The sequence below is a fragment of the Bidens hawaiensis genome, unplaced genomic scaffold (assembly GCF_021521415.1).
Source record: "Bidens hawaiensis isolate Kalapana, Puna unplaced genomic scaffold, B.hawaiensis_p1.1 tig00012228_1, whole genome shotgun sequence".
In the NCBI taxonomy this organism is placed as follows: Eukaryota; Viridiplantae; Streptophyta; class Magnoliopsida; order Asterales; family Asteraceae; genus Bidens; species Bidens hawaiensis.
Window position 1 is genome coordinate 160,817 of NW_027491987.1, and position 72,089 is coordinate 232,905.

The window sequence follows — 72,089 nt, forward strand, 5'->3', positions numbered from 1 at the left end:
TTCATGGGGATATGATGTAGACAATGATATGTGGTGGGTCAAATGGAATTCGAAAAGCATAGAAAATGAAGATTTTTGGGTCATGGACGAAGGTTGATCTGGCTGACTTGATTAATGCTCCTTTCAGCAATCCGAACAATGATCCAAGGGCTGTAAAGTTCTGGAGCTATTTGAAGAATCAAGTAGAGCGTGGGTTTCCCAATATGCCTACTGCAGAATCATTTCTCAAGAATGCTAAAGGTGTTCGTGACCCTCACACCAATAAAATGATGGTAAATGTCATGTGGCCGCCAACAGATAAAGAGATGTCAATACCGATCACCAAGAAATCTCCTGAGTGAGCTTTTGATGGAATGAGGTTTTGGACGTATGATGGTGAAACGACTACAGTTATCATAAGATTGGCCAAGGGTCAATACTGTCGTGTTGATCCAAGAGATTTATTAAAGTTTGGTGAGAAGGACATCAAACCCTCAGCGGATTTTAGATTTCAGCTGAATTACTTTTCGAACCAGCAGCTAAGGAGTACACGAGCATGGCGGGGTCAATTATGCGATCAGGGTTATGGGCAGGTGCTCACTAAGAAGCTAATGCTGATATTCTCGAGCACTAGTAAAATCAAGCAATAAACCAAGGGGGAGTTTGTTGGGCTATAGTTTTTGGTTTATTCTTGGCAGTTTTGGGCTTAGTTGGGCTATAATATGTAAACCGAAATCCTTAGATTTCGGTAAAGATTTCGGTGGGCTTTAGTATGTTTTGGGCCTAGATTGGTAGATCTATATATACGATCTATCTAGTTCATTGTAGTGTTGTTCGTCTAATATACGTGTGTTTTGAAGCTAGTTCATCGTGTGTTTTGAAGCTAGTTCATCATGTTCATTGATATCGTTTGTTGTTATAGAATCGGCTTGTTGATTAGTTTCCGCCTAACCAACGAGTTAATTGATATCACATTGAAAGATCCTCTCATGGGAATTACATATGCATATAGCTATAAAAATATTAGGAGACTGTTAGCCGCCAAACTTTTCCTCCGGCCTTTTCGCTAGGGTTTAGCCCCCACAACCGATGGAACGCCGGAGGATTATCCCGAAACATATCCAACGTCGTTTAACCAAACTTTTTGTCACCAATCTTCCAGATCAGTGCGGCAGGAATGATTTAGCTGGATTTATTAGGGAGATTGGTCAGATATTTTATATATACATTGCCCAGAAACAAGATCGATTCGAAAACCGGTTGGGTTTTGTCTCTCTATTGGATGTCAAGAACAAGATAGAGACTATGAAGACTTTGAGCCCGATTCATATGGGAAGCTTCTCCTTAAAGTTTAATGTTGCACGGTTCGTTCTCGAGGACGGTGAGATCAACGTTAAGGGTAACAAGGATGGATCGCATGATGAAGGCCTTCGGAGGACAGAAACTACTGTCATTATAGACGGTCAGGAAAACATGTATGATGCTAACAATGGCACTCGGTCATTTAGAGATACGCTTATGGGAAAGAAGACTACAACAGAGGATCAAAAAGTGGTCAATGTTGATAATAATGTGCTAACATTCGTCGGCTTGCATGGAAGGGCTGTGGTGGCGAAAACGATTGATGTGGAGGCTTTGAAGAACATTAACACTATTTTGAAAGAGATTAATCCAAACGGTGGGAAGGTGCAAGCTCTCGGAGGTTTGACAGTGTTTTTATCATTTGCAATAATAAGGAGGCGATGGATGCTATGGAAGTAGCACGTAATATGGTGGGAACTTTCTCTATGCTAGATCTATGGGAAGGTCAGTCATGGACTGTCGAAAGATTGGTTTGGCTCAGAATTTTTGGTACCCCGTTACACTTGTTCAAGAATGAGGTCCTAGATGTTGTTGCTGGTTTAGTTGGGAAGGTTGTCATCAAGGCTAAAACATCAGAGGAGGACGGAGACCTATCATCCAAAGTCGTAGGGGTGTTAGTCGGTGAGGGATGCTTGGTGTCGGAGGATAGTCATTCGATGGAAGGGAAGGAACTATCGGGCCCAGATCAGGGAGGAGGAAGGTGATTGGGTGCAGTCGGATCAGGTTGTTGGAACGCCGTTAGAACAACAGGAAGGGGACGGTGTCGGAGATCAATCCAGTGGTAACGATAATGAGGATGGAAATTTGGAAATGGGTGTTATTTATATGGAGAATAATTCTCATTTATTACAAAAATCTTTGTTTAAGGAAGGGTCAAATCACGAAGACTATGTCTTGGGACCCACCTTCCATTTTGACCAATTCACTGTTTTAGAAGGAGGATTCAAATCGGTTACACAAACTATAACAAAAAGAAAAAAGTACAAAAATGGGTGGACATGGGCCTGTCCAACGAGTATACGTCTAGTGGATCAAATGACTTGAAAACGGGTAAAAGGGCTAGAACAAATGACATCTTTGGGCTAAATGAAATTTTGGGATTTGAAGATGAGCCGGATTCGGATAGCATGTCTTCATATAGGAATAATGTTGAAATTGGAGGTGAGCAGGAGGATGATTATAATGAAGAGAATCAAAGATGCCGTGAAGGACTTAATAACCTCAATATTCGACCATGGCATGATGCGGATAAACATTTGGTTCCGATCGAAACTTTAATTCTAGGAGCGATACAGGCATGATGCGGAGAAACATTTGGTTCCTTATGCTAGATCCGAATGGTACATAAAATGAAATAGAAGCTACAAGGGCGTTGGGGGGAAAGCTTGGGGCCAATTGTGATGATATGATTCTGGAATTGATTCTTCAAGAAGGTTTACCACAAGGTAAGAAATGAATTTCCTTTCAATCAATATTCGAGGGGTTGTGGTTAATGGCAAGGCTGAGTGGAATAGGGGGGTAAAACAAGTGTTTGGAGTGTCTTTTTTAGCGATGCAGGAGACTATGTGTAGAGATTTATAGGCGGCTTTGTTGTCTAAATTTTGGGGAGGTATGGGTTTTTATTTTGATGTGGTGAATTCCAATGGTCGTTCTGGGGGGATTGCATGTGTGTGGGATCTGAAGGTGTATATAAAGATATATAGTGTGGTTAAAGATGAGAATTTTCTATTTGTTTCGGGTTGCATGACAGAGGGGAATGTAAGGTTAAATGTTATTAATGTTGCGCCTCAACAAAATGTGGATAAACGTAGACTTTGGCTGAAAAATACTATGTATATTCATATGGGTCATGGATGGTGGATTGTGTTGGGAGATTTTAATGTAGATAGAAACCCGCATGAGAGAAAAATATTATGTCATTGATCCGGTGTGCGCAAAGGATTTTAACGATTTCAATGATGAGACCAATGTCAGATTATAAAATCTGAATGGTATGAAATACATTTTTCTAGCTAGCAGAGGAAATGAGTGTAAACTAATTAGAATCAACAGGGTGTTTGTTTGTTCCAATTCTTTTAACAAGTGGCCAGATTCTTGTGTTAGAGCTTTACATAGAGATCTTTTAGACCACTTGCCATTGTTGCTCTCATTGGTTGATATGAATTATGGTCCTGAGCCATTTAGATGGTTTGATTCTTGGGTTGACAGGTCAGGGTGTGAGGAGCTGGTTAGAAGTGGCTGACAGGATGTGATTTCTTTGTTCTCCTGATGTAGTTCTTACTAGGAAACTCAAAGTGCTAAGAAACAGGCTTAAAGGATGGGTAAAAGAATGTATGTTGAAAGAAGGTGAAGATTTAGCAAGACTTAAAAAAGAAAAAGAAAAGTTTGAAATTATTATGGAGGGCAGGGATTTAGAGAAGGAAGAAGTGTGGATATGGTCTGAATGTAGAAAACGCATTGAGGAGATCGAGCTCCATAGATCTCGTGATGTTAAACATAACTCATGGGAGAAATTGACGTCTTTCGGGGATGATAATACGACTTTCTTTCACAGTGTGGTTAATGGGAGAAAAGCAAGGAATGCGATCCCGGGTCTTGATGTGAATGGGGAATGGGTTTCTACGCCAAGTTTAGTGAAGAAAGAAATCATGAGATTTTTCAGAGAGCACTTCAGAGGTAAGTTCCCTCAGAGACCAGCTTTGGAATGTGATGGTATTAATACTATTTCAATGGAGGAACGTGATTTGTTAGTTACTATGTTCTCTAATGAAGAGATCAAAGAGACGGTGTTCGATTGCGGTTAAAATAAGGCGCCAAGTCCAGATGGCTTCAATTTCATATCTGTGAAGCGATTCTGGAATTTGGTGGAGGAGAATATTTCCCATATATTGACAGCTTTTCACGACTACGGGGGTTATCAATACCTCTGGGGCTGAGAAATTGTAGACCTATCACAATTATTGGGATGATTAGTAAGGTTACTTCCAAAGTCCTTGCTAATCGTCTTAAGAATGTCTTGGGTGTGGTGATCTCGAAGTCACAATCAGTGTTTTTAAGAGATCGCTTTATACTTGACGGCCCTTTGATTGTTAATGGGGTTATGAACTGGCTAGAAAAAAGAGACATGAAGGCGTTTCTCTTAAAAATAGATTTTGAAAAGGCATATGACAACGTTAATTGGAATTTCTTGATTTCTATTATGACACAAATGGTCTTCCCCCAAAAATGGTGTACTTGGGTTAGAGGGATACTTGTCTCGGCTCGGTCGGTAGTTTTAGTTAATGACACTTTGCTTAAATAGGAAAACAAACAAAACAATAAAACAACCCACATAGCTTGTAACCCATGTTCTCCATAATCTATTTTTGGTTGATTCCCACGTTCGCTTTCCACTAACTTTGTTCCTCTGTGACCAAGTCATGCATTAACCAAAACAATCTCCCCTTTAATGTTCACCTGTCCAACTTCAGTGACACCCAACATTGACCTCATCTTAGTAAACTTGATCCTTCCCAAAGCCTTGGTAAGGATATCAGCCCTTTGAAGCTTCTCGCTCACGCGTTCTACTTGAATCTGATCTCTCTCCACACACTCGAGTATGAAGTGGTACTTTATGTTGATAAGCTTGCTTCGCCCATGGAACATCGGGTTTTTCATTAACGCAATTGCAGACACGTTATCCACCAATAACTTAACTATTTGAGCTTCTACACCTGTTAGCTCATTTACAAGATTTCTTAGTCATAAGGCTTGGCAAGCTGCTGATGTGGTAGCCATGAACTCAGCTTCACAGGAGGAAAGAGCCACGGTTCGTTGCTTTTGCGACAACCAAGTTATCGGGATTCCCAAGAAGTAGAAAACAGTACCCGTTGTTCCTCTTCTATCATCCAAATCTGATCCGTGACTGCTGTCACTAAACCCGACCAGTTTCTCGTCTCCTCCCCTTGAATATTTCAAACCGAAATTAACAGTACCTTTCAAGTACCTTAGTATATGTTTCACAGCTGCCTGGTGACTTTCTTTTGGCTTCTCCGTATATCTACCAGCTGCCCCAACTGAATAACCCAGGTCTGGTCGTGTATGAATTAGATAACGGAGGCTACCAATAATCTTACGGTAATCGGTTGGGTTTACATCAACTCCGTCCTCATCTTTAGTTAGGCTTGACTTGCATTCAGTGGGCTGTTGTGATGGGTTACAGTTCCACATCCCAACTGATTGTAGAACCCTTTTTGCATACCCCGATTGCTTCAACACGATCCTGTCACAAGTTTGTTCAACCTCGATACCGAGGTAATAGGATAGCATGCCAAGTTCTGTCATTTCAAAAATGGATTGCATCTTGATTTTGAATTTTTTTACCTCAACTTCATCAGCTCCAGTGACTATGAGGTCATCCACGTACACTCCAACGATTGAGGTGCTCGTGGTTGTCTTAAGGGTGTACACAGCAGGTTCAGAGGCACATCGAACAAACGCTAAATCTTTGAGCGCCGCGTCAAGACGAGCATTCCAGGCCCTAGGCGCCTGCCTTAACCCGTACAACGCCTTATTGAGTTTGTAAACCATTTTCTCAATCCCTTTTACTTCAAACTCATCCGGCTGTGCAACATACACATCTTCCTTAAGTATTCCATTCAAGAAGGCCGATTTGACATCGAGATGATGCACAAACCAACCCTCCTTTGCTGCTATAGATAACAGCAAACGAATGATTTTGATTTGGGCCACCGGTGCGTACACTTCATCAAAATCAGCCCCTCTCTTCTGCACATAACCCTTCGCGACCAACCGGGCTTTATGTTTGACCGTTTTACCCTCGGCATCCTTCCTTAACTTAAATACCTGTTTCAAACCAATTACTTTCTGTCCCTTTACTAGATTAATGAGGACCCAAGTTTTGTTTTTCTCGATCGCTTCTATTTCCCTTTTCATTGCTAACTACCAATCATCGCTTGTTTCTGCTTCTTTGAATGTGGTTGGTTCTTCTTCGGCAAATAAAAGTTCTTCGATGTCTTCTTCAATGGGTTCGGTTGCGTCATAAAGTTCCGATAATGGTCGAAAGCCTTGAGGTGGAGTGTGATCATGGTTGGAATCAACCACCTCTTGGTTTCGACTCTGCACCGTAGGTGAGGGCGTGTTAATATTAGCTGGTTGTTGGTCCTCAACGGCTGAGGCTAAAGGTATATGGTGGTGGGCTTCACTGGATATACCATTATCAAAATGGATAACAGGCCATCCAAGTCTTTCTTTGGGCTCCTGCCTTTGGACTTCATCCCAGACCTATCTTCTCTTTTCCTCAAATATTACATCACGTGCCACACAAACTTTCATCAGACTAGGGTTAAGTAACCTGTATGATATACTTCCCTCTTCAACCCCCAAGTACATCATCTTTGAACTCCGATCACTTAATTTCGTCAACTGATGCGGCATCTTCCACATAAGCCACACAAACAAACACCTTTAGGTGGTGCAAAGTTGGAATACGACCCTTCCAGCCTTCATATGGTGTTTTATTTTTGAACCCCTTTGTCGATACTCGATTAAGTATGTAGACGGCGTGTCGGACCGCCTCCCCCCACAATGTTTCCGGCACCTGCATAGATTTCAGTAACGACCTCGTGACTTCAAGAATCGTACGGTTTTGGCGTTCGACCACACCATTTTGTTGTGGGGAGTACGGTGCCGTTTTCTGCCTTTGTATACCTTCATGTTCACAAAATAAGTTGAAATCATGAGAATTAAATTCTCCCCCGCAATCGGTTCGTAGCCTTCTGGCTTTATAATTACTATCTCCTTCGACTTTGTTCTTGAACCGTTTGAATAGGTTAAGTGCCTCGTCTTTTGACTTGATGACATAGACCCACATATAGCGACAATAATCATCAACAATTAACAGGAAATACCGATTACCTCCCTTCGTTTCAGGTGATATTGGGCCACATAAATCTGCATGCACGAGTTCTAGGGGCATGCTAGCTCTCCAACTTGCTTCATTCAGGAATGACTCTCGTGTTTGTTTGGCAACCATACACCCGTCACAGACTTGGGTCGGGTATGGTATGTTAGGCATTCCTCTGACTAAGCCCTTTTTTACCATAAAGTCAAGAACACCAAAGTTCACATGCCCAACCCTTACATGCCAAACCCATGCTTCATCATTCATCTTCATTGCCGAACAAATGGGCTAAATTGTCTTGAGAGCCAACTTGTACAGCCTGTTCTTGGACCGCTGCACCTTTGTCACCAATTTCCCGGTTTCATCTAGTACCCACAAGAACTCGTGTTTCATTTTGACCTCGTATCCGACTTCGGTCAATTGTCCCAAACTGATTATGTTGATGTGTAGGGCTGGAATATAGTAAACATCGGGAATCACCACTTCACTACCGTCATTACATTCCAACAACACCGTACACGTTATAATCCAATTTTGCAAACAACTTTTTCATACCCGACATGTGATTACTGGCTCCATTATCGAGGTACCAGGTTTCACATGCTGCTTCATTTGGGTGTTCAAGTATACGAGGAAATATGTTTTCCTCGTTCAGCATGACCATCGAGTTTGTCTGTTCATGAATGGTTAGCTAAAGAGCCGGGTCTTCCTCTTGTTTTTATGCCAAATAGCCTCAACTTTCTTCTCTACCTTACATTCAGACACAAAATGACCTTGTTCATTGCAATTGAAACACGTAATGTGTTTCTTGTCTCGTGGTTATGACTTGACTCAGCCGAGTCACGACTAGAACCACCACTCCAGTGGCCTCCTCTACCACGATACACTCCTCTACGCCGTGACCCACTCCGGCCACCTCTCTAAATGCGTGCCTCGACCACGCTCACTGCTTGAGAACCCTCTCCTAGTTCCCTATTGGGTTTGTTGATCATCATTTCGAGTGAACAACAATCCATTGTCTCCCGATACGTTCACTTTTCGTTGATTCAGCCGGTCCTCGTATACCTTCAACCGACCAATTGCCTCCTCGAACAACATTGTATTGATGTCCGAACATTGTTCAATATAAAGCAACCAATTGGAGATATTTATCTGGGGCTGAATCAAATTACTTTCTCACAAGCACACTTTCTTCCAGAGCCTCGCCAAGGCTGCTGAATTTTGACACCATACCACTTAATTTTCTGGTGAATTCATCAATACTTTCACCTTCTTTCATCTTCATTGCGTCAAACTCGCGTTTAAGTGTGTGTAGACGTGCCTTCTACACTCTATTAGCACCCAAATATCGAGTCTTCAACGATTCCTATATTTCACTTGCCGTCTTCTTCTTTGCAACATGCAACAAGGCTTTGGCTGTTTTGTTCTTCTTCTCGTCAGCGGCCGTACGGGCCTGCTGTTCGACAGAATCCCACAAACCGTGGGCATCCATAACGGCTTCCATCTTAATTGACCAAGTGGTATAATTGGTGGCGGTTAGGGTAGGGATTTGAAGGGAAATTGAGCTGGCTTCTTTAGGGGCTATTGTGTTTGATACGACAGACATGTTGTTGAATTTGGGAAATTTTGGCATAAACCTTGGAGGCTCTGATACCAAATTTTGGTAAAATCAGATATTAAAAGCTAGAGTCACACTTGGTATTGGGAAAATTTTCTGGTTATATTCAACTCAAATATGATTACAATGAAAGGAAAGTACTGAATTGAAAAGTTGCATAAGAAAAACAAAGTGACACTTTGCTTAAATAGGAAAACAAACAAAACAATAAAACAACCCACGTAGCTTGTAACCCATGTTCTCCATAATCTATTTTTGGTTGATTCCCACGTTCACTTTCCACTAACTTTGTTCCTTTGTGACCGAGTCATGCATTAACCAACATTTATCATTAAAGATAAATTACAACCCCTTTGTGCATGATGGTAAATCAACCTCCATGCTTTAGTTCACATACAAAGTCATTGATATCCTTGTCAGAGCTCCCACCTTTATCAACGGCAACTTTAGCTAATTCACTCCATTTTTCCGCGTTCTTCCGAGCTACTTCTCCTTTCTCATCTTCCATAATCTTCTTTATAGATGACACTAGAGTTCCTCTCCTCACTATCCCGTTCTCATCAGCCTTAACTCTTACTCCAATGCCCCATATTTCATCTAGCAACTTCCCATTCGTTGTTTGATCAGTCCATTGAGGCATACCCACGACTGGAACTCCTAGACTTATTGCTTCAAGAGTTGAGTTAAATCCACAATGTGTAAGAAAGCATCCTATTGACTCGTGTGATAACACATCGAGTTGTCTACACCATGCCAAAACTAAACCCTTTCCTGGTACTTTTTCTTCGAGAAAATCCTTTGGGAGTTTTCCCTTTTCTTCAGCCCTAACAATCCATAAGAAATTCACATTGCTATCACTTAAACCCCATGCAATTTCTTTCATTTGTTCGGGTCCAAGTTGTGCCAAGCTCCCAAATGATATGTAAACAACTGAGTTTTTTGGCTTATCATTTAGCCATTCCATGCATTCCTTGTGACTCGCTTTAAAGATACTAAATCCGTAATCTATATCACCTTCAAGTCGTTTGTCAAGGTACACAGATGGAATTGTTGGCCCGATAACCTTCAAATTCCACATCTTTCTCATCCACTCTATCACCTGGTAAATAAAAAAAGAATCATGGAGATCACACTACAATAGTTACGTAATTGCTACATCACATTTTATTCTCTCACTTGTAAAAAAATAACTAAGCCACATTTTAATAGAGATCACACACTACAATAACTCATTTTTCTGTTTTACCCGTTTTGAATTATCTACAAAATATTGGTTCTAAAATGAAAGCAACCAAACTACACTACTAACAACTGTTACGTGCATATAAATTTCTATGTTATTTAATAAAAAAACCATTAAATTAATTGACAAACTAGAAAAAGACGCCCTTTATGTATGAACGTTTTTTCAATGGACGCCCTTTAGCCAAAGAAAAAGCAGAAAGCATACTTCATGTTTCAAATCTCTTTCACGTTACGTCCTTTGGCACTAACCTAGTTAAATTTTTCTGTTTAATTTGGTCATGTACTTTGCACATGAGGACAGTGTGGTCATTTTACCTCTTTAAGGACTATTTGGGTAATTAGATTAAAGATTTGGTCTTTTATTAGAAAAATACCTTTATTTTTTACTAAAATAAAAAATATACAAATAACCCATCTCTCTCTCTCTCACGCACACACCTCTACCATCAGTAACACACCTCTTCCATCCATTGTCACCGTCCCCTTCCCATCATCTTCATCATTACCATCCAACCATCACTACCAAAACCTGTTTTCCGACGAGGGATCCTATGAGCCCTACACCACCACGATTTTCGCAACCACCAACACCTGAAACCACCACCATGTTTGCAACTATCATTGTATGATCCTTCACGACAGGCAACAACATAGCTGCCGGTATCGACTTCGCTCGTCAACAAAATGTTTTAGATCTTCATGAGTGGTGACGGACCTGAATCAGCTTAGATTCGGCCACATGGGGGCAAGATCATCCTCGCCGGAGAACACGGCGTCATTCATGGAGCCGCCTCCATCGGCCTATATACATCCGTAATGTCGTTTACCCTCACAAATTTTATCAAGAAAAATGGGTGATTTATTTGATTTCAGTAGTCAAGTCAAGAAAATTGTGCAAAATCGTTTTTCCGGCAACAATACCGGTTGCCAATTGATCCAATCAAGGTAAGAAAATTACACCATTTTACTTGTCTTTGAATTCCGCGCAGACGCCCTAAAGTTTTAATAGCAATTCGTTGTTAACGAACATGAATTTTTTATTTAGGTTTCTAGGGGTTATAATTGGGGGCGTTTTAACTTTTTAACCAAGAAGTTATTGAAGTTGTAGAAGCAAATTAAAATGATTTGGATGCGATGGTGAGGCGGTGGTGTTAAACGGTAGATGGTGGTGTTACATATAGGGTTGTTGGTATTTGGTGTTCCAGTGGTGGTGGCTACAGGAGGTGCGTGGTGGCGCCTGAAACATTCGTTAATTTTCAAAAAAGAACCATTTAAAATTTTTTATTTTGTTTATGCATATATAATCTCAAGTTTCATTTCATGCATTTATGTGAAATTCTTCATTGCTTTATGTGACATTAGTCATTGCTTTACGTAATTGAATTAGTTAAACCGACCCGTTTGTCATTTCTATATAGTTTTCTTATTAGTTCATCATTAGTATAAAGTCACGATGATTTACGATTTTCGTTCATTCATTTTCTATTCATTTAGTTCAATAAACGAAACTCCTGGATTTAAAGTTTTTTTTTGTTTAAATGTTTACCTAATTTTCACATTTTACGGGTATAATATAACAAAATGTTCCAAATATTTAAATTTTTATTTCATCATTTCAATGTACAAGGTCCTTTGGTAAATTATAGTTTAATGTTTGTTTTAGTATAGCTTGAAACATGAGGGGACGTATGTGTAACTTATTTTAAAATATATTAATAAAATAATAACCCACCTTCCCACCCCCTCCGCACCAGCCGGTTTTCCGGCGATTGTCATTTCCGGCAAAAAATTCCGGCAGCCATTCAAAACCCCATCAAACGCATCTAATGACTCAACTAATAGCTCGTAATCACCTTAAACCATAACAGCAAATGTTAATCTTCAACCATAACTCCAAATTAACAACTACCAATGGATTTAATCAATCGAAACCGCCGGATTTCATGTAAAATTTCAACGAGTGTTAAACACAATACGCTCCAATTGGTTCTATAAATAGGACGTAAATCAGCTTCTGAACTTGTCCCTAACATCAACCTTCACTAATATACTCTCTTTGATTTTGAATTTGTTCGTTAAAATTCGTCTCCGGCAAACATCGGTTCACCGTCAAATCAAAACATTTACAGGTAATTGTTATATGCTTTTGAATCATTTTTAGCCAATAAACAAAACCCCAAAACTAATTTGAGCAAACATAAAAACATTTTACAGATTAAAGATCTAGGGTCTTTAAAGAATAAAGATGATATTGTAATTTTGCTTATATATTTCTGTTTCTGACATTAAAACAAATAGCATGTTAGTTCGGTTGGTTTGCTCCCTTGCGTGTTGTTTGAGAGACCCGTGTTCGAGCACGGCTCTGGCCATTTTTATTTCATATTTTTAAAATCATTTTTCTATTATATTATAAACCAAATAAAATTTATTAAAAATTATATTAAACAAATTATATTAATTTTAAATTAAATAAAATTAATAATAAATTAATTTTACTAATTTTCATAAAAAAAAAAAAAAGAAAAACCAACCTTTTTATATCTGATAGGTTTTGTGAAACCCGATTTAATAATATATTATTTTCATTTCATTAATATTTTTAAAAACGCTAAATTAATGATATACGAGATAAAATTATACCGTTAAAAATGATATTCCATAATTATTAAAAATCTCTTATTAATAATAAACTAGTAATTAAATAATATTAGAAAAAACATTAAATCATTAGCATTTCCGTTAATACTTAAAAATAATATTAAAATAATCAATTAGTAAAATATATAATAAAATAATGCATATTCCAAAAAAAAAACTAAACTATTAAATTTTATTAATCCCGTTAGTTAGTCTTTAAATTTTTGTATTTATTTTATTTATAGTTCGTGAGGTTCACATGTTCCGATTTCCTTGACTCGTTTTCGGCTTTATTTCTATTTTAACTTCAATTTCAAATGTGAGTTTCTCACACCCCTTTTTAACGTTTTTATACATTTTGGGGGTAGCGTATATATCATATCTATTTATTGTTTAACGAGTCATTTACAAAACTACAATTCATATCATGGACTTGTGTGTTTACTTGATTACTTGCTCAAAACTTACTTGCTCGTGGCATCCTCAATATGTATGATTATACGCCCCTTTTGCACCCGATACCATTTTGTTATGAATGGAAAATGACCTCATTATCCGAGTACGTTGGTTTTTACCAAATGAAAAGGACCTTACTTGCACGATTATCCGAGTACGTTGGTTGTTACCAACTAGAGAAGACCTTACTTGCTCAATTACACACGAGTACGTTGGTTGTTACCAACTAGAGAGGACCTTACTTACTTGATTTACACATGTTTCATGGAATTGTAAGATTTTTATACTATATATATCAAAACTTGTGTGAACTCACCAACTATTTGTTTATTGACTTTATTTTATATATATGCTACAGATACAGTTATTAGAGGATGAGATGTGGAGAAGAGATTAGTACTTAATTAGGATATTTTAAACAAATGGACAAACTCTTTAGTTTTGTTTATTTTTCTTGTATTTCTTTGTTTTTAAACTTATGTATTTGATATTGAAATTAATTAATGATAATATTGTCACTTAATAGTGTCACATGTGTTTTGAGCAATCTGTACATCACACTCAGGCATTCCCGCATAATCCGGGGTGCTAAATATTGGTATCTGTGTCGTGACAATAAGATAGGACATTAGACGTAGTGCCCTAGTTGGTTATAGCTTATTTTCAATATTTGTTTAGGGTTGCATAATTAGATATTATGTTGGCTCTATGTTATTGTTCACTGCACATGCTATATTACTTTATTATTATCAATTCATTTACGCCTCATATACACAAGCAACACACAAGTCCAAGGCTTATGCCTAAAATGAAGATTTTCAAACATTTGCAATAATAGATTTTCGGTTTTCGATATTTCTTCGTCTTATAGATGGTTCTATGTAGCGGGTATGTAGTAACTGGAAAGGGGACGTGCTTGTTTTCCAAACTCTGGACACCAAGGTTATTGAAACCTAAGGATAAGTAATGCGCATAAATCTCAATCAGATGCGGGGCTCGGTTGCTTACCGGGAGAGTTCGGAATGACCATGAAACCTATTAGGCCAAAATGTACCACACCAAACGCCATACGAATCAGAACTTTAAGCTTTCAAATGCGAGCATGTTCTCTTTGTGAAAAGAATATGGTTGCACTCCTAAGGATGTCATACAAGCCATGGTAGTTCATGCGACGTGTGACTCCTACCCTCAATGCTTTACAATGTGTTTTAACTGAAAGTGTGACAAGTCGTGGTGATATAAGAATACCTAGATTTTGGTTCGTTTTGATTACGAATTTTAATTTGTGTGTTTTAACTGAAAGTATGTCAAGTCATGGTGATACACGAATACCCAGCTTTCGGTTCGATCTGACTACGCATTTGAATTTTGTGTTGGAATATAAAAGTCATGATATTACATGAATTGTCGAGTTTCAATTCGTTTTTCTTTATTTATATATATTCATTTATTATTATGGTTTAACATTGAAATCTTGAAAATTCATGCTATTACATGAATAGTCGAGTTCAATATTCGTTTTATTTATGCGTATATTCATTTACTATTATGGTTTAGAATTGAAAATTCAAAAAGTAATGGTGATGCATGAATAGTCGATTTTCAATTCGTTTTCTTTATTTGTATATATTCATTTACTCTTATGGTTTTAATTGAAAATTCAAAAAGTTTGGTGGTACTTGAAAACTCTGTTTTTAATTCGATTTCACTACTTATATTAAGTTTGTATTAAATCCATGGTGGTTCATGGATATTCGTATTTCAAAATTTGATATAGATTCCATATGGTTATTCAAAAATTTATGGGATTATTGTTGAAATGCGAAAACTCATGATAGCTCATGGACATTTCAATTTCAATTTCGATTTCAAATTTTGTTTCACGCAATTTTATTTCTTTATTTATTTTTATGATTTATATAGATGGATTCCGATTTTAGGAATCTTTCATGTAATGTATCTTTTGGTTATTAATACGAATTTCATATTTACGTCTCATGTCACGTGAACCCTTCACGCTCACAGCGTGTCTTCTCGTTTACCTAGGCGTTGCACTCGAAGTTCAACCCGCAAAATGACTCCAGATTATCAAGCAATTGACCGCCGTGATCCTGACCATGATAACCCAAAAGTCATCACTAACCACATCAATCAAACACCAAAACTATGCCTAAGTCAATCCAAACCCAACTTAACTCTTGGACACCCAAACCTAATCCAACAAAAGCCTTGTACGGGAACACACCTTTTGTGTAACACGTGAAATTCCAACACTCTGCTACTGCAATGCCGAAATGCTTAAAATTTTGATAATTCCAGCCACCACCCGTTGCCAAGAAACTATACATACTCAACACCACATATTTATTTCTCACGACCAGCTACCTAACCATTTATCTCAACCATATACCTTATCATATGCTCGTGCTGTTGATCAGTTTCTATAATTGATGATATAATGTAAACAAGGAAATATGTAATACCTGTTAATCCAGTGATGTTTGAGATTGACATCTTCTTAATCTGATCGAGTTCCCCTTTAGGGTGTATGGTTAGGATGGAGATTAGGTGTTCTTGATGAACACGATTTGAGGGAGAGAGGTAGGGGATGATTCTTATGGTGTTATTATTCATCATTAGTTATTAACCTCTCTAATAAGCTCTCTATATATACACCCAAGGGGAAACCCTATTAATGTTAGTAAGGGTAATTCCGTCCATCAAGGATTTACCAGTTATAAACATAAGGTTATTTAGGTCAATGATCAATAATAAGATAAATAATTATAAGGGCCATATATAAAATATATATAAAATATATATTTATTCTAAAATTCTCCCACTTGGCCTAGTAATTATTTATTATGAGCATTAGATTAGTCTGATCAGAGGTTAATACTCATTTTAGTTCTAAACCCAAATTGCAGCAGAGAAATACAGTCGTTGAATCAATATTCGACTCAGGACCCCCATTAATCATACTACAACTCAAATTTAAAACCTAACTTTAGGATCAAATTGACAAATAAGCCCTTACCGTTGATTTGTATAATTAGTGTCTATACGTCTTTAGGCATGCATGAACGTATTTAGAGACAAAACAAATTTTCAACGTATGAGGAAAAATTAATAATTAATCATTCATAGTACGATACGCAGTTGCGCTTGGTCATTGGTAAAACCCGTCTCTATTATTGGCCATTTAGGAGACTTATGGGTGACAGACCTTTAATTAGTGGATCCATAAGCATATCATGAATGCATTCGATACAAAAGTTTAGTTTCCTCTATTTGTTCTTAAGTCATAAGCGAACAATAATTTAGACTTGTATCGAATTCTAATGCAGCTCCGCTTGAACTGTTACTGTTCAAGAAATAAGGGTAGCTGACTTTATCACAATAAGTCTTCAATATTGGATTTATATGAAGTTAATAAATTATGAGTCAACTGATAAAGTTTTCCAACAACATTTAGTGACACGTTGCGTTATGATCAGCAACATATTATGTCATTATAACTTGGGTCGTTGTTATCAGTTAGTTAGGACTCCTTCATGAGATAGTAATGTCTGCTGACATAAGGATATACCCAGAAGTTGACAAAGTTAGAATATTAGTAGTCAACCGTTTTTTAGTTCTCACTTCTTCTTCTTTAAATTATTGTGTCTCGTTTCTTAGAGATATTGTGATATTTTATCAGATGCTTCACAATAGAAATAATTAGTCTAGTGTTTAGCAATGTGACCAATATCTAAACGAGTATAGATTTGAACCTTCTTAAGGCATCTAATTAATGATGCATAAGGAAATAATCTCATTTATCCTATTAGCCTCTAAAGGAGAGCAATATTGTATGTTACAAGTGTAAGGACCCGTTTCATGTAAAACATATAAAACTAATGAGTCTATCTCGGTGTATTTTGATAACTATTAAATAAGAGGTATCTCCGTGATTGATTAGGTCAAGATATGCGTTAACAATACTTTGACTCATGTAACATATACTTGTCAAAAGAATGTCATCTATATAAGGACAAGTTTACATTAGTTGCTCCCACTCATCTTGAGGTAGGTAAATCAATCCACTTAGTTCTTGATGAAGAGAGTTGCATTATGATTTCATTATTGATTCTTGCATCAACCCATACATGGATTTTATTGACTTACAAACTAAGTGTTCTTAACCTTCAGTTTAGAACTTACAGGTTATTTTACGAACATGTAGGCCAGTGTTAGGGAAAGTTGTTTTAATGTTCATGTAATGTAGCTCTAAATTATTATAAGCTACTAGAACAGTGATGATCCTCAATGTAACCTTTTGTAAGACAAGGAACTAGGTTCTTTGATAATTTATTCCCTCTTGAGTATACCTTTATCAATTAATCATACCTTTAGTGTATTAACGTTATTCATTCAGATTTAGTTTAGTAATGACTACCTTTTAGGTAATTCAACCAAATCCCAAACGTTATACTATTTTAGAAGATTGATTGATACTAATGGTTTAATTAGAAGAGGTAGGATCATTAAACCTTCCAAAATCCATTTAATCTTTAGTCAGGTAGGGTACATAATCATCAAAGTTAGTAGGCCTTTGAGACCTAGATGACCTCCTGAGTTGATTATTGGGTTTATAAGGAGTTTCATATTTTCAGGTATATTAGGAGCAATATTAGTTTCTAAGTATGTAAGAGTTGGTGCAGTATGGTGTACAAGAGGTGTAATCGGAGTTAAAGTAAGCGACAATCTCTCCCCCCGCGTCTTGTACTTAGCCAAGTTATGATAAGGACTTTTACTGCTCCTACTGACCTTAGAAATATGTAAGAATTCAGCATGCTTAGGGTCAACATCAGAAGACCAATAAATTCTAATTGAGGATTATATTAATTAGTCTTGGTAAGAAATCTAAGTTTTCCCATATTTAGGTATCCAACAAAATTTGTTAGGAGTAGCATTAAATGTTAAGGAGACAAGATATAATGGAGCAGTGTCTTATACAAGGGATGTTTTATGAGGTAGATTAAGTTGTTTCTCCCCGTATCTTGCATATAAGGACACTCAGTGCTCCCACTGATCTTTTAGGCCTCTAAAACTCCATACAAGTTTTGGCGATTCATGTCATAGGAAACTTTCATACATTTTAGACTTGATTTCCTTATTGTCCATATTTCATAAGAAATTTTAAGGACATATTTAGAAGGAATACTGATAAGTATATATGAATTGATTTCTTTAAAGAACTTGTCCAGTAGGAAACAGATTAGATACAAGTTGATATTCTTCTAAGCTCCACTAATAGCAGTGAATTATAACTTATGGTGGACCTCACTTACTCCCTTTATCCAGTTTATATTTAGGGCATTTAACACATGCTTTCAAATCACTAAGAATGAGATTTAATGGCAATTCATCCTTTGTCAACCGAGTCATGATTTCTCATGAAAATTTTGGTCTTAATGGATGAAGTACGTAAGTCTCATTTATCTTTTGTTAAATTCTCATTTCTATGATAACAAAAGGTTGTGAAATTTGTAGCATCGCTTAGTTTTATCTTATAAGGTTTCTATTCAGATAATAACGACCGATAATATGATAGTTTTAGTTAGTAGTGACTTTGTTTTGGTCATTTAAAACCTTATAACTGTCAAAATGTAGCTTTAGTATTGATACTAAATTCTGAGTAAACTCTAGAATGTTTAAGGTATCATAAAGCTTAATACAAAACAGCTTTTATGGTTCTTACAACCTTAACACTAAATGAGTCACTGACTCTCATCTTAATTATTATCGATTTCTGATAAGGAAACGTATAAAACTAAACTCAACTAACATGTGTTAATAGGGATATTAATATTAGTGGAGTTAAATATCATTAATTGGTAACTACCTTTCTTAGCCAACTGTTCCCTTGAGGTATGGATAGTCTCTTTGCTCGTGCCTAGTCTAATGGCATGATTTTGCAGTGAGACTTTCCCTTTGATAACTTAGAGCTGGAAGCAGTACTTGTGTTTTGTTTCAAGACTTTAGAACTATCCTCTTTTAAGGTTTAGTGGTAGTAAGGTGAATAACATTTGATTTTCAATTTTAGGCATTCCTTTTCCTGTACATATATTGCTAGCAACACACTCAGTTTCCTTTAGTACTTCTGAGTGTTATAGTTGATTCTTAAGGCATCTAATTGTACTGGTGGAAAAGTAATACACTGAAAAGACTTCATTAAGTTCCATGTATAAGCTCTCAGTTTATGGGTCATGGAATTAAATATTAGGATGTATTCACAAATGCCAATTAACCTTTTTATTTAGAATTAGAGTGTTTTGCATGCATCTTAGGAATTGTTTTGATTCTATTATTTCCATAGAAAAAAAAAAACGTTAGTCTTAGGAATTTTAGAATCCGTAATTGCTCACCTGATAGGAATCATGTAAGGAGTTCTTGATTATCATAAGAGACATATTTATTTATCCCACTGATTATGCTCAAGTGTTTTTCTGTAATACTTTTATCAGAATGAGCAGTAAGAATTTCAAGTCTTTAAGGATAATCAAGACTCAAAAGGGCAAATTTTATAAGACCCTTTTAGAAGCAAAACTCTTCTTAGGTTTTGAAATAAGAGTGGATGATTTAGGTTTGAGATTCAAACTTTATAGAAGAATTTTAGAGTGATTTATGTTATGGGTAATCTAATAAGGCAGACTGAAATTAGGATCATTAATGAAGGATCATTAATGTAAGGATCATTATGAAGATGTGATAATTTTAAGTATAACACCAAAATTAATTTTATTATACTTAAATAAAATAGATCACCGTTGGGCAGAAAATGTATTATTTAAGTATAAAATTCTTGTGCGAAAATAATTGTAACAAATCACCGTTGGGCAGAATTGGAACAATCAAGTTGTTATGCACAAGGTAAGTTTGCAATACATAAATGTAACAAATCACCGTTGGGCAGAATTGAGACATTTAAGGTATTTAAGGCAAAGTTAATGTCATTTGAGTATCTAGCAATTTTAGGATACTCATCTTTTAGATGACTATGCTTAGTTAGACTAAAACAACTTTGTTAAGCTACCACATCACCATTGGGCAGAAGTGAACTCATGAAGTGTTGTTTAAGTTAAGCAAAACTAAAGTCATGCGAATGTCTGATAACGTTAGGACATACACTTTTAAGTGACATACTTAATTAGACTTAAATAACAATATTAGGTTACACATCACCGTTGGGCAGAAGTGAACTATAAGTGTTATTTAAGTTAAGTAATTTAACGGAGCAGGGCCCCTTAATCAGTTAGGTTATATATAAGGGTTTCTGATCATTTCGCAACATGTAAGATATAAGTAAAGTTGCGATTTCTTCGAAGTGATGTTGCGAATTTGGTTAGGGGATTTTAGATGTTGCGAACAGTGCAGTCATAAGTAATGTTGCGATTGATGTTTTATAAGAGATGTTGCGAATGATGTTGTTATGAGAGATGTTGCGAATGGAGTTGTTGTGATGTAATCAGCATTGTTGCGATTTAAAGCACTCGCAACATAATTGTTGCGATTAAGAGTACTCGCAACATCCTGTGATTTTATGGGCTGATCGCAACATCAATAGGTAATACTCGCAACATCTTGCAAAATTAGCTCGTCGCAACATCTTAAGTAATACGCAACATCTTAAGGTTCGCAACATTAGTGACTTTTCGCAACATATGTCCCTTCGCAACATTCTGTGATGCTAGGTTCTGATCGCAACATAATTAGTGGACATTCGCAACATGTTACTCGCAAGATAATATGTAATTCTCGCAACATCATGCGATTTCGCAACATTTCATTTGTTGCGATTAGAGTCCAGTTGTTGCGAATAGATGCCTTGATTCGCAACATTAGCAGAATTCGAAAAGAATAATCAACCTGATAACCTTTTCCTAATTTTAAGGGATTTGGGAGATTCTGTTATAAAGTTTTAGATTATCTCAAAATTTAATAAGATTTCAAAATTATATCTTTTATCTTATTTAAAAGATTTTGAAATTAAACTTAGAGATAATATTATCTCTTTAAAGTTTTAGATTATCTCTAATTTTAATAAGATTTCAAAATTATATCTTTTATTTTATATTAAAGATTTTGAAATTAAACTTAGAGATAATTTTTATTTCTTTAAAGTTTTAGATTATCTCTAATTTTAATAAGATTTCAAAATTATATCTTTTATTTTATTTAAAAGATTTTGAAATTAAACTTAGAGATAATATTATCTCTTTAACAGATTTCATTTTCCCAAGTTAATCCTAATTAAGGTTAGTTTTCGAAAATTATGATGTTCTTCAAGAACATCTTCGAAAAAAACAAGAACAGTTTCAAGAATTTTACGAAACTGTTTTCGATTATATTATCAGATTTAATACTGGAATCGAAATCTGAAAGTTTTGTAAAACAGATTTCGAAAATAATCAGGTTTTTATAATGAACAGGTTTTAATCAGACCTAACAATTCGTTAGAAGTAATACGAACATCAGATCCAATCAGTTTTATGATGATGATCAAAACCGTAAACATAAGGGTTTTAATCAAAAACTCGTTTCCTATTTTAATTCCAGTTTTTATGGACATCGAAGAAACTGATTAATCAACATCATGCTCTGATACCACATGTTGATCAGTTTCTATAATCGATGATATAATGTAAACAAGGAAATATGTAATACCTGTTAATCCAGTGATGTTTGAGATTGACATCTTCTTAATCTGATCGAGTTCCCCTTTAGGGTGTATGGTTAGGATGGAGATTAGGTGTTCTTGATGAACACGATTTGAGGGAGAGAGGTAGGGGATGATTCTTATGGTGTTATTATTCATCATTAGTTATTAACCTCTCTAATAAGCTCTCTATATATACACCCAAGGGGAAACCCTATTAATGTTAGTAAGGGTAATTCCGTCCATCAAGGATTTACCAGTTATAAACATAAGGTTATTTAGGTCAATGATCAATAATAAGATAAATAATTATAAGGGCCATATATAAAATATATATAAAATATATATTTATTCTAACACGTGCTTCAAGTCTCCACCATTATAATGACCCGAGCACACTAGAAACACTCAGAATAACTTGTTTCCGACATGCCATATCTTACCCAGCATCCCTTGTCCACTTAAAGTTTATTCGTTTTCCCATATCAATACTTAGTCTCTTCAAACTTATCAAACATGCCTATTTTTGAAATATATATATATATATATATATATATATATATATATATATATAAATAAAATTTCCATGCATACTTTTCCGCATTTATTTCTTTTATGAACACCTTTTACTTGAAATTTCAAATCTCAATTATTTTAAAATAATCAATTAATAAATACATATATTCATATATATTCACAAAATATTTTGTTATACGAAGTATATTCAAATTGATTTTCTTCAAAAGAAATTGAAATTTCATTCTAACCATATAGGCTACTACTACTACTGCAACTGCTATTACTACTACGACTACCACCACCACCACAATTATTATTATTCATATAATATTTTTTCCTAGGTTAATGAAAACTTCAGATAAAGTAAAATCTTTTACTTCAAAAAAGTTCTAAGCTCGTCATGATAACAGTTCTATCAAAACAAGTCATTTTATCCAACAACCTCTATTTTCCTAAGATTTCGCCTAACTAAAAGCCTTTTATATTAAAAATTTCATAAAGTTTCACAAATTTTAGCGCTAACTAAGGATTTCTTTTCATGCAAATTATTATTACTATAATTTTTCCTTAAGTTATAAAAGCATGACGTCTTGCAATCCATTTTCACAAACTTAAATGAATATCAAAAATCATTTTTTCCTCTTTTTTCAACGCCAACGAGTTTCGGATAATAAATCATGGCACCGCCCCCATAATAAATTTCATACCACAACCCATCTTCGAGAAGACAAACATCGCAAGCTACCTTTTGTTTTTCTTTCTTTCTTTCTTCTTTATGTGTGTGTGCATGTGTGTGTGTGTATTATTCTGTTTGGATATAATCGAAATAAATTTATGTATCGAATTATATCGAAGGTTGTTTACGAAGTTTATGTTGAGTTTGGTTATTCATTGATTAGTGAGCTATTTGCATACATCATTCAAAGTTGTATTTTTGAATCAGTTTACTTTTGTTATCTCAATCTCATGGTCTATAACCGATTTCCCATAAACGTAATCTTTGTATTAGAAATTGGGACTATGAACATGTTGAGTTTATAATTATTTTACATGAATTGTTTTGGTTATTTGTTTGGTTCTTTTTACGCTTAATGTTTCATCGAATCATTTTGTTATACTTTATCTCAATGTTTCATTAATTTGTGACCAATGCTTTACTTTGATCCCGAAGTTTCAATTATTTATTTTGTTATTCTTGATCTCAATGTTTCATCAATTTGAGACCAATGCTTTACTTTTATCTCGAAGTTTCAATTATTTACTTTGTTATTCTTAATCTCAATATTTCCTTTCTTCATATTGATATTTTATTTGAAATTTTCATTTCATTATTGACTCCAAAAACTTAATCTATTTTTATATTTTGATATTAAAGTATCGTTAATCTATCTTATTTTCAAACCTAATGCTTTATCGGCTTATGTATTTATATTTTATTTGCTCAATGTCACCTCTATTTACCCTATTATTCTCGACTCCAATATTCGTTTAAGTATATTGATGTTCATGACCTTAAAAGTATCACTCATTATTATTATTATTATTATTATTATTATTATTATTATTATTATTATTATTATTATTATTATTGTAAGTTACAGTAGAATCTCGCTTATTTTGTTTAAAACTTCAATAACATCGTTTATTTAGTTTAAATCGCAATGGTTTCATTTATTTACTTTGACTTAACCTTTCTCTTATCCTTGACCTCAAAGACTTGTTTATATTTTTTTGTTATTTTTAATTCTTGTAGTTTATTGTTTATTGTTCTTGATTTAAAAGTTTTCATATAAGAATTCGTTTTATCTTAAAACCTACACAACAACACAGATTATGTGGACCATATGACGATAAAGGTAATTATTGGTCGACTCGTAATTATCCAAATCCTTGCATGGAAGACATAATAAGTACGGTTGTGTGCAATAACTCGAAACCTAGAATGATTTTAGAAAACGGGACAAATGCAGTATGATAAGGGCATGGTTGATACGCCGCTGGTACATCCTATACATAAGTCTCCTTGTCACATTTCACATTTGTGGCGTCTTTCGGGCCATTGAAAGATCGGCATTTTTCTTTTTATTTAATTAACTGTTAAAACTTTTAACAACTTCACATACTAGTTATTTTCTTTAAAATTTTATTTTTATTTTTATTTTGGAACAAAATTTCTAAAATTTCTGAATCCTGTAACATTCGTAATTTTCAAACCAAAACCAGACCTATTTTAAATGTTTGGTTTTGTTTATATATATATATATATATATATATATATATATATATATAATATCAAGTTTTGTTTCATGCATTTATGTGACATTCGCCATTGCTTTACGTATTAGAATTTGTTAAACCGACTCTTTTGTTGTTTCGATATAGTTTTGTTATTAGTTCATCTCATTAATATAACGTTCACGATGATTTACGATAATTGTTCGTTCATTTTCTATTCATTTAGTTCAATAAATGAAACTCCGAGATTTAAAGTTTTTCTTTTAGAGGTTTAACCGATTTGAAAACTTTACAGGTATAATTTAACAAGATTATCCAAGTATTTAAATTTTTATTTCATCATTTCAAAGTACAAGGTTCTTTTGGTAAATTATATTTTAATTTTTGTTTTAATATAACTTGAAACATGAGGGGCCATATGTTAAACTTATTTTAAATTATATTAATAAAATAATAACCCCCCCTACGGCCGGTTTTTCGGCGACAGCTGTTTCCAACGAAGAAAATTCTGGCAGCCATTCAAAACCCCGACAAACTCAATTAATAGCTCGTAATCACATTATACCATAATGGCAAACGTTAATCTTCAACCATAACTCGCAATTAACGACTACCAACGGATTTAATCAACCGAAACCGCCGGATTTCATGCAAAATTTCAATAACGAGTATTAAACACAATACACTCCAATTGATTCTATAAATAAGACGTAAATCAACTTCTAAACTCATCCCAAACATCAACCTTCACTAATATACTCTATTTGATCTCGATTTTGTTCGTTAAAATCCGTCTCCGGCCAACCTCAATTCGCCGTCAAATCAAAACATTTACAGGTAATTGTTGTAGGCTTTTAAATCTTTTTTAACCAATAAACAAAATCCTTAAACTAATTCGAGCTAACATGGAACTATTTTACAGATTAAAGATCTAGGGTTTTTATCATGTAATTGTGATTATATATTACTGTTTTTTACCTTAAGTCAAATAACATGTTAGTTCAGTTGGTTTGCCCGTTTCTTGTGCTCTAAGAGACCCGTGCTCGAACCCGGGTCTTGCCATTTTTATTTCATATTTTCAAAATCATTTTTCTATTATATTAGAAACTAAATAAAATTTGTTAAAAATTATATTAGATCAATTAAAGTTATTTTAAATTTATAAATTTATTAATAAATTAATTTTACCAAGTTTAATAAAAAAACAACCATTTCATATCCGATATGTTTCATGAAACCTGATTTAATAATATATTATTTTCCGTTTCGTTAATATCTTTAAAAACGCTAAATTAATGATATACGAGATAAAATTATACCGTTAAAATAGTTATTGCATAGTTATTAAAATTCTCTTATTAATAATAAACTAGTAATTAAATAATATTAAATCGTTAGAATTTCCGTTAAGACATAAAAATAATATTAAAATAATCAATTAGTAAAAGAATAATAAAATAATGCATATTCCCAAAAAAAACTATACTATTAAACTTTAGTAATCATGTTAGTTAGTCTTTAAATTTTTGTATTTATTTTATTTAAAGTTCGTGAGGTTCAACGGTTTCGATTTCCTTGATGCGTTTTCGGCTTTATTTCTTTTTCCGCTTCAATTTCAAGGTTGAGTTTCTGACACCCTCTTTTTAGCGGATTTATATATTTTGAGGGTAGCATATATATATATATATATATCCTATCTATTCAATTGTTTACCGAGTCATTTACAAAACTACAATTCATGTCATGAACTTATGTATTTACTTAATTACTTGCTCAAAACTTACTTACACATGATATCCTCAATAAGTATGATCATACGCCCCCCTTTGCACTCAGGACCATTTTGTTATGAGTGAAAAAGGGCCTCATTATTCGAGTACGTCGGCTGTTACCAACTGGAAAGGACCTTACTTGCGCGGTTATCCGAGTACGTTGGTTATTATCAATTGGAAAATGGACCTTACTTGCTAAATTTTCATATGTTTCATGAAATTGTGAGATTTTTATATTATATATACCAAAACTTGTGTGAACTCACAAACTATATGTTTAGTTGATTTTATCTTATATATATATGATACATGTACAGTTATTAGAGGATGAGACATGGAGAAGAAATTAGTACTTAGGATATTATAAACAAATGGACAAACTGTTTATTTGTGTTTATTTTTCTTTTATTTCTTTGTTTTCAAACTTGTGTATTTAATGTTGAAATTAATTAATAATAATATTGTCACTTAATAGTGTCACATGTGTTTTGAACAATCTGTACGTCACACTTAGGCTTTTCCTCTTAATCCGGGGTGTTAGAGCGCTGTTTGGCAACAGGTGGCCGGTTATGGCTGTTTAGTTGGTGATAGTAGTGGTACTTGTTTTGGTTTTGGATGAAGATGAGGTGAGTTTGTTTTGGTTTAGTTGAATTTACCACACTGCCCTTATTTGCTTAGTGCATGACCAAATTTAATGAAAACATTTAACTGCGTTAGTGTCAAAGGATGTAACGTGAAATAGATTTGAAAAATAAAGTATGTTTTTTACAATTTCTTTTGATAAAGGACATCCATTGAAAAAAAGGTTTATATATAAAGACGTATTTTGCTATTTTGTCACATTAATTTGTTCCTATGCTTTTCTATTGTTCAAAGTTTACTTTGCATCCCTTTTAGTTTCGGTGTAATATTATTATTGGTGTTTGGTCTAAAAAGTATTTATGTTCACCCCGAAAATCTATTGTTCAAAGTTTACTTAGCACCCCTTTCAGTTTGGGTGCAATATTATTATTGGTGTTTGGTCTAAAAATATTTATGTTCACCCAAAGAATTTTATTATTTTTTGATACATCTACCCCACCCCCTTTAAAATACGTAGGGCCTCCTGATAAGTCTCACATGCATTTTTTAGGTCTTGGACCTTAGTACATAATTATCCTTTTATTGCAAGAAGTGAAGTTGTTTTAGATTATTATTTACATAATAACAATTTCAACTAAATCTAGCATTGTGCGTTTGTACTTTGTGGAAATATAGTTGTGCTCTCTTTATGTTTTGATTTTGCTAGCATATAATCCTTCCAATTTTTGTAATCATGTACATGTTAGTTCTTAAACAGCCTGCATATATATAGAAATCTTAATATTTTCTAACAGAGTTTGTAACTCATACACCTGAATCGACTTCTTTGTTGCATTTGGAAATATTCAAATCATCCGCCCTCCCCTCAATGCGGAAGATGAAAATACTAGTTTGAAATATTTTATTAAATACAAGTTGAAAATTGACAGTACACCAAATTTCTCTAATATCTATATTTATTGTGTTTATGTATTTAAGTTAGACGTTGTTTTTAGTTTTAGTTTAGATGGTAAGATAAGTTTTTTTTAAACGGCCAAAAGGTTAGATTATATAATTAACTCATCTGTATATAATAATGCAATTAAAGACTTGTTCAGAATGTCAAAGGTCAGAGTGTGTAATCAGCAAAGAATGAGTGATGAGAATTTAAATGATAGTTGTATTTGTTTTATTGACAAACACTTGCTTTGGAATGTCAAACTATATATGTTATGATTATATTTAAAAAAATGAAAATCTGTGGTTAAGAACAACTTTGCATATATTGCATTTTTCATTATGTGTTTTTAGTATGTTTCATGGACTTCTGTTAGATAATATTTTATTTAATTATCTTTTTTTAGTATGACCCGACCCAATTTAAACAGACAAGAACGACCGAACCGGACCAAAAAGGTTGTGTATACCGATTTGATCTGACCTGAGCAATCGAACATGACCAAAAAAAAGGTTAAAACACCGATAGTTTAACTGAGTAATGACTTAAAAAATTTCCAGCCTGTGAGATATTTTTCTGGTTCCGTGGATGCTGATAAGTCTCACATGCAATTATTAGGTCTTGGAACTTATGCATGTGACTTTTGTACATAATTTATCATTTTATTGCAAGAAGTGAAGTTGTTGGATTATTACTTGAAGTATTTGCTATACAAGGCGGGTGCCCGCGTGATGCGGCGGGTGTCTGAACGTAGACCCTGTTAATCACGTAACACTTATGAGTGTTTATGATTATGGTTTGGTTTAAAACCGTGAAATAGTTTAAACCGGATATCGGTGTGGTTTCACAGTTGATATTTTTACTTTTGGTCGGTTGGTCAGTTTCAATGTTTTCAAACCGTAGTCAATGGTTTGGTTCGTGGTTTATATCGAAAACCGGCCATATGAAACCAGACCAGACTGTAAATGTTGAATGCATTTTAATTTCTTTTATTATTTAGTATTAGATTTGTTTTGTTATATATATTAGATATAGTTAAAATACAATTGAACAAAGTCTTTTTAAATACAAGTAAACTTGGATATAACAACTTTATACTAGTCTAATTCTAGTATGATTTGTAGTAATGTTTGTTCTTGTTATTATTTCGTGCTTAGGTCTTCTATTTATGTGCCTAAAATTATTATTTTTCATATTATGATCCTCTAAGTTATCATATCTTGTTGATGCTTAGTCAGAATTGACGGTATAGTTAAATTAATAATTATTTTAAACATTTATTATCATATCTTAAACTGTGAAACCAAACCAGAACCATACCGTAAGTAACAGTTTGGTTTCAGTTTTCAATGACTGAGTTTTGCTTTTGGACGAAAAAAACGACACTAACGTTAGGCTCACAAGTTTAACTTAAAAACCATCAGAATCGACATTGACGTCCCTACGTAACATATTAATTTGTTTAAATTTTAAAAATTATAAAAATATCATATTCAAATTAAAGAAAATAAAATGTTCGCTTTTATGGTATAATTTTTCTACAAAAATATTAACGTATGAAAAAAGTTATTGTCGTTTAAAAATCATGGGTGTGAAGTTAGTTTAAAATTGAAATTAAAAACATAATATGGTTAAATATGAGAGGGTAAACTTGTAAGTTGGAAAAATTATGGTTATTTTTAAAAGACAAGTTTACCCCTATTAACACATATACTTTATGCATTAGAATTTGTAAAACTCCTAAAATCAAGTGTCTTAATTTACCCTTATATCGTGTATTATATATAGTATAGATATAGATAAACAACTAATATGAGAAAAAAACGTAGGAAAAATCACCTCTTCCTCAAGCTTGTAAAAAGTATTTGAGAACACCCAATGAGCTTGATCAATATTAGCAAACTGATTAAACACAACATCAGACCAACCAGGGTACGGTCCAATATCATGTACAAAAGATGGTGTCTCCCAACACTCAACTACTTGTGGCAACCCCGGAAGCGAAACCGGTCCACTAGGTGGCAAAGAAATCAAACCCTTATGAACATGATAATATATGCTGTTAACAGCACATGCTTGAGTGAAAAATGAACCACCATGAACTCCACACTCAATGGCCACATCCAAAGCCCATAAAATAAATGAGTCATAAATAAGTGCATCAATAGTGTTTCCCTCACTTTGAAGCTTCTTGATCAAGTCACCTAGTGATTTGGAGCCAACTTCTTTGAATGTTTTGAGGTAGGATTCGGGGCTATCCGCACTAACGTAACCGCCTTCATCAAAACCATCTGAAATGGCTTCAATGTCAGTGGATGTGGTGATGTTGTTGTGGGGGAGAATAGAGTTGAGGTAAATGGTTATAACAAGTGTTGTTTTGACACCTTTGGAGAGTAAGCGTTTGCCAAATTGGTAGATAGGGTTTATGTGGCCTTGTACAGGGAAGGGGAAGAGTAGAACATGTGGTACTTTGTTGGTATTATGTTTTTCAGCCATTGTTGGTCTTGCTTGTGATCAGAGTTGTAGGCTGGTAGCAGTATTTGTAGATAGGGTTTATGTGGCCTTGTAAAGTGAAGGGGAAGAGAGGGTTACGCCATTGTATTAAATTTGCAACAATGATTGGATTCTGATAATTTCATATTTTTATACGTGTATAAATTTTAAATTTTTTTGTGTTTTAGTGTAACATCTCACTCATTGGTTGACGTTTAAATAATTAGCTTGTTCTCTGCCACTGTTTTAAAAGCCAGTTTATACCGTCTAATTGAACCAGTAATATCGGGTTTTGCACAACAAGCTGGTGAGCCGAGTGTTTTAGGATGGTTTGCTAAAATGTTGTACCAACGGTTTTTTTTTTTTGTAAAATACCGGTTTAAACCGATAAATCGGTTTTAAGCCCAAGAGATTTTGATATTTTCAAACCAAAACCAGACCTATTTTAAATGTTTGGTTTTGTTTATATATATATATATATATATATATATATATATATATATATATAATATCAAGTTTTGTTTCATGCATTTATGTGACATTCGCCATTGCTTTACGTATTAGAATTTGTTAAACCGACTCTTTTGTTGTTTCGATATAGTTTTGTTATTAGTTCATCTCATTAATATAACGTTCACGATGATTTACGATAATCGTTCGTTCATTTTCTATTCATTTAGTTCAATAAATGAAACTCCGAGATTTAAAGTTTTTCTTTTAGAGGTTTAACCGATTTGAAAACTTTACAGGTATAATTTAACAAGATTATCCAAGTATTTAAATTTTTATTTCATCATTTCAAAGTACAAGGTTCTTTTGGTAAATTATATTTTAATTTTTGTTTTAATATAACTTGAAACATGAGGGGCCATATGTTAAACTTATTTTAAATTATATTAATAAAATAATAACCCCCCTACCGGCCGGTTTTTCGGCGACAGCTGTTTCCAACGAAGAAAATTCTGGCAGCCATTCAAAACCCCGACAAACTCAATTAATAGCTCGTAATCACATTATACCATAATGGCAAACGTTAATCTTCAACCATAACTCGCAATTAACGACTACCAACGGATTTAATCAACCGAAACCGCCGGATTTCATGCAAAATTTCAATAACGAGTATTAAACACAATACACTCCAATTGATTCTATAAATAAGACGTAAATCAACTTCTAAACTCATCCCAAACATCAACCTTCACTAATATACTCTATTTGATCTCGATTTTGTTCGTTAAAATCCGTCTCCGGCCAACCTCAATTCGCCGTCAAATCAAAACATTTACAGGTAATTGTTGTAGGCTTTTAAATCTTTTTTAACCAATAAACAAAATCCTTAAACTAATTCGAGCTAACATGGAACTATTTTACAGATTAAAGATCTAGGGTTTTTATCATGTAATTGTGATTATATATTACTGTTTTTTACCTTAAGTCAAATAACATGTTAGTTCAGTTGGTTTGCCCGTTTCTTGTGCTCTAAGAGACCCGTGCTCGAACCCGGGTCTTGCCATTTTTATTTCATATTTTCAAAATCATTTTTCTATTATATTAGAAACTAAATAAAATTTGTTAAAAATTATATTAGATCAATTAAAGTTATTTTAAATTTATAAATTTATTAATAAATTAATTTTACCAAGTTTAATAAAAAAACAACCATTTCATATCCGATATGTTTCATGAAACCTGATTTAATAATATATTATTTTCCGTTTCGTTAATATCTTTAAAAACGCTAAATTAATGATATACGAGATAAAATTATACCGTTAAAATAGTTATTGCATAGTTATTAAAATTCTCTTATTAATAATAAACTAGTAATTAAATAATATTAAATCGTTAGAATTTCCATTAAGACATAAAATTAATATTAAAATAATCAATTAGTAAAAGAATAATAAAATAATGCATATTCCCAAAAAAAACTATACTATTAAACTTTAGTAATCATGTTAGTTAGTCTTTAAATTTTTGTATTTATTTTATTTAAAGTTCGTGAGGTTCAACGGTTTCGATTTCCTTGATGCGTTTTCGGCTTTATTTCTTTTTCCGCTTCAATTTCAAGGTTGAGTTTCTGACACCCTCTTTTTAGCGGATTTATATATTTTGAGGGTAGCATATATATATATATATATATATCCTATCTATTCAATTGTTTACCGAGTCATTTACAAAACTACAATTCATGTCATGAACTTATGTATTTACTTAATTACTTGCTCAAAACTTACTTACACATGATATCCTCAATAAGTATGATCATACGCCCCCCTTTGCACTCAGGACCATTTTGTTATGAGTGAAAAAGAGCCTCATTATTCGAGTACGTCGGCTGTTACCAACTGGAAAGGACCTTACTTGCGCGGTTATCCGAGTACGTTGGTTATTACCAATTAGAAAAAGGACCTTACTTGCTAAATTTTCATATGTTTCATGAAATTGTGAGATTTTTATATTATATATACCAAAACTTGTGTGAACTCACAAATTATATGTTTAGTTGATTTTATCTTATATATATATGATACATGTACAGTTATTAGAGGATGAGACATGGAGAAGAAATTAGTACTTAGGATATTATAAACAAATGGACAAACTGTTTATTTGTGTTTATTTTTCTTTTATTTCTTTGTTTTCAAACTTGTGTATTTAATGTTGAAATTAATTAATAATAATATTGTCACTTAATAGTGTCACATGTGTTTTGAACAATCTGTACGTCACACTTAGGCTTTTCCTCTTAATCCGGGGTGTTAGAGCGCTGTTTGGCAACAGGTGGCCGGTTATGGCTGTTTAGTTGGTGATAGTAGTGGTACTTGTTTTGGTTTTGGATGAAGATGAGGTGAGTTTGTTTTGGTTTAGTTGAATTTACCACACTGCCCTTATTTGCTTAGTGCATGACCAAATTTAATGAAAACATTTAACTGCGTTAGTGTCAAAGGATGTAACGTGAAATAGATTTGAAAAATAAAGTATGTTTTTTACAATTTCTTTTGATAAAGGACATCCATTGAAAAAAAGGTTTATATATAAAGACGTATTTTGCTATTTTGTCACGTTAATTTGTTCCTATGCTTTTCTATTGTTCAAAGTTTACTTTGCATCCCTTTTAGTTTCGGTGTAATATTATTATTGGTGTTTGGTCTAAAAAGTATTTATGTTCACCCCGAAAATCTATTGTTCAAAGTTTACTTAGCACCCCTTTCAGTTTGGGTGCAATATTATTATTGGTGTTTGGTCTAAAAATATTTATGTTCACCCAAAGAATTTTATTATTTTTTGATACATCTACCCCACCCCCTTTAAAATACGTAGGGCCTCCTGATAAGTCTCACATGCATTTTTTAGGTCTTGGACCTTAGTACATAATTATCCTTTTATTGCAAGAAGTGAAGTTGTTTTAGATTATTATTTACATAATAACAATTTCAACTAAATCTAGCATTGTGCTTTTGTACTTTGTGGAAATATAGTTGTGCTCTCTTTATGTTTTGATTTTGCTAGCATATAATCCTTCCAATTTTTGTAATCATGTACATGTTAGTTCTTAAACAGCCTGCATATATATAGAAATCTTAATATTTTCTAACAGAGTTTGTAACTCATACACCTGAATCGACTTCTTTGTTGCATTTGGAAATATTCAAATCATCCGCCCTCCCCTCAATGCGGAAGATGAAAATACTAGTTTGAAATATTTTATTAAATACAAGTTGAAAATTGACAGTACACCAAATTTCTCTAATATCTATATTTATTGTGTTTATGTATTTAAGTTAGACGTTGTTTTTAGTTTTAGTTTAGATGGTAAGATAAGTTTTTTTTAAACGGCCAAAAGGTTAGATTATATAATTAACTCATCTGTATATAATAATGCAATTAAAGACTTGTTCAGAATGTCAAAGGTCAGAGTGTGTAATCAGCAAAGAATGAGTGATGAGAATTTAAATGATAGTTGTATTTGTTTTATTGATAAACACTTGCTTTGGAATGTCAAACTATATATGTTATGATTATATTTAAAAAAATGAAAATCTGTGGTTAAGAACAACTTTGCATATATTGCATTTTTCATTATGTGTTTTTAGTATGTTTCATGGACTTCTGTTAGATAATATTTTATTTAATTATCTTTTTTTAGTATGACCCGACCCAATTTAAACAGACAAGAACGACCGAACCGGACCAAAAAGGTTGTGTATACCGATTTGATCTGACCTGAGCAATCGAACATGACCAAAAAAAAGGTTAAAACACCGATAGTTTAACTGAGTAATGACTTAAAAAATTTCCAGCCTGTGAGATATTTTTCTGGTTCCGTGGATGCTGATAAGTCTCACATGCAATTATTAGGTCTTGGAACTTATGCATGTGACTTTTGTACATAATTTATCATTTTATTGCAAGAAGTGAAGTTGTTGGATTATTACTTGAAGTATTTGCTATACAAGGCGGGTGCCCGCGTGATGCGGCGGGTGTCTGAACGTAGACCCTGTTAATCACGTAACACTTATGAGTGTTTATGGTTATGGTTTGGTTTAAAACCATGAAATAGTTTAAAACGGATATCGGTGTGGTTTCACAGTTGATATTTTTACTTTTGGTCGGTTGGTCAGTTTCAATGTTTTCAAACCGTAGTCAATGGTTTGGTTCGTGGTTTATATCGAAAACCGGCCATATGAAACCAGACCAGACTGTAAATGTTGAATGCATTTTAATTTCTTTTATTATTTAGTATTAGATTTGTTTTGTTATATATATTAGATATAGTTAAAATACAATTGAACAAAGTCTTTTTAAATACAAGTAAACTTGGATATAACAACTTTATACTAGTCTAATTCTAGTATGATTTGCAGTAATGTTTGTTCTTGTTATTATTTCGTGCTTAGGTCTTCTATTTATGTGCCTAAAATTATTATTTTTCATATTATGATCCTCTAAGGTATCATATCTTGTTGATGCTTAGTCAGAATTGACGGTATAGTTAAATTAATAATTATTTTAAACATTTATTATCATATCTTAAACTGTGAAACCAAACCGGAACCATACCGTAAATAACAGTTTGGTTTCAGTTTTCAATGACTGAGTTTTGCTTTTGGACGACAAAAAACGACACTAACGTTAGGCTCACAAGTTTAACTTAAAAACCATCAGAATCGGCATTGACGCCCCAACGTAACATATTAATTTGTTTAAATTTTAAAAATTATAAAAATATCATATTCAAATTAAAGAAAATAAAATGTTCGCTTTTATGGTATAATTTTTCTACAAAAATATTAACGTATGAAAAAGTTATTGTCGTTTAAAAATCATGGGTGTGAAGTTAGTTTAAAATTGAAATTAAAAACATAATATGGTTAAATATGAGAGGGTAAACTTGTAAGTTGGAAAAATTATGGTTATTTTTAAAAGACAAGTTTACCCCTATTAACACATATACTTTATACATTAGAATTTGTAAAACTCCTAAAATCAAGTGTCTTAATTTACCCTTATATAGTGTATTATATATAGTATAGATATAGATAAACAACTAATATGAGAAAAAAACGTAGGAAAAATCACCTCTTCCTCAAGCTTGTAAAAAGTATTTGAGAACACCCAATGAGCTTGATCAATATTAGCAAACTGATTAAACACAACATCAGACCAACCAGGGTACGGTCCAATATCATGTACAAAAGATGGTGTCTCCCAACACTCAACTACTTGTGGCAACCCCGGAAGCGAAACCGGTCCACTAGGTGGCAAAGAAATCAAACCCTTATGAACATGATAATATATGCTGTTAACAGCACATGCTTGAGTGAAAAATGAACCACCATGAACTCCACACTCAATGGCCACATCCAAAGCCCATAAAATAAATGAGTCATAAATAAGTGCATCAATAGTGTCTCCCTCACTTTGAAGCTTCTTGATCAAGTCACCTAGTGATTTGGAGCCAACTTCTTTGAATGTTTTGAGGTAGGATTCGGGGCTATCCGCACTAACGTAACCGCCTTCATCAAAACCATCTGAAATGGCTTCAATGTCAGTGGATGTGGTGATGTTGTTGTGGGGGAGAATAGAGTTGAGGTAAATGGTTATAACAAGTGTTGTTTTGACACCTTTGGAGAGTAAGCGTTTGCCAAATTGGTAGATAGGGTTTATGTGGCCTTGTACAGGGAAGGGGAAGAGTAGAACATGTGGTACTTTGTTGGTATTATGTTTTTCAGCCATTGTTGGTCTTGCTTGTGATCAGAGTTGTAGGCTGGTAGCAGTATTTGTAGATAGGGTTTATGTGGCCTTGTAAAGTGAAGGGGAAGAGAGGGTTACGCCATTGTATTAAATTTGCAACAATGATTGGATTCTGATAATTTCATATTTTTATACGTGTATAAATTTTAAATTTTTTTGTGTTTTAGTGTAACATCTCACTCATTGGTTGACGTTTAAATAATTAGCTTGTTCTCTGCCACTGTTTTAAAAGCCAGTTTATACCGTCTAATTGAACCAGTAATATCGGGTTTTGCACAACAAGCTGGTGAGCCGAGTGTTTTAGGATGGTTTGCTAAAATGTTGTACCAACGGTTTTTTTTTTTTTTTTGTAAAATACCGGTTTAAACCGATAAATCGGTTTTAAGCCCAAGAGATTTTGATATTTTAGAGCCCCTATTTAAAAAAAAAACTTTTAACCTAACAAATAACACACAAGTCAGTAAACTGAGAACGTCAATCGTGAACTCGATGCATACAACACTCCGGTGTCATAAAACTATCTCACCCTTTTATTTAAAAAAATATAAAAAAAAAACTTCGTTTGAAAATCAAGTGCTCTGCTTTTATTTTTTTATTATTGATTAATTTTTGAATTATTTTTTATTATGTAAGATTTGGTTTATTTTTTGAGTTGAAATTACATTTATATGAAATTACAAGGTAAACTATTCAACCTGGGTTGAACTTGCCGGTAGTTGTACCATTTTTTAGCCCAACCCGACTCAACTTAAAGCAAGTTTTTAAAACACCAGTCTCTTGTTTACTGCATGGGTCGAGAAAGGAAGTGAGATTGTCGAAGGATTTTCATGCGCCATGTTAGGAAGGGGCGGAAGATTTCTTAAAAACCTTAGCGTCCTTCCTCATCATTTGCGTTACCTTCTTATTTTTGAGAGAGAAAGTAGAGAGTAAAAAAAAAAAAAGAATCATCACCATTTTGAAGCTTGATTTCTGGTTCAAGCTTGGATTGAACGACGGATCATTTTTGGAATATTCGAGTCGAGATTCAAGTATGAATCCCCTTTCAAAGCTATTTGATCAAATGGTGGGTTTTGGATTTACATGAAAAATTTAGGGTTTTCACTCAATGATCCAATCATTACATGCGAATGCAGTTAAAATTCATGGGTCTAGCCTTTTGGGTGATAAACAATCTATTTGGACATAAAAAGTTATGATTTAGGGTTGAAAACATGTTAGGTTGATGATGATGTTCATCCGGAAGCGTTGGCCCTTCGTCTAGAAACACTTCGTCATCAAGTGGGTGGCGCTCAATGAGTGGCGACAATGATTTTGAGGTTAGCCAATGTCAGAATCGGTTTGTTACACTTAAACTGACAAGAACAAACTAAATGTTGAAGAACACTGAATAAAGCAGGCGGAATCCACAAAAACTATTAAGCTACTAATTAAGAAAACTGTCGAAACACGAAATGAATCTGACCTGATCCATGACGATGTTTCCACGGATTTTCGAGATGAACGAACCACGTCTTGATCTTCTTCTCCGGCTGCTTGAGACCTGCAATGGTTTTTCGGGGGTGTGGAGGCGACTGCTAAGAAATCCTGAAGATCTCTTGTTTACAGACACAAAAAAGTGGTGGTGGCTCTTATTGAGCATGACCCTTTAATAAGGAGGTGGAGACCTCTTTATATAGAGAGTCTCATGGCCACCATCATGGTACCCTAATGGGCCTAGCCCAGTTAGGGTTACCTCCACAAAACCCCCTCAGCCCAATAGCATTGTATTAGTTCATATAATAAAATAAGCCAAACATAATAAATTTAGGGTCGTAAAACCGGGTTTAGTACCATACCCCTACAAGCCCCCCAAGTCCAGCGTTGCTCCTGGGCGCGCAAGCGTCTAGGTGGAGCGCTGGACTTTATGAGGTGTGTTAGGTCATGGGGCGGTTTTTTCTCTTTCCTTCGGCCTTGTCTTTATTGTCTGAGTTTTGGGAGGTTTTCCCCATGATGGTGACATGTTGCGGTCCTTGTGATAATGATGGTGCCCTGGCATAAATAAGATATAGCACGCATCATAGTGGCGCGAGGCCTGATAAAAGATGGAGCGCGCATCTTGATAATAATGTAACATAACTTCCGCGCGAGGCAGCTTATGAGTTATGAGAATAATACAGCCCGCGCGCGAGGCGACTTACGGATCTATGAAAATAATAACTGCGCGCGAGGCGACTTACGAGCTATAAGAATAATGAAGCTTGCGCGTGAGGCGGCTTACGAGCTATAATAATAGAGCTTGCGCGAGTTGCGGCTTACGAGCTATAATAATAATGAAAATTGCGCGTGAGGCGACTTACGAGCTATGAGAATAATAATGAAGCTTGCGCGAGTTGCGGCTTACGAGCTATGAGAATAATAATGAAGCTTGCGCGAGTTGCGGCTTACGAGCTATAAGAAAAATAAAGCTTGCGCGAGTTGCGGCTTACGAGCTATAATAATAATAAAGCCTGCGCGTGAGGCGACTTACGGGCTGTAATAATAATGGAGCTTGCGCGAGTTGCGGCTTACGAGCTATAAGAAAAATAAAGCTTGCGCGAGTTGCGGCTTACGAGCTGTAATAATAATAAAGCCAGCGCGTGAGGCGACTTACGGGCTGTAAGAATAATGGAGCTTGCGCGAGTTGCGGCTTACGAGCTATAAGAAAAATAAAGCTTGCGCGAGTGGCGGCTTACGAGCTATAATAATAAAGGAGCTTGCGCGTGAGCGTAGACTTTATGTCCAGCGCCATGCGCAGATGTTGCGTGCGCGTGCGCGTAGACTGTGCGCCATGCGCAGATGTTGCGTGCGCGTGCGCGTAGACTGATGTGAGAGCATGTGATGCGTAAGCATATGTAATATGCGTGAGCATCTGTGATGCGTGAGCATATGTGGTGCATGAGCATGTGATATGCGACTGCGCTCAAGCATCATGGTGGTGTGCATGTTGAACGGAGCGGAGCCGCGTTCGGTCTTGTATTCGGCGCGAAGCCGTATGGGTTTATGAGGATTCCCAACCTTCAAGTATGGCGCGTAGCCATATGGGATATTATGAGGATTCCCAACCTTTAAGTATGGCGTGTAGCCATATGGGATATTATGAGGATTCCCAACCTTTAAGTTTTGCGCGTAGCCATATGGGATATTATGAGGATTCCCAACCTTTAAGTTTGGCGCGTAGCTGTATGGGATATTATGAGGATTCCCAACCTTTAATTTGGCGCGTAGCCGTATGGGATATTATGAGGATTCCCAACCTTTAAGTTTGGCGCGTAGCCGTATGGGATATTATGAGGATTCCCAACCTTTAAGTTTGGCGCGTAGCCGTATGGGATATTATGAGGATTCCCAACCTTTAAGTTTGGCGCGTAGCCGTATGGGATATTATGAGGATTCCCAACCTTTAAGTTTGGCGCGTAGCCATATGGGATATTATGAGGATTCCCAACCTTTAAGTTTGGCGCGAGGCCTGATGCGCGCATGCACGGCGATGGAGTGGTGACTCGTGAGTGCGCGTGCGTGGCGGAGGTCTGTTGCGCAAAACCCAGATGGTGGTTTCCGCGGCGGCTCATGCACGGCTGCGGAGTGAGAATCCGCGGGCGCGCGTACATGGCGGCGGAAGTCTGGTAATTTCTGGATCTGCAATTTTAGAGTCAGATCTGCAACTTTAAACCTAAAATCCAGGTCTGTAATCTGGATCTAGATCTGTAAATCAGATCTAGATAGATCTGAAGCTCGGAGCAGATTTAAAACCATCACAGATCCGGAGACCTGATCATTCGAATCAGGCCGTTTCTTTTTGCACCGATCTGGAAGCCTCTTTTAGATCTATGGATCTTTTTGAGCTTTAATAGAACAAGCCTTGAAGCCTTTTTCTGTAAACTTCCAGATCTGGGTTTTTCCTGGGAGAGATCTAACAGCCGAGATGAAGATCGAAGGGTAGTTCGTTGCCGTCCCACGGATGGCGCCAATGTCGAAACACGAAATGAATCTGACCTGATCCATGACGATGTTTCCACGAATTTTCGAGATGAACGAACCACGTCTTGATCTTCTTCTCCGGCTGCTTGAGACCTGCAATGGTTTTTCGGGGGTGTGGAGGCGACTGCTAAGAAATCCTGAAGATCTCTTGTTTACAGACACAAAAAAGTGGTGGTGGCTCTTATTGAGCATGACCCTTTAATAAGGAGGTGGAGACCTCCTTATATAGAGAGTCTCATGGCCACCATCATGGTACCCTAATGGGCCTAGCCCAGTTAGGGTTACCTCCACAAAACCCCCTCAGCCCAATAGCATTGTATTAGTCCATATAATAAAATAAACCAAACATAATAAATTTAGGGTCGTAAAACCGGGTTTAGTACCATACCCCTACAAAAACAAAGATATGATTTAACTTCAAAAGAATTTCTAACTAAATGTTCATTAAAATCTCATTATAGGAAATTAGGGTTTTCTTACAAAAGGAATGTCGGCTACAATAAAGGTTAGATATGTTGTCAGAGCTGTCTCATCAAGTCTAACAATTTATAGGGACACCTGACAGTTTTTAGAACCCCTAAAATCTAGAAAAAAAAAAGTATTACATTACATAAGTAAAATAGTCTTTGAGCAATAATAGTCTTTAACGAGCATGTCTCTTTGACCTTTGATGACTTTGTTGATCTCTGGCATGTCTTGGTCTTCTACGAACATGCCTATACTTAGAATAATATGCATTAGGCAAGTATCCCTATCAAACATGTCTTCATCTTTATGAGTGAGTTACCTAGCAAGATATGCTACTTCAAGCATAAAGACACCATGCTTGTATCACACGTAGTTTTTATTCTTATATAAACAAAAAACCAATAAGATGCTCATGTCCCATCTCATTGCCCGTGTCCATACTTCGGCTAGAAGTAAACTTAGACAAAATCCAATAACTCCCTACTAGCCCTATTGCCATTGTAATATTAAAGAGACAACATGCGTGACCTACACAGATGCTCGTGATCCATTTTTAAGCGGTTTCTCATCAACAAGTAAGATGCCCAGGACCTTAACTTGACACCTTTGTAATATCTCATGCACTAATTAGTGTTAGATGCTTAGATCCAACACTTAGAAGATATCAAAGAAAAACTAATGTCCGGTAGCATAACACATGCTTAAGAAAGTATTTTCATGCTCGTAGTACACTGAGATGTTCATAAGTTCATACTTAGCATTTTTGGGAAGGTTGAGAATACTTCAATCGTTGGACCTAACAGCCAATTACTGTTGACACATGTAAGGCCCCGTTCCTAGTGCTCTACATTGGGTGTTGGATTTACTCATAATCACAGTTCTAAATATCAGAGTGGCTTAAAAGTTTCGTGGAATAATTAGAACTTCAAACATCATTATATAATCTCAAATTTAAACAAACGTTTAAGCATGTCTTATAAGTTCAAACATCACAAAATATTTAAATTTCAAATTTTCAGATGTCAGCTTCTTATTCTTCTGCTATGTGTACTTCTCAAGCCAGCTGCTTCAATCTATTTGTCTGCATGCATACTAAAAGTCATCTACGCTGAGTGAGTTCTAGTTAATCAGGCAACATACATAACATTTACATACTTCCATATACGTATCAGAATACTTAACAATCTTACCTTTCCTTCATGCATACATATGTACATACTTACATTCTTTCATACTTTCCTACTACGTACGTAACTATTTCTATATCTCAGATATTTGTAAGGTCCGGTCCCTTATATCTCAGATATTATTAGGATCTGGTCCCTTTCATCTCAGATATTATTAGGGTCTGGTCCCTTATATCCCATATATTACTAGGGTATGGTTCCTTCCATCTCAGATATTATTAGGGTCTGGTCTCTTCTCTACAGATAACCATACAACCATACATCTATACATTCATTCTGTCATATATATACATATAGTAATATACGTCTATACATACACATTCACATATCATACACTTACCAAAAAGAATAAGTGTATTAACCTATCACATAGAGTATGCACATAGCCCCGAAAAATAACAGAGAAAGGCGGCTAGAAACTCACCTGGATCCTGTTACGTTCAGAGTTAACAGTAATCCCCTTCATCAGTTGTGCACGGCTAACTGTTTAACATAGTAATTCCCTTCCTCAGTTGTGTACGGCTAACTGTTTAACATATATATTCGTTAATTAATCGTGTAAGTAACTAACAAAACTAATTAAATTTGTACTTTAGTTATCTAATTTATTTGATAAGCTAGGCTCATTTTTTTAGGCTAACGAATCTAACAGGATTACGTTGTTTAACGACGGCCTTTATTTCATGTTCATACTCTACAATTATTATATATATTCCTCTTCTTTATTATAATTATGTTCTTTTCCTTTAATATATTATTATTGTTATTATAATTATATATATATATATATATATATTTCTTTTATTTACCGGATCATTTATCTTTAAAAAATATCGGGACATACGGAGGTGACGAGGTTGACTAGTTTGGTTTGTTGGATCATCTTGGATTAACTAACCTTATACCAACCACCTCGTGCTAGAAACTTATTATTTAGATAGCATCACAAGACCAACACGAAACACAATACTATCAACACCAGCTGCCGATGAAATAAACTACACAAACCGAAATCTAAACTAATTAAACGCCATTCCATTACTAACTTGAAAATGCACAGTTAACCACCTTGGCCGAACCAGTCACATCGCATGGCCCAATCGCATTCTAAAAATTATCTGGTAAGTGTGGGATTTGAACCTACAATCTCTAATAGCCACAACCAAACTTTAACCACTTGAGCCAACTAGTTTAGATGTTATCCTCTCCCTTTTTACTTTTATTATGTTTGATTTCTTGTTGCTCATTTTTCCTCCTTTCAAGTTTAAAGCATTTAATTATTATTATTATTATTATTATTATGACATGCGCAACAGCTAGTTATTATTATTATTATTATTACTGCTACTGCTACTACTACTGCTGCTATTTCGTTTAGAATTCTACATTGATATTATTACTGTATTAGTTTATTAATATTATAATAATTAATAAAAGTAGCATTCTGCTACTGTACGAAGATATTATTATTATTATTATTATTATTATTATTATTATTATTATTATTATTACATTCAACCAAGATCTAGCTCGTTTTTGATAAAGTTTGAACCTTTGTCGATTTTTAAGATCCGGTTTCGCTAGATCTAGAAATACTAAACGAGCCGAACATAACTAATGAGTCAAATGAATCCAACTCCTAAAGTTCATATTTTAATGTCAAGTTTATATTTTTATTAACCCTTAGGCCCCGATCTAATGCTCTACCAATTTTCATGAAGAACCCATATCAAATGAATGACCTTTAGGATAACGCATACCTTAAACGAACTGATTTTTGGCTCGGATCTTGCCTGATTATAAGCTTGACGGATTTTTGTTTCTTGGATCTCTTATAACATAAAAGGATTTGATTTATCTTGTAGATCATGAGTCTAAGAAAATGGAGGAATGTTTGTGTGTTGGTAAAATTGGAAAATGTGAGATCTAGGGTCTTGGAAATATTTAAGGGGTATATATACCCTAAGCCTATGGACCCTAGGCCCAAAATACTCCTTAGTCCATATTTTATTCTAAGTCCATTTTTATTAAAACCTACCATCCTTTATATTATTTTATTATTTATTATACGACGATTAAATAATGAAATTTTATTTAAATGTTTCTTTATTTATTATTAAAATGTCGGACGTTACAAGTCTACCATCTTTAAAAGAGGTTTCGTCCCTGAAACCTAACTATAACTCAAACAACCGTGGGTAGAACTTCCTCATTTCATCTTTAGCCTCCCAAGTGGCATCTGATCCCTTATGATGCTTCCATGTTACTTTCACCAAGGGAATAACTTTACGACGAAACTGTTTCTCCTTGCGGTCGACTATTTCTAAAGGCTGCTCGATGTAGTTTTAACTAGTTCATCAACCTCGATTTCCATTAATGACACATGATACGTGTCATCAACTAGGCATTTTCTCAAGTTAGAAACATGGAAAGTTGAGTGAATTCCTTCCAATTCCTCAGGTAAATCTAGCTTATATGCCACTTCTCCCACACGAGTTATGATCTTGGACGGTTCGATGTACCTCGGACTCAACTTTCCCCTCTTCCTAAAGCGAATGATTCCCTTCCAATGCGAGACCTTAAGCATCATGTTGTCACTAACGTTAAACTCAATCGGTCTTCGTCGGTTACCAGCATACGACTTTTGACGATCTTGAGCAGCTTTCATCCTTGCCTTAATCTGATCAAACCTTGAAGAGGTTTCTTGCATGACCTCTAAACTTCTGATTTCCTTGTGACCAATCTCTCCCCAGCATACTGGAGTTCTACAACGTTTACCGTATAGCATCTCAAACGGCAGCATACCAATACTCGAATGGTAGTTGTTATTGTAAGAGAATTCTGCTAAATGCAAATGATCATCCCAACTTCCTCCAAAGTCTAACACACATGCACTTAGCATATCCTCAAGGGTTTGGATAGTCTTCTTAAACTGTCTGTCTGTTCAAGTAGGATACGCCGTGCTGATGTTCAGCTTTGTTCCCATAGCTTCATGGAACTTCTTCCAGAATCTCGAAGTAAAGCGAGTGTCGCGATCAGACACGATTGACAACGGCACTCCATGCTTTGTCACTATCTCTCTTATGAACACGTTTGCTACACTTCTAACAAGATAGCCTCTCGTATAGGCAGATATTGAGCACTTTTTGTTAATCGGTCCATAATCACCCAGATGGTATCATGATTTCTAGCTATATGCGATAGCTTATTTAAGAAATCCATGGTGATGTGTTCCCATTTCCATTTGTGTATATCCAATGGTTGCATCTTTCCATACGGTTTATGATGTTCGGCCTTGACTTGCTAGCAAGTGAAGCACTTACTGACGTAATCCACTACCTCATTCTTCATACTCGGTCACCAGTAGTCTCTTCTCAGGTCTTGATACATTTTGGTGGATCCCGGATGAATTGAGTATTTAGACTTATGAGCTTCATCTAGGATTCGACCCTAAGATTCCCATGGCGTGGAATCCCTATTCGGTCAAACCTGGTCTTTACATCGTGAGTGTTATCTGTCAACTCATTCTGCTACTAGAAGATTCTTGCTTTCGTCATTAATCTCTCATCCTTGAGAACTTCCAACTCTACCGTGGTGATCTCTCCAAAGTGATCGGAGTTAATGATCAACTTAAAAGACTTTACATTCTCAATGACTTCTTCGTTTTTCCGAATTAAGCCGTCGGAGACCACATTAGCCTTTCCGGGATAATACTTGATGTCAAAGTCATAGTCCTTAATCAGTTCTAACCATCTCCTCTGTCTCATATTCAACTCTTTCTGCTCGAAGAAGTACTTCAGACTCTTATGAACGGTATAGATAGTACAATTAGTACCATACAAGTGGCGTCTCCAAAATCTTGAGAGCATGCACTACAGCTCTAAATCTAATTCTTGTGTTGGGTACGTACTTTCATGAACCTTCAACTGTCTGGACGCATACGCTATGACTTTACCTCGGCATCAACTCGCAACCTAACCCACAATGCGAAGCATCTGTACAAACTACTAAATCCTCATTACCCTCGAGTAAAACAAGGATTGGAGCCTGTGTGAGTCTCTTCTTCAATTCTTCAAATGTTTCTTTCTGATACCCACCCCAACTGAATACCATAGTATTTCGGGTCATACCGGTCAACGATGCGGTTACCTTGGAGAAACTCTGAATGAATCACCTATAATAGCTAGCCAACCCTAAGAAACTGCGTATCTCGGTTGGGTTTTGTGGAGCCTTCCAATTATTTATTGCGTCAATCTTAGCTGGGTCCATAGTAATCCCTTCAGGATTAATTATGTGTTAAAGAAACTATACTTATCGCAACCAAAAGGCGCACTTCGAAAACTTAGGATACAGTTTCTCTTTTTTCAAGACTTCCAACACTTGTGACATCCCACATTGGTTGGGAAGGAAAACAAAAGCCTTCTTTATAAGGAGGTGGATACCTTCCCCATCATAACGCGTTTTGGGCGCTTAATGGTAGTGGATGAGAGGAGAACTCCACAGTTAAGCGTGTTTGGGTGGGAGTAGTATCAGGATGGGTGACCTCCTGGGAAGTCTTAACCTGGGTAACCAAAAGTAAATCCGTGAGGCGAGGGTGGTACGTCCCGGCCAAAGCGGACAATAGTATGGTGGACAGTAGCTGAGCTGTTACAGATGGTATTAGAGACAGGGCCGGATCGGTGGTGCCAGGTCTTGCGAGGACGCTTGACCCCTAAGGGGTGGATTGTGACATCCCACATTCGTTAAGAAGGAGAACAAAAGCCTTCTTTATAAGGAGGTGGATGCCTTCCCCATCATAACACGTTTTGGGCGCTTAATGATAGTGGATGAGAGGAGAACTCCACGATTAAGCGTTTTTAGGTGGGAGTAGTATCAGGATGGGTGACCTCCTATGAAGTCTCCATCTTGACAACCAAAAGCAAATCCGTGAGGCGATGGTGGTACGTCCTGGCCAAAGCGGACAATATTATGATGCGGCGGTAACTGGGCTGTTACAACACTTCTCTTAGATGCTCAGCATCGTTGGTTTTGCTCCTAAAATAGATCAATATGTCGTCAATAAAAACGATAACTGACTAGTCTAACATCGGCCTACATACCCTATTCATCATATCCATAAATGCTGCAGAAGCTTTTATTAGACCAAACGAATCACGAGGAACTCGTAGTGTCCATACCACATCCGAAACGCTGTCTTAGGGATGGCTGCCTCTTTGACCTTCAACTGATGATAGCCTGATCTAAGGTCTATTCGCGAGAACCAGCTAGCACCTTGTAATTGATCAAAACAAATCATCAATCCATGGCAACGGATATCTGTTCTTTACCGTAAGCTCATTCAACTCACAATAGTTTATACACATTCTCATACTTCCATCCTTCTTCATAATGAATAACACCGGCGCTCCCCACGGGGAAACACTTGTTCGTATGAAACCTTTGTCGAGGAGTTCTTGTAGTTGGGACGTCAATTCTTTCATCTCAAACGGTGCTAGGCGATTAGGTGCTTTTGTGACGGGCTGTGCTCCTGGTATCAGCTCTATCTGGAATTTTACCTCTCGTTCCGGTGGCAACCCCGAAAGGACTTCAGGGAACACTTCTGAATAGCCACACACTACGGCAACATTTTTCACTTCTTTTGTCTCCTCCGAAGCATTGACAACATACGCCAGGTAGGCACCGCACCCTCGCCTTAATAATCTTTCGGATTTTATCATCTAAATGACATTAAGCCCCGAGTTTTCTTTAACACCATAAACCGTCACCGTGCTACCATGTAAGGACTTTAACCTTATCAACTTACTCGTACACACTATTTGAGCCTCAAACTCAGACAGCCACTCCATTGCCAAAACCACATCGAACCCTCCTAAGGTCATTACATAAAGGGTAACAGGGAACTCGCGTCCCTCTAACTATATCTTACCATCATTAACCATTCTCATTATCCTAACAGAGGTTTCACAAGCTGTTTCTACCGTAAATGTTTCAGGCATACGACTACATTTCATTTTCGCTAACTTACAAAATGTCATAGCTACGAAACTTCTATTAGCACCTGAATCAAACAACATAGCTTAGGCTCAGTCAAGGCTATGGCCTTTAACCTTGAAAAGATTTTCACACATTCACAAAAGGTTTTTCATGAAACATTAATTTGGTAAGATGTAATGTTATACAAAACTATATTTTGACGGGAATGTAGTAACTGGAAAGGGGATATCATTCGTACAAATCCCAATCAACCGCGGGACCTGTTTACTTACCTGGAGAAGTTTGCCAACATGATAGACTCTATTAGGCCAAAGCATGCTATACCAAACGCCACACAAATACAAATATAATTTTCAAACATTGACAAACCCAATCAAGGTTAAAACCAGACTTAAGGTCTGCAGTCTAATCAAGAAACACCATCAAGGTGATCATTCAAACCTATTTGTTTATAGGTTAATAATCATTCATAATCAAGAACATTTATCAATCAATCACACCGACGGTACACGTGAATACGTTAAACCTTTACAAACAGTCAAACAGATTTATACTTTATAAGATATACAGGTTGTTTGTCTTATAGAGTCAGTCAAACGTTTACATGAGATTATGTGATCTCTATAACGTTATAATACAAATTAGAGAATAAAAACAACTCATAACGAATACACATGTGTCTGGATCCAAACATAACTGTTAAGCCTATACAGTCAAAGGCTACGTGTCCGCGGGCTAACGGTCATATATATAGTTCTCCGGTATGGGCTACGTGGCTCAGAGACTTGTGTGTGAGTAGGGAAGTGTTACAAATACCGGGCATAGCAATATATCTGCTGAGCTTGTCAGGAAAACTATATTTGTATTATAATTGCTATTTAATTGCTTTTAGAGTCATAACGATTCATCAGCACATAGCTGACGTATTTTATTCCCACTTGCAGGTAACTAAGTTTGATATAATTAGCAAGGATTAGAGTCGTCAAGAAGATAGAAGTTTCGCAACGCATGATGACTCAATTTTGTTATAAAATCCGTGTAAAATTAAAAACAATGTTTTGTGAACATATACTTGGGTATTTAAATCCCAAGTAAATTTTCAATGTAAACTAATATTATCTTAACCTATAAGTCTTCCGCTAAATTTAACCCATAAATTCTGATATATTTACAAAACATGTACCAACTATTGTTCACACTCCTAGGCCCGAAATCGGGGTGTGACAGGTTGGTATAAGAGCCATCGGTTTTAGCGAATTAGGTATTATGATAATAGCACCTAAGCTTCAACCTTAAGTTTAAGATTTATTGTCATCATTTCATTATTATTATGTAAGGATACGATAGGATTGGTAATCTTTTCTATCCATAAGACTAATTAAGTGCAGATGTCGTATGTTAACTATCATGGTCAAAGACACCGAGTTGCTAGGAGATCTAATCTCATACCTATTCCTGATCTGCCAGACATGGCGAGTAGCAATAATAGTTATGTCACAAATTTCTTCAACCGGTATACTTACCGTATGGAACTCAACCAGTATACTTACCAGGCAGTCAGCATATGCCAATTGAAATATCCGATGAAACGGCAGAAAACATTCCACAATATCACCCGTCGCAGATACCAACATATCATCCCTCGGAGGAAGTAGAGGTTCAAATTAGATTTAAACAAGAAATTTACACCGATTCATCCAGTTGGATGAATTATCATTCGGATCAAAGCAGGTGGCATTTCAGATCTCCACCTCCGAATGTTCAAATACTAGCAGAACCTAGTCACCGTAACCCAGAACAATTTCACATGCCATTAGATTATTCCTCTGATCCTAAGGAGGGAGAGGAAAATGAAGAATTTCATCCTCAAATGCCACCATATGTAGGTCCAATTTCGACAATCTCGGAACAAGCTAATGAGATACGACCAAAGGGTCGTTTAATAGAGGAATTTTACACCAATAATATCCTTGATGAAGAGATGGTGGCATATATAGCCAATCCGCACTTATATCCCAGGGAAACTGCATATCTTTTCCCTGCTACATAATCACCCACTGGTTATCCAAACCCGCCCAACGTGGTAATGGATGAGCTTAGAAGTGAACGAGTTGACAAAAAGAAAATAGGAAAGAAAATAATAAAGAAATGCAATAAAATGAAAAATCATGTCAAAAAGTGGGTTAAGGATTAGAACAAGTTGTTGTGTAATGTTGTTATTGTATTTCCTTTCTCATGTATCATAAATCAAATGAAATGGAAATGTTGTACTACTGTTTTGTAAGTTATTTTCATCTTTATTTACAGTATGTCTGGAAAAGAAAAGACTGATAGTAATCCTACTATCCAAGATAACAATAAAGAGAAGATAGTAGAGGAAAGTATAAGAGCAATACCTACAGAGTATTTGTGCGGTATTCGCGATCTGATAAATGAAGCTGTAAATCTGCTTGTTGAACTTATGAAAACTAATCCAAGTAGAAGTGCCTCACGTTCTAAAAGACCTAGTAAAAGTAAAAATGAAACTGTCCAATCAAAAAGGGAAACCAAGAAAGAAACCGAAAAGAAAGAATCTGAAAAGAAGGAGTCGGAAAGGAAAGAATCAGAAAAGAGAGAGGAAAGTGTGCATAGCTCAATGGCTGAAAACGAGCTGCCTGATAAAACAAAGAAATTAAAACTACAAGAAGGGCGTGATTTTAAGGTATTCAAAGTTTATGGTCCCAAAGAGTTTTACGGAGATAAAGGTGCAATCGTAACCCTTCGATGGTTGGAAGAAATGGAATCGATTGTGATAATTAGTAAGTGTACTGAGAGGGAGAAGGTTCAATATACCTCAAATGTTCAAGGGGAGGCCTTAGAATGGTGGAATACCCTTATTGATGTCAAGGGTAGAGAGAATTTATACAATATGGAATGGAAGGTATTCACAAAGATGATTTTGAGAAGGTTTTGTCTTATTAATGAAGTATATCAAATTCAAAAAAAGTTGTGGAACCATCGGGTTATTGGAACGAATTTAAAAGAGTATAACATTAAGTTTCTGGAGTATTGCATAATTGTTCCGCACCTAGCTAGTCACTCTGGAGTTCAACAAGGTAACTAGATACCTTTATAGGTTGCCGATTGAAATACGTGATTTAGTTTGTTCGCACATGCCTGCGACAATTGAATCAGCAATGGAGTTAGCCGGATATCTGATAGATGGGATGATCCAGAATCGTGATGAAAGGAAAAAGAACGAAGAAAAACAACCTGTTGGTGGAAAAGTGAAAAAGGTTGAAAAGAATAAGGAATGGACGTTTATGTATACTCGTCCGATTTGCAAGTCTTGTGGAAGGAAGCATCACGGAAAGTGTTTACGACCAGCCAACATTGTAACTTGTAATTTCTGCAAAGAGCCTGGTCACACTGAAGTAGATTGTAAAAGAAAGACGGTTGTGTATTTTGATCGTGGGGAGAAAGGGCATTTTAGTACTGAGTGTCCGAAGAGAAAGCCAATGTTCACCATGGTTGGAGCAAGTGGAAGTGGTGCAAAGACACATAATAGGAAGGGAAATGCCCAAGTTTTAATGCTTGATACCAAAAAGGCGGCAGAATTACCGGATGTGACTACCGGTACGTTTCCTATTAATTGCATTTATGCTAGAGTTTTATTTGACTCAGGCGCTAATCAGAGTTTCGTAGATAATAAATTCTGTAGTTTATTAAATGAACCTCTAGTGAAACTAGATTGTCATTATGAAGTTGAAATTGCCAGTGGTGATTTTATTAGAATAACTGAAACCCTAGGTAATGCAACAATATCATTAGCCAGCCATGACATCACTGTTCGATTATTACCTATGACCTTAGCAGGATTTGATGTAACCTTAGGTATGGATTGGTTATCTATGAACCAATCCCGAATCTTGTGTCATGATTGATTTAGTACCAGGAACCTCACCGATAACTAAGTCTCCTTACAGACTAGACCCCCACTGAGATGAAGGAATTGAAGAAACAATTGGATGAACTGCTAGAAAAAGGATTCATAAGACCGAGTTCATCGCCTTGGGGAGCTCCGATATTGTTCGTCAAAAAGAAGGATGGTTCAATGAGGATGTGTATAGATTATCGCGAGCTGAACAAAGTCACAATTAAGAATAGATATCCGCTTCCAAGGATTGACAATTTTTTGATCAACTTCAAGGATCAAGTCATTCTCCAAAATTGATCTTCGATCAGGATATCATCAATTGAAGGTACAAGAAGAAGATATACCAAAAACAGTGTTTAGAACGAGGTACGGTCATTATGATTTCACTGTTATGCCTTTTGGACTCACTAATGCTTCGGCAGCTTTCTTGGATATGATGAACCATATTTGCAAGCCATATCTCGATAAATTTGTCATTGTGTTTACCGATGATATTCTCATATACTCCAAATCTAATGAAGATCATTAGTTCATCTAAAAATGATGTTAGAGACTTTAAGAAAAGAAAAGTTATATGCCAAATTCTCTAAGTGCGAATTTTGGTTATCGGAAATTCAATTTCTTGGTCACATTGTAAATGCCAAAGGTATTCAAGTTGATCCGGCTAAAATAGAAGCTATTACCAAATGGGAGAAACCCAAGACACCAACTCAAGTTAGAAGTTTTCTAGGCTTAGCTGGATACTACAGAAGGTTTATTCAAAACTTTTCAAGAATAGATGTCCCACTAATCGTACTTACTCGAAAATCTGTTAAATTTGAATGGGGATCAAAATAGGAGGAAGCATTTGAAATACTAAAAGAGAAATTAACAAACGCACCAATCTTGGCTTTACTAGAGGGTCAGGATAACTTTACCATATACTGTGATGCTTCGCACACGGGTATGGGATGTGTTTTAATGCAAGGAAAGAAAGTCATTGCATATGCTTCGAGACAACTGAAAGTGAATGAAAAGAATTACACCACGCATGATCTTGAATTGGGCGCTATAATCTTTGCATTAAAGTTATGGCGACATTATTTGTATGGTGTTAAGTTTACAATATATAGTGATCACAAGAGTTTGAAGCATATTTTTTATCAGAAGGAATTGAATATGAGGCAAAGACGTTGGATGGAGACTCTTAATGATTATGACTGTGAAATTATGTACCATGAAGGAAAAGCTAACGTTGTGGCAGATGCTTTAAGTAGGAAAGAACATGATAAACCTAAAAGAGTTCAAGCCCTTAGATTGGAACTTAAAATAGACTTGATCAATCAAATTAAAGATGCTCAGAAGTTGGCACTAGAAGAAAATAATATCAAGGCTGAAAAAGAATTGGAACTATTGATCAATTAGTTAAGGGCGATGATGAAATACTCCGATTAGGAAAGAGAATTTGGGTACCAATGGTTGAAATTTAAGAGCTAAAATTCTTGAAGAAGCTCATAAGTCAAAATATATGATGCATCCAGGAAGTGACAAGATGTATCATAAACTAAAGAATGATTATTGGTGGATTGGTATGAAGAGGGACATTGCTATATATATTGCCAAATGTTTAACATGCTCCAAAGTTAAAGCCGAGCACCAAAAGCCGTTAGGATTATTGCAACAGCCTGAGATCCAAATATGGAAATGGGATATGATAACCATTGATTTTATTATGAAGTTACCAAGAACTACTCGACAAAATGATGCAATCTGGGTTATTGTAGACAGGCTGACTAAATCTGCTCACTTCATTCCAATGCAAGAATCTTTTAGTATGGATAAGCTAGCACAACTATATGTTGAAAATATTGTAGCTTTACATGGTATGCCTCTATTCATTATCTCGGATAGAGATAGTCATTTCACTTCCAAGTTTTGGACAAGTTTTCAAAAAGCCATGGGAACGCGATTAAACTTAAGTATCGCGTATCACCCACAAACTGATGGTCAAATTGAACGTACTATCTAGACGTTCGAGATATGCTTCGAGCATGTGTAATTGATTTAGAAGGAAGTTGGGATAGTCATTTACCTTTGATGGAATTTTCATATGACAATAGTTATCATACAAGTATCCAAATGGCACCATTCGAAGCATTATACGGACGGAAGTGTAGAACTCCCGTATGTTGGTCAGAAACCGGGGAAAATCAATTATCAGGTCCTGAGATCGTTCAAAGAACCACTGATCAAGTAATAAAGATACGATTGAAAGCAGCAAGAGATAGACAGAAAAGTTATGCTGATGTTCGCCGCAAACTATTAGAGTTTCAAGTAGGAGACAAAGTATTACTTAAAGTATCACCTTGGAAAGGTGTAGTACGATTTGAAAAGAAAGGAAAATTGAGTCCACGATTGGTAGGACCATTCAAAATACTTGAAAGAATAGGACCTGCTGCATATCAACTAGAATTACCCGAAGAAATGAAAGGCATTCATGATGTGTTTCATGTATCAAATTTACGCAAGTATTTAGCCAATGAAACTCTTGCAATGCCATTAAAAGATTGAAGTTAACAAAAAGCTTAAGTTTGTAGAACAACCCATTCATAACCTAATCATGCACACATAACATTTTGTGTGCCTCCTCTCCCCTAAAACCGGTTTTCTCTAAAGAACCCTAATCTTCATTTTTAACCATACATCTTAAAGGAGTAACTCAACCAAACTGACAGCCATGTCATCTACATCATTCTCTGCTACGATTACTACTTTTCCTGCTATAGCAGGTTTATAGTTTTAATATTTATCATGTTTTGTATTACTTACATAAAGAATTAATCAACACAGTACACTTGTCATAGTTGTGTGAAGCATAGTTGGCCTCTTGATTTTTAAAAGTTAAGCTGTAAATTAGATTTAATAATTTAATATAGTTTTTCACACATTAGTGGGCCACCATGCCTACGTGCATGGGCGGACCAAAAGTCAAAGGAGGAGAGGAGGAGTGGGGACCGCCCCTTTTATTTTTATATTTATTTTTTGCTATACTTACGTGAAAATATCAAGCGCTTCCCTTATTAAATCTTGTAATCCCCTCATTAAACTTTTAAAACTATTGAGAAAAAGGAAAACAAGTGTTAACCTGAAGAGGTAGGTCCCAGCAGAGCCCAGTTGGACCCGCAAGACTCACCTTGAACAGGGACGTCTGCGCAATGACCAACTGCTCCAGCAGGACCCACCGTGCTCAAAGAACCTTACGCGCAGTACGCCAGCTGTACCCGCAGGGAAAGCCTCCCAATGGTGAAGTACCCCGCCTGTTCCCGCAGCTGCGGATACAAGCCATCAGGGAAGGCTACCCGCACTAACAGCAAGGCTACACGCACAAGGCATTAGCTACTTCAGTAGTCACATGAAGGAATGAGCAAGGCGGGAATACTCCCGCCTAAATGAGCCAGTCCGTATGCTTCTGGAAGGTCTTTCGTACTATACCTACTAAGGTATGGGCGGAACAGACAATTTGACCAGAGCAGCCCATGAACCAATCACAGGGTGACAGCTCACCGACAACAATACGAGGAGGAGCACCCTCTAGTACTGTTTGTCAGTATTAGCCGCTGCCTACTCACCAACCCTTACGATGGGACGTGCGCAGCCTACAGTTGGTGGAACAGTGCGTAGTTGGCAGTAAAGGAACAGTATACAGCCAACCTTTACTGTTGGCCGTAGCCTATCCACCAACCAGCATGGCCTGTGCGTAGTCCACTGTTGGTGGAACAGGAATACTATTCAGCCGGCTGTACCTTCTAGGAAACCTACCTTCGGCTATAAATACTCCAACACCTTGGAATGGTAAGGACATCATCTGATATCTCAATCTTATCTAGCAATCTCTTAATATACACTTATATTCAGAGCAATCTAGTCTGATTCTTACGCCGGAGGGTGGTCACAAGGAGGAACCCCCCCCCCCCCTTATCAGTGACGAGCTTACGGTGTCTGTTTTGCAGGTCTCCAGAAGAACAACCTTCTCTGCTAGACCTCATCCTCGTGGGAAACATTACTTAACCCCCAGATTATTTATAATCTGCCCAGGGTTCACCTAGTGTTTCTTCATTGGCGCCATCCGTGCATAAAAGCTAGAACTAATTTAGTTTTTTCAAAATTTCTGAAGAAATGGTTAACGTTACTCCGGTCCCAAGGCCAGTAACCGACCAAGAAACCCCGGTAACCACAACCCCAGCAACTGGGGGGAACACCGGCGGTTATACAAATCTTACGAACACTACCCCGACTACCCAAGCCGGGGCAAGTGCAGTAAATATTCCACTGGGGTTCACTGATGCCCAGTTGGAAAAACGAACGAGGGTCCCTCGCCAAACACTAGATCAAGTGAAGGCGTGGGCCGAAGCACGTCAGAGAGAGTTCCAAGCTGAATTGGATGAACGCTTGCGTTCAGTTCAACAGGCTGACGAATTCGGCAGTACTCGCCAACATCTCAATATGAACAGCGACGGCGAGTACTCAGACGACGAGAGGGAAGAATCCGATACCGACGCAAACCCTCGCCATAAGGCGAAAGGGAAGCGTAAGGAAACGGACTTCCAGCCGAAAAGGAATTTTGGGGAAGCTTTTAAACCAACGAATGCGGAGAGAAACCCGCGTGACTTCTCCAAAACCTTTAGGCCAACTGCTACAAATGCAGGAAAGTCAAAGTTCGCAAGGGACATTGCGGAAGCAATCGCCCCGAGAAGTGCCAAACAAATGTCCAACATTGGCACTTATGATGGTCTATCCGACCCAGACGACCACTTGAACAGATTCATTGCGGGGGCAACCGTCAGTAACTGGACGGAACCCACGTGGTGTTATATGTTCCAGATGACTCTGGTTGGAGCGGCCAGGGCATGGTTTGATCGTTTACCGGTCCACCACATTTATGATTGGGCGGACTTTCAGAACAAGTTCAGCCAGCACTTCAGCCAACAGAGGAAATATACTGAAGAACAGTGGACGATCCTCAACTGCGTTAGAGAGGAGGATGAATCGTTACTAGACTTCATCACCCGCTTCAACTCCAAAAAGCTAAGTCTCGGCAACATAAGTGAAGATCTGGTTCGCGCCGCTTTCATCCAAGGCGCCGAATACCCAGAGCTTATCCGCACATTAACGGGTAAGGATGGCATGCCATCAACATGGGATGCCATCATGACGGCGGCCAAGCGCTTTGCCGAGACGGAGAAGCAACTGGGAAGGGATCTTCCCCAGAGTACACACCTCTACACGCAGAGGACAAGAGAGAACAATGTTCAGATCGCCCGGCAGAACAAAAAAAGGAAGCTAGGTATCTGGCAGTCAAGGGTAAACTTTGACACCTCATCCAGCTCTCACCCTCTTGTTGGCGGAAGAAATCACACACACCCTTCAAGCCAAAAGCACCGGTGGACGCCACTCACCAAAAGCGTCACGGAGATATTTGCCACTGAAAAGCTACCATGGCCAAAAGCTCCAATGATCCGACAGCGACCTAATGCGGATCAGAGCAAATCCTGTGACTTCCACGGGACAAATGGTCATGGTACAGAAGAGTGTACATCCTTGAAGGATATTGTTGAAGCATTCGTCAAGGATGGAAGACTGGCACACCTGGTGGCATCAATCAAGAAGGGAGGAAGGAACGACAACCGGTACCGAGGCAACGGACGAAAGCCCGTTGACATCAGCATCAACATGGTTCATGGTAATATCAGAGGAAGAAAAAGGCGAACGACAGAACCATGTGCGTGGAAGGAAGCTGAGGTGCGCTTCCCGCGAGTGCCAGGAGGACCCAGCAAAGAAGGCCCTATCGTCATCAAAAGCCAGCTGGGGCACTACATCACTTCTCGCACTCTTGCTGACAACGGCGCCTCGTCAACGGTGATGTACAGGCAGTTCTTCGACAAGCTAGATGACGAAGACAAGGAACGCCTGGAAACGATCTGCGCCTCGATGGAAGGGTTTGATGGCAGCACAAACACCCCCCTGGGTATCCTATCTTTCCCCGTCAATCTTACGGATGGGAAACACTCCCGCACAGAAGATGTGGACTTTGTCGTGATGAGGAAGCCACACCACACATACGACATTCTCTTCGGGAGAGACGGGATGGCAAGATTCAACGCCGTGGTATCCTCAGTCCACGGCATGATGGGATGGCCAACAGCTGAGGGTGTAGCGATGATCACCGGCATTCCCCAGGTATGCATCGCATCTGTCTCATCTAAACCCAAACCAAAGATGGCTAAACCAACCATCACCGAACCAGAAAGATGGGCCTTCAATGGCAAGTACCCTGACCAGGCCGTCACCATTGGCCCGACAATTGTTGATCCCACACGCACCTTACTCAAGCGCCTATTACAAAAAAACGCTGACATCTTCGCGTGGACACCAGCTGACATGACTGGTGTACCCCGAAGTAAGGCAGAGCATAAGCTCAAATGCGATCCGGCTGTTACGCCGATCGTACAAAAGCGCAGAGTAATGGGGCCAGAACAAACTAACGCGTGTAGAACCTAAGTCAAGGAACTCCTTGACGCAGGCATCGTACGCGTTAGTAGATATCAAACTTGGGTTGCAAATCCCGTTATGGTACCGAAGAATAACAAACAATGGCGCATGTGCATAGATTTCAAGGACTTGAACAAAGCATGCCCCAAAGATTGTTATCCGTTACCCGAAATTGATCTTAAGGTGGACTCGTTGGCACCGTTCCGCCTTAAATGCTTCCTGGACGCGTATAAGGGGTACCATCAAATACACATGGCCGTCGATGATCAGGACAAAACCGCTTTCCGTACGCCCGATGGCACATTTTGTTACCAAATGATGCCATTCGGACTTAAGAATGCCGGGTCCACATACCAACGCCTGATGGACAACCAGTTTCACGCCCAAATTGGGAGGAACTTGGAAGTCTACATGGATGACTTGGTCATCAAAAGCCCTGACCCAGAAGCGATGTTGAAAGACATCGAAGAGACTTTCAACACGCTCAGGAAGATAAACATGAAGCTCAACCCGAGCAAATGTGCCTTTGGAATGGAAGAAGGGAAGTTCTTGGGGGTCATCGTCACTAAAGATGGCTTCAGAGCGAACCCTGAAAAGGTCGAAGCCATTATCAAAATGGAATCACCTACTACCATCAAACAGGCTCAGACACTGAATGGACGACTAGTGGCACTTAATCGCTTTTTGGCAAACCACGCGGATAAGTCGTTTCCCTTCGTGTCAACGTTGAGAAACTGTTTAAAGAAAACGCACTTCCGCTGGACACCAGAAGCGGAAGCAGCTTTTCAGGAGATTCGGCCACGCTTGATCGAACTCCCAACACTCAGCACCAGAAGCGGGAGAGTAGTTAATCCTATACCTTTCCGCAACAGATAGAGCAACCGGGGCAGTCCTGCTAGTAGAGCGAAAAGGCATCCAGATGCCAATCTATTATGTCAGCCGTATCTTAACAGACGTAGAAACCCGGTACTCTACCCTCGAAAAATTAGTCTTAGCACTTATACACGCAAACCCGAGTTATCGGGACGCCTAGCCAAATGGGCAATTGAGTTGGGAGAATACGCGATAAAGTATAAGCCAAGACCAGCCATAAAGGGCCAGGTTCTGGCCGACTTTATTACAGAAGTGCCTGCATCGCGGAAAAAAGAGTCCCAGGAAGAGGCTCAACCCTCTCCAGCACAAGACATCAATGATGTCTGGCGACTTTACACTGATGGGGCAGCCAATAACGAGGGTTCAGGCGCAGGGCTGAAACTAACCAACCCAGCAGGCTAAGAATACACTTACGCTATTCGACTGGATTTTCCAAGTACGAATAACGAAGCCGAGTATGAGGCATTCATGGCTGGGCTGAGAATTGCGCGTAAGATGGGAGTGAAAAACGTGGAAGCCCACGTGGATTCCATGTTAGTAGCCAATCAAATCAACGGGACGTACACGGCCGTGAACGACACAATGGCCCTGTACCTCGCACAAGCAAAATCCCTTATGCGCGATTTCAACGACTGCAAAGTCATACACGTCAAGCGAAGTGAAAACAAATCTGCGGATGCGTTAAGCAAGCTTGCATCATTAGCCTTCATCCACTTGGGAAAGGATATCCGCATTGAACTCCTCGAGGCACCTTCGGTCCCGCACAAGGAAATTTGTGTCATCCAAACCAGCACGGAAACGTGGATGACACCGATAATAAAATACCTTGCGGCAGGTACACTACCAGAATCAAAAGCACAGGCAAGAAAACTACGCTGTAAAGCACTGAATTATCAACTCATCGATGACATCCTTTATAGACGTAACTTTCTTGGCCCACTCTTAAGATGCGTGGACAACCAAGATGCTGACTACCTCCTAAGGGAAGTACACGAAGACATCTGTGGAGTACACGCAGGTCCCCGCGCTGTTGTAGCTAAGCTAAACAACGCGGGATACTTTTGGCCGGGGATGCATACGGATGCGCTGGCGTACATCAGAAAATGCAGGTCTTGCCAGCTTTACGCACCCAACACGCACCGCCCAAAGAATGAACTTGTTCCAGTCACTTCTTCATGGCCATTTCAGAAGTGGGCCATCGATGTGACAGGCTCATTTCCTACAGCAGCAGGAAATGTTCAGTTCCTAGTGGTAGCCATCGACTACTTCACCAAGTGGATAGAAGCAAAACCCTTAGCCCAAACAACCGTAAAACATATCAAAAAATTTATTTGGGAATTTATTATTTGTCGTTTTGGACTTCCACAGAATTTGGTGAGCGATAACGGCACCAACTTTGCTGACAAGAAGCTACAACAGTGGCTGAAAGAACTTCAAATCACCCACACCTTTACCTCAGTGGCACACCCGCAAGGTAATGGTGAGGTGGAAAGAGCAAATAAGAGCATCGTCGAAGGCATCAAGAAAAGACTATTGGAACACATATCCGGCTGGGTGGACGAGCTTCCGCACGTCCTTTGGGCAAACAGAACGCTGAAGAAGGCCAGTACGGGAGAACCCCGTTCAGCCTCACTTATGGCACGGAAGCCATGGTCCCGGTCGAAATTGGTTTACCCTCACCAAGGGTCTTGATTCAGCCAGAAGACAATGATGCGGAAAGACGGTTGGATCTTATGCTAACCGAGGAACGCAGAGACTTAGCCGCAGTGCGTGAAGAGAACTACAAGCGACAAATGCAAAAGTACTACAACACGCGGGTAAAACTCTGCAACTTCAAAGTAGGAGACTACATACTGCGTAACAACGAGGCTTCGAACCAAGAACGCCCAGGAAAGTTGGCCCCGGTCTGGGAAGGGCCATACATCATCAAAGAAGTCCTGGGAAAGGGCGCATACCGGCTCGAAAGGCTCGATGGCACTCCCATCCCAAGAACATGGAATGGAGCTCAATTACGCAAATGTTATATGTAGATCAATTCCAAACTTGTAAAGAAAAGGCCTAGAGCCACTTCTAATGGAAATGATTCTCCTTTCACAATGTGTTGATAGCCTTACCTTTATACTTATGAACTTCCCACACTAATGTGCCGGTATTCACCGCATAAATGGGGAAGAAGTAAGTCGTTACGTGTGGAAGGCGGCAAAACCCGCATAAACACAACGCTAAAAATCTCAAGTTTTAAGGAAAACCTACACGTAGGTCAGATGTAAGTAAAGTTTAGCCATCCTTGTAAGTGCAAGTGACGGTCTTACCCGCACAATCACGAACAAGGAAGCAAAACTTCAACCTATCATCTACCACGTTCAAAGGTTAACTTATTCTGAACACTTAGAAAATTTCAAAGGAAAAGATGAGGAAAACTTCCACGCAGGTCAGATATAAGTAAAGTTAAGCCATCCTACTAAGTGTAAGTGACGGTCATACCCGCACAATCATGAAAGAGGAAGCGAAACAAACTTATAATTTACCACGTTAAAAAGTTAACTTATCTAAGTACTAAAGAAATTGCTAAGTTAGATCAAAACATGCGTAAAATAAACAAGGCAAAGAACTAACACAATCTTTATTTCATCAAATTCAAATATTACAAAGCTATACAAAAGCAAAATCTACGCTAATGGTGGAAAGGGATCTTCAGAATCAAGCTTCAGGACCACCTCCACTTGGACCCGCTCCATCAGTAGAGCGTGGTGGTTCAAGGAAGGCTTTAAGAATAGCCAGCCCATCATCAGCAACAGCGACTTCGTTCACCTTCTCCACCACCGGATGCGGGAAGGCGGCATACTGGTTCACTGCTTGGTCATAAACAGCTTCAGTATCCACATCATACAAAGGGAAGTTGGAAGGCGGGATGCCTTTCTCAACGAACCCTCGACCAAGCAGGAAGCCGGCCTTTTCCCCATCCCCATGAGAAGCGTTGAGGGTTGCGCTCATAGCATCGTCATAAGACGTCTCTGAGAAGACCCGATGCACAACCTACAAAGAAAAAATACAAGTATCAGAACCTTTTCTATTTTACAAAGAAAAGCGTGAAGACATAAAGCTAAACATACCTGAGACAACGCTTCTCGAAGAAGCCATTCCTTGGCAACCAGAGCTTCTTGGAGGGCAGCTTGAGCTTCGTTACGGGCGCGTTCGGCTTCACTCTTGTTGAGGTTGGCAAGCAACACTTCTTTAGCCGCAGCCTCTTCGACGCCCTTTAGCTTCCGCTCAGTATGGTCAAGCACCCCCCTCTGGTCCAAGATCTCCTGGAGCTTTTTGGCGTCTTCCATCGCCAAGGCATCATGAGCCTGCTGGAGAGCCTCTAATTTGGCTTTAAGCTCTTCATTCTCCACGCGTAGAGGCTCAGCAACAGCTTCAGCCTTGGTGGCCCTCTCGGTTGCGTTCCTTGCAGTTTCCTTAGCCAGCCGAAGCTGTTCATTAACAGCTTGGGCAGCCTTGGAACGGGCCTCGAGTCGAGCCTGAACTTCAACCTCGAGGGCCTTGAAGGCCTTCTCCTTTTCCGCAGCCGCTGCGGAAAGCCTTTGGTTCTCCTCCCGGACAGCCCGCGCCTGAGCTACTTCTTTAACGCGAGCTGCTTTTAACTTGTCGTTTTCACGACAAAGCAGCTCGACGCGCGGCTGCATCCGGGCCAGGAGAACCCGAAGCTCATTGGTTAGCCTACCCTCTTGGTAGCTAGTCATGGCTTCCCCCAACGCACCACTGGGAGCAGCGTGACGAGCCCACTCCACGCACTCCACAGGGGTGCGAAGGGTTGTTCCTCGGCGAATGTTCCATCGTGGAACATACACTTCATTGGAATCCGACACTGCAAAAAACATAAAGCAGTTAGGAAAAGATGATATAAAAATATATATATATATATATATATGGAAAGGGCCAAAAGAACCCTACGCACCTGTAGGGTCAATAACAGGCCGATAGCCGCCGAACCCATCACCTGAACCCAAAGGAAATCCATCCAAGAGGTCAGGCAGATGGGAAGGTGGCAGAGATTGGCGAGAAGCCCCATGCGTACTTGATGGATCGGCCGTCGTTGCCGATGACGGGGGCATGGTAGCAGCCGCCGCGGTCGGCGCCGCGGAATCCGCAGCAAGAGTTTTTGCAGTGTTGATAGGACGCATACCATTAATTTCGCGGCCACGCGCCCGAAAAATCGCGCCCACGCGCCTGAAAAGGCGTCTGGAATGACCATGTACTGTCACGTCACCATAACTTCCTGCACGTCCTGACACAGTCAGAAGAAACCGTCGCACGACGTTTCAGAGGTTTGGACTGTTCTTATCCTTCCACCAACCCTTCGAATTTCAAAATTCAAAATTCAAAAAGATTCAAAAGTAAGCGGGAAAATACCCCTTACCATGGCAACCAAGTAACCATAAGACGGGTGCGGGTATAGTGTCAAGGCAAAACCCTTCACATACTTAGCACCCGCAGGGAATTGACGCCAGGAATACCTTGGAAGTAAAGTAACCGTAAGACGAGTGCGGGTACAGTGTCAAGGCAAAACCCTTCACATACTTAGCACCCGCAGGGAATTGACGCCAGGAATACCTTGGAAGTAAAGTAACCGTAAGACGAGTGCGGGTACAGTGTCAAGGCAAAACCCTTCACATACTTAGCACTCTGCGGGGAATTCAAACCAAGAAGGATCTTCTGGGCCATGCTTGCGGAAACGGGAATAACATCCCCGCATGACGGGAACGTCGAGAACTATATTGTTTGAAACTCCAAGATGGAATTGGTGGTTTTAGCATAATTGATCACTATGTTGAAAACTACCAAGACCCCATGGAGAATCCACACAAGTGGGACTCAACGCTCCTGACGTGCGAGGAGGTTACAAACCTACCCGCTTCACACCCAAAGATCAAGCAGAAAAGTCGGGAATTTCTGCGTGACATCAGGAAAACCGCGGGAAGAATCACCACGGAAAACCTAAAAACTAAACCCTTTTCAAAACCCCTTGCTAAGTCCAAAAGTTCACCTCACTTATTAATAATTCATGAGAAGAAAATTGGACTGGGGGGACTTGAAGAGGTAGGTCCCAGCAGAGCCCAGTTGGACCCGCAAGACTCACCTTGAACAGGGACGTCTGCGCAATGACCAACTGCTCCAGCAGGACCCACCGTGCTCAAAGAACCTTACGCGCAGTACGCCAGCTGTACCCGCAGGGAAAGCCTCCCAATGGTGAAGTACCCCGCCTGTTCCCGCAGCTGCGGATACAAGCCATCAGGGAAGGCTACCCGCACTAACAGCAAGGCTACACGCACAAGGCATTAGCTACTTCAGTAGTCACATGAAGGAATGAGCAAGGCGGGAATACTCCCGCCTAAATGAGCCAGTCCGTATGCTTCTGGAAGGTCTTTCGTACTATACCTACTAAGGTATGGGCGGAACAGACAATTTGACCAGAGCAGCCCATGAACCAATCACAGGGTGACAGCTCACCGACAACAATACGAGGAGGAGCACCCTCTAGTACTGTTTGTCACTATTAGCCGCTGCCTACTCACCAACCCTTACGATGGGACGTGCGCAGCCTACAGTTGGTGGAACAGTGCGTAGCCGGCAGTAAAGGAACAGTATACAGCCAACCTTTACTGTTGGCCGTAGCCTATCCACCAACCAGCATGGCCTGTGCGTAGTCCACTGTTGGTGGAACATGAATACTATTCAGCCGGCTGTACCTTCTAGGAAACCTACCTTCGGCTATAAATACTCCAACACCTTGGAATGGTAAGGACATCATCTGATATCTCAATCTTATCTAGCAATCTCTTAATATACACTTATATTCAGAGCAATCTAGTCTGATTCTTACGCCGGATGGTGGTCACAAGGAGGAACCCCCCCCCCCCTTCTCAGTGACGAGCTTACGGTGTCTGTTTTGCAGGTCTCCAGAAGAACAACCTTCTCTGCTGGACCTCATCCTCGTGGGAAACATTACTTAACCCCCAGATTATTTATAATCTGCCCAGGGTTCACCTAGTGTTTCTTCATAACCACAATTTTTTTTACTAAGCTACAAGGAGGTTTTAGTGTACGAAAAAAGATGATGAGGCCTTTTTGGTGTTTTTTAGTTTGTTAGGTGGATTTTTTAATCATTTTAAGCAAATCTACTCAATATAATGGTGAGAAGCAATGACATGTGCACTAACAACACCTTTTTTTAAAAGCTAAATATATCATACACTATAGAAATTACACATAAGCATTAAATTCATACTCAAACCAACTTACCACCTCGTCATAATAGAAATGACTAACAATATTTTCACAGTTTTACTTGTGAATCACAACTTTATTTTATTTTTTTTTCCTTCTTGATGTGAAATATTTAACAATAATAACAAAAACTTAAACTAATTCTCTTATTTTTCTCGGTTTTGTCATTCATTTATTTATTTATACTTTCTTAATCTATTTAATTTAGTTTATAAATGTTTAGATTTTTATTTTACAAATTCTTTTACGTTATTACTTAATCAATTTATTTTTTATCGGTAAATGACTTATTATTATGCTGTAATTCTAAAAAAACATAAACTACAACTGTCTAGTTAAAAGTTTGTAGTTCTGGCTACTGGTTATGCATTTGATAATGATGTATACGTATTATTGTTGATTATATGAAATTTAGTTTGATTACCTTGTTTTCTTTTTAATATGATCACGCAACTTCTCATCATTACTTTGAGTAGATTTGCTTAAAATGTTTAAAAAATCCACCGAACAAACTAAAAAACACCAAAATGCCTCATCATCTTTACTAAAAAGGATGAGGCCTTTTGGTGAAAGATGATGAGGCCTTTTGGTGTTTTTTAGATTGTTCGGTGGATTTTTTAAATATTTTAAGCAAATCTACTCAAAGTAACTGTGAGAAGCAATGATACGTGCACTAACAACACCTTTTTTTAAAGGGAGAAAATTTTCAAAATAGTTCTTTTTAGAGAGAGAAGTCCTAAAATAACCCTTTTTTCTTGACAATTTTTTAGAATTTGAACTTGAGAAGCACATTGGGAAAAGATAATTATTATGAGGGAGCAGACAAAATATTCAAAGAAATGTAAGGAGCAGACCAAATTTGGGAAAATATTGAATGTAAAGTACAAATTATTTTGAAATATTAAAGGAAAAGTTCAAATTTTTTCTAAACTTTTCTTCTCAAAATAAAGTCTCTCAAGACCGTTTTTTATGCTTCCTACCTGGCCCGTCCATATTTTCAAATTATAGGAAAAAGAGATTTTTAAAACTCGTCTTCAGAGACGCATTTCGGAGGCATTTGTTCTTAGGAGACGAGATTTTTATCTTCAAAATAATCTTCTTCTTCTTCTTCTAACCTTCATGTTACACACACACACACTTATACATACATATACATATATTTGTATACATATGTATACGTATATATATATATATGCATACATATATATATACATATATAATGTATATATGTATGCATACATATATATACATATTTATATAATGTATATACGTACGAATATACATATATGTATGTATATATATAAATTCCGTATATATACATATATACGTATATATAAATTCTATATATATATATGTGTGTGTGTGTGTGTGTATAAGTGTGTGTGTGTGTGCAACACGAAGGTTGGAAGAAGAAGAAGATTATTTTGAAGAAAGATAAAAATCCCGTCTCCTAAGAATAAATGTCTCTGAAATGCGTCTCTCAAGACGAGTTTTAAAAATCTTTTTTTCTTAAAATTTGAAAATATGGACGGACCATGTAGGAAACATAAAAGACAGTCTTGAAAGACTGTATTTTGAGAAGAAAAGTCTAAAAAAAATTTTGAACTATTCATTCAATATTTCAAAATAATTTGGACTTTACTTTCAATATTTTTCCAAATTTGGTATGCTTCCTACCTTTTTTTAAATATTTGGTCTACTCCCTCATAATAATTATCTTTTTCCAATGTGTCTCTCAAGTTTAAATTCTAAAAAATTCTTAGAAAAAAAGGTCTATTTTAGATTTTCTCTCTCTAAAAAGAGCTATTTTAAGAATTTTCTCTTTTTTAAAGCTAAATATATCGTACACTATAGAAATTAAACCCATGAGCATTAAATTCACACTCAAACCAATTTACCACCTCATCAAACTAGAAATAACTGCACTACTTACAGTTTTACTCGTCAATCCCAACTTTATTTTTTTTTCCTTCTTGATATGAAATATTTAACAATAATAACCAAAACTTATATTAATTCTCTTATTTTTCTCGATTTTGCCATTCATTTATTTATTTGTACTTTCTTAATATATTTAATTTAGTTTGTATATGTTTAGATTTTTATTTTACAAATTCATTTACGTTATTACTTAATCTATCTATTTTGTATCGGTAAACGACTTATTATTATGTTGCAATCCTAAAAAAACATAAACTACAACTGTCTAGTTAAAAGTTTCTAGTTTCAGCCACTGGTTATGCATTGATAATTATGTATACGTATTATTGTTGATTATATGAACTTTAGATTGATTACCTTGTTTCCTTTTCAATATGATCATGAAACCCGAACCGATCAATAAAATTATTATTAATTGATAACCAAACGAACTTAAAAGTTTTCTTGCCCCCATGCTTAGTTCGTCATTGCCTACATGGTAATGACGTGATTGGACATTTTTCACATACTCCTAACCAAATACTTTGATTGCTATAAATTTACAAATTGTTCCCGTTCAACATAGCGGAAAGATTTTGACGAAGTTTTTCCTTGTCAACATCAAATAAACTTTTAACCACTCCAGATATAATAAGAGCTGTGGTCGTAGCGGAATAAATTGATTGTTAAAATTTGCTATTCGTTTTCAGTGATTTTCTTTTTTTTCTTGTTTTTTTTTTTTTGAAAAAATTACAAATTTTTTTCTTTTAAATTAGCTAAATTATGGAATGGGTCCTTTTTGAAAATAAGTTTCACTTTTTATCCTTTATTTGCATGTTTGGCTCGGTTTTAATCCTTTACACTAATGGATGTTAAGTTTTTCAGTTAAGTAAGCTCACTTGCAATGCACATGAGGGCATTTTTGTCCTTTTACCCATTAAGGACTATTTGTGTAATAAACTAAAATTTTAATTTAGCCAAACTATTTAACATGAGGGGTTGTTTATGTTATTTTTCTTAAAGAGACTATAATTAAATTAACTATATATATATATATATATATATATATATATATATATATATATATATCTCTTACTCTCTCTCTCTCTGTATCTCTCATCACTCTCCATCACCATCTCCTCTAACCAACCACATCCACCACCACAACCACCACCGTGTCACCGCCAACACCACCATACCGGAAACACCATTATCTCCGCCTCTTCAGCTAATCCTCTGTTTCAGATCTAGGGTTTCCTCTTCTCTCTCAAAACTATTCATCCCTACTAATCTACCTTCATGAAAACAGTTGCAGCATAACTTTTGTAACATTCGTTACTTTTCAAACCTGAAACCCGACCCATTTCAAATTTTTGATTTTTGTTTCTCAAATTTCGTTTGATATTCGTTAATGTTTATTAATATTCGTTGGACCGACCCGTATTTTTGTTCGTATTATACCCCTAAGATTTATGATCATCGTTCGTTCATCTTATATTGTTTTCGATCAATAAACGAAACTTCGAGAATAATTTGAAAGCCACCCATGTATATTAATTTATTTCATTTATAAAACAATTGAAAGTACAAGGTTACAATTGTAATTATAATTTAAATTATGTTTTTAAGATAACATGAAAGATGAGGGGTTAAATATGAAAATTATTTAAATTTTATTATTATAATATATTAAACCCTGTCACCCCCCCCCCCCCCCCCCCCCCCTAGACCGCTTTTCCGGCCAAGATATTTTTCGGCGGCCGTAATAAACTCCGGCAGTCCTAATCAACCACTAATCTCGCAAATTAATCTAATAAATGCTTATAACGGCTTTAGACCTTGACCGCGACGTCGCAATCATCAACTAAACACACATATTAACAGCAAATTAGGAGTGATTGAATCCCGCAATCTCCGTTTAACGGCCGGCCAAATAATAAAACTCAAATAACGACCATTAAACACCAATCATTTCAATTAACAGTATAAATAGGACCTAAACTCGTAACTAAACTTATCCCAATCATCAAAATAACATATAATTCTCTTTGTAATCTCGAGTCGATCCGCCAAAGTTCGTTCCGGCCAAGCGTTGGTTCTCCGTCAAATCGTAAATATACATGGTAATTGTTATATGCATTTTATTCGTCTTAAGCCGTAGAACAAAACCCCTAAACTAGTTTTTGCAAACATGGAATGGTTTAAAAGAATTAAAAACTAAGGTTTCATTGGGGAAAATGATGAACATGAAGGGGTTTATATCTATTTTTTTAATTTCTGTTAAACTTTCAAAGTAACATGATGGCTCAGATGGCTAAGTCACGTGGATAACACACACCAGACCCTGGTTCGAACATGAGTCAGTGCACCCATTTGCAATTTAATTTTTTAAGCTGTTTCTTATAAATATTAATCAAATAAATTATTTAAAAATCATTATAAAATAACTATTATCATTTTAAATTTAATAAAATTAGTTATAACTTATATTTTTCATTTTTCCCAACTAAAAACCAACTTTTGTTTTTGTTGAATTGTTCCAGTTAGTTATATTACTTTAATTTCGCTACCTTTTATTTCGTTAACTTTAAATCAATGTTCTATAAACGTTATAATTCTCATATTAATAATAAATTATTGTGGAAATAATATTTAATTAATATATTCGTTAAATCGTTAAATATAGCTTTATAATAAGTTAGTGTTTAAATTCTTTAACTTTAATTCGTTAACATCAATATCCTTGAGATAAAGTTACCATTAAAAATCCGCGTTCAACAAATATTATTACCGTATTAGTGTTAATAATAATAAAATCTTTTAAATTTCGTAAAGCTTGAAATTAGTAATTTAATACCAAATGTGTTAAACTAACATTAAAATAATCCCTTTAACTAAGTTGTTAAATTAACTTTTATAATCCCAATAGTTAGATTTCGTTTTGTTTTATTTATAGTTCGTAAAGTTCGGTTGCTTCGATTTCGTTAAACACGCTTTCGCTTTTTATTTAAAGTTGATCTTCGATTTCGAGGTGAGTTTCTCACAACCCCTTTTAAACGCTTTTACTTTTGGGGGTAGCATGTATGTCCTATTAAACGCCAATCAATTTTTATACTCAGCTATTAAACTGCAATCCATATCGTGGACTTGTGTGTTATATGTGCTTACTTGATTATGTGCTCAGCAAGCGGTTGCCTCAATAAGTATGATCATACGCCTCCCTTTGCACTCAGGACCGTTTTGTTATAAGTATAAAAGGGACCCCTGATCCGAATACGTTGGCTATGGCCAACTGGAAAGGACATTGCATGCAAAGTAGTTTAATTATCACAAGTTTCATGGAATTGCAAGGTTTTTATGTATTTATTCAAACTTGTGAGAACTCACCAACTATTATGTTAGTTGACCGTATTTTATATATATTTTACAGGTACAAACATTAGAGGATGATACTTGGAGAAGACACTAGACTTAGGTTATTGAAACAAATGGACAAAATGTTTAGTTGTATTTATATTTTATGGTATTTCTTATTTACGAACTTGTCTATATGATGTTTAAACCAATTAATGATAATAATGTCACTTAATAGTGTTACATGTGTTTTGAACAATCTGTAAGTCACACTCGGGCGTTTCCGCTTTAGCCGGGGTGTTACAACTTTAAAAGGTCAAATAACAAAACACATTAACCGTAACCATAACCAAATTGTCAGCTAATCTGCATCAATCAAATCAAACACTACAAGCCTACTTCAGCGAAATCGGTGTAAGGCCCCGTCACCGGTAACCCTACTTTCGTGTTGGATTTACTCATAAACACAGTTCTAAATATCAGAGTTAATTAAAAATTTTACGCGGAATATAAAACTTTCATAAAACATTACATATCAATTCATAATCATGTCTTAAAACATTCCTCTTGTCTTTCAAAATCAAAACATAACTTATAAAACATATCAGATCTTCAGATGCCAGGCTTTAGTCTTCTGCCATGTGTCCTCCACTCAAGCCAGCTGTCTCATCCTACTCACCTGCGTGCATACTAAAAGTCAGCTACGCTGAGTGAGTTCTAGTTAATCATACAATACCATACAATACCTTATTACATACATACGTACTTAACCTCATAACTTTCTTTTATACACACATAAGTACTCATACCTTCATTCTTACTTACATACTTTCTTTCTTACTTACATACTTTCTTTACATTCATAA

At 36.9% G+C, this 72,089-nt stretch overlaps 1 protein-coding gene and 2 pseudogenes across 2 annotated transcripts; all 3 read right to left on the bottom strand.

The window, feature by feature from the left end:
- Nucleotides 1-9,231: 9,231 nt before the first annotated feature.
- On the bottom strand, nt 9,232-30,485 carry LOC143540356 (UDP-glycosyltransferase 74G1 pseudogene; annotated as a pseudogene). Its single transcript, XR_013136584.1, has 2 exons — nt 29,785-30,485; nt 9,232-9,960 (listed from the first exon to the last, which is right to left on the bottom strand). The product of XR_013136584.1 is annotated as a UDP-glycosyltransferase 74G1 pseudogene (transcript).
- A 5,392-nt stretch (nt 30,486-35,877) lies between these two features.
- On the bottom strand, nt 35,878-36,681 carry LOC143540357 (UDP-glycosyltransferase 74G1 pseudogene; annotated as a pseudogene).
- A 7,992-nt stretch (nt 36,682-44,673) lies between these two features.
- Nucleotides 44,674-45,018, bottom strand: LOC143540358 (uncharacterized). Its single transcript, XM_077033444.1, has one exon. The coding sequence runs from the start codon at nt 45,016-45,018 to the stop codon at nt 44,674-44,676; it is 345 nt and encodes a 114-aa protein (XP_076889559.1).
- Between the last annotated feature and the right edge of the window lie 27,071 nt (nt 45,019-72,089).

Excerpts from the sequence above, each read along its gene's own strand:
- LOC143540358 (XM_077033444.1), bottom strand. The coding sequence starts at position 45,018 with ATGAAAGCTGCTCAAGATCGTCAAAAGTCGTATGCTGGTAACCGACGA.